Source organism: Mustelus asterias, chromosome 23 (genome assembly GCF_964213995.1).
Source record: "Mustelus asterias chromosome 23, sMusAst1.hap1.1, whole genome shotgun sequence".
Lineage (NCBI taxonomy): Eukaryota > Metazoa > Chordata > Chondrichthyes > Carcharhiniformes > Triakidae > Mustelus > Mustelus asterias.
This window is the reverse complement of record NC_135823.1, coordinates 39,467,042-39,539,130: the sequence shown is the minus strand read 5'-3', so window position 1 is coordinate 39,539,130 and position 72,089 is coordinate 39,467,042.

Sequence of the window (72,089 nt, the reverse complement as noted above, 5' to 3'; positions counted from 1 at the left end):
TGCTGTAATTGCCCTGCAAGTGTTTGACGTGGCAGTGTAAAGGAAGATTTACTCTGCATTTAATCTGTCCTGTGTTTGCCATGGGAGTGTTTGGGACAGTGTAGAGGGAGCTTTACTCTGTACCTAACTTGTGCTGTACCTGCTTGAGGGCTGGCTGATGCAGAGGCCCCTGCATGGGAAGTTTTCCATTCCACTGACATTGTTCACTTGAAGTGCAACAAAATTCAGTTGTTTTTAAAAAGGCCTGGACAAATCATGATCTGAATTCATCTGTAACAGGTTAAACCCCAGACATGCAAGCAAACCTGCAGATCAGAAGGAAGGGGATTATCTGAATATATGGGCAGTACAGCCCCCTTCAGAATTTGAATTCTATGTGCTGCTTGTTGCTAGCAACTTTTGACAACAGGAGATGGAGCCGAGTAGAATAAAATCCAATTAATTCTCACACAGGAATCAGTGAATAGTTTTTTGTAAAGATCATCTTTCAGAGGGAGTAAGATGGAGAAAGATATTCATTTTTGCTTTAGAAGCTTACCATGAATGCTCTGCTGAACCTGTCGAGAGGTTTAGCATCAGTGCACTCTTAGGTTGGGGGAAGCATGGATGTGAATTCTAATAAAACACTCCAACTCACCATGAATAGTTCGGCTGATCAATTCTCCTAGCTGTTTCTCAATGAAGGTATTAACCCATGTGTGATATGTGGTGCCAATTAGGGAACAGAATATCTAACAGGCTCCCTTAGTCTCAAGCCCCCACTGCATAATGTAGGAGCAATGTACAGTGGGACCCAGGAGATTGCACTCAGTGCCCATTGCAAGTGGCTGCACTGTGAGCACAAGAGCAACTCCACAGTATTCACACTGTGAAAAGCGAACTCAAATTAGTTCCAATTTATTACAACAAAGCCTAGATACTAAACAAGTACTGGGGTGAAGATAACTCTGAAGGGGGGTAAAACGGAGTCATTATTCTTCATGATAGCATTGGTGGAAACTAAACCATGCAGCATTGCAGTTACAGATGTTGGACCTTTGTACATGATGAGCAATCGCTCTAGGATTGACAGTGAATAAATTACAATTGTATAATTTTTAACCGTTTTGGACCATTAGTTTAACCTCAAAATGGCAGCCTACAGACATTGATTGAAGGATGTGAGCTGACAGGTCTCCACCGACACAACTCAACCCAAATGGAAATTTGAAGATCACTGGAACAGTTTGTCTCCTTGTCATAGATGGAAGGAGGTATGTTGTCCTGATACAAGGGGTCTGGCTGTCCTGTGATTTTGACTGGACACTGGTCACTGTGTGATAAGCACCACCTTAAACAACGGCCTTGGGATAATCGGAGGAGTTGGTGTGAATAACACCTCCACCATGGAGCACACAGGTAAGAAATTTAATGATCTTACCTGATCAGCTAAGGTAGAAGAAGTGACATTACCTCAGTGGACCAAGCAGTTATGACACTGACAGTCCTCTTCATATGGTCTCCGAATACTTTCAAGCTTTACCATGGACACCTTTTACACAGAAGGGATCACATAGCACCCATGTCCTGACCTGGGACTGCAGCTTCACTCACATCATCACTTGTAATCAGCTGAGTAGAGAATTCCCATTTCATACATCTGGATGTTGATGTCCATGTTATCTCATCACTGCGGGCTGCGTGCTGACACTTGGGGATTGCTCCTCACCTTAACCATCAGAATTTCTCTTTACTTTGCTTTTATTTATTTTCAGGACCTGGGCATGGCAGGCAAGGCTGGCATTTATTGCACATTCCTAATTGCCCTTGAGTAAGTGATGGTGCAACTCAGTGCATATAAGAGGGCAGTTAAGTGTCAACCATATTGGTGTAGCACTGAAGTTACACACAGGCCAGATCAGGTAAGGACATTACTGAACCTGAACAAAAAACAGAAAATGCTGGCAAATCTCAGCAGGTCTGACAGCATCTGTGGAGAGCGAATAGAGCCTGAACGTTAAGTTGGATTTTTATGACAATCCACTAGCTTCCCAATTTTTTAAAGAGAATTTAAATTTATGATCGGAATTGAACTCATGTGCACAGAATAATGGATATCTGGGTACCAGCTACCCTCAGTCTTTGGCTGAGATTGGAGTCCTCAACAAACAGCTAGTGAGACATAGGGTGGGATTTTCCAGTCACGAATGCCCCGAGACTGAAAATTCCCACCTGAGATCAATGGACCTTTAAATGGTCCATCAAGTTGTTCGTCCCACCGGTGATGATTCCTGCGATGGGTGGGACTGGATAATTTACCCCACAGAGTTGTAGGGTCTAACATATGATGCAAATATGATATGCACATGTGCTAAGTGCTTCTAACAGTAATACTTGAATACAGAGTTGCTGAGCGATAGGAAACAGAGTAGTTAGTGGTCGATGGATGATTTTTAGGCTGGAGATTTAAAGTAGTAAAAGTAAAAATTGTGATATGAGGATTCAAACCTGGAACATCTAGATAACAAAGACACCTATGTCAGATTCCTATTTATAGTCTACTGCTTAGCCTTCAACACCATTATTCCTACAAAACTCATCTCCAAACTCCGTGGCCTGGGGCTTGGCTCCTCCCTCTGCGACTGGATCCTAGACTTCCTAACCCACAGATGGCAATCAGTAAGGATAGGCAACAACACCTCCTCCACAATCATCCTCAACACTGATGCCTCACAAGGCTGTGTCCTCAGCCTTTTACTATACTCCTTATATACCTACGCCAAATCCTTCTCTAACTCGATTTTCGAAGTTTGCCAATGACATCACCGTAGTGGGTCGGATCTCAAACAATGTTGAAATGGAGTACAGGAAAGAGATGAAGGGCGGAATTCTCCCCCAAAAATTCTAAGCGTTGAATTCACAGGAAAACTGGAGTAATTCACGCTGGCTTTTTCAGTGGGAGTTCACACTAAAATCTCTGTGCACTGCAGAGGTCACCAGCGTGAATATCATTAGATTTTCGGGGATGGGGCCTATTCCTGCTGGAGAGGTTGAAACTAGCAGAACTCTGCGCATGTGCAGTGGCCCCGAACTGTCAGCCTCCCATTTGCTGGCCAGCTCGATCGCCAGCCAGCCTGGGATCCCCACAGTGCTGCCCTCCCAAAACCCCCACAGCCCAATCGCGGCCCCCCTGACCATTTCCAGCCCCACTGTCCCGGACTGCCTATCCAGATCTCCAGCCCCCCCGCTTCCTGCAGTGCCAATCCCCCCGTCAGAACCCCCGCTGGCAGAACCCCCCCCAGTGGCAGACCCCCACCCCCCCAGAAGATACCCCCACCCACCCCAGCAGACCCCTCCCCCCCCCCCCCCCCCGGCCCGATCGTTGGCCTCCCTCCCGCCCCCCTCAATCCCAATGCAGAGTGGCAGCGGGACCCCCGCACCCCCACCGATCGCCCCTAGGCCCCTCCTCCCATATGCCCTTCCCAGGTGTCAAGATGCCCCCTGGGCATGGGCACATTGCCCCTTGGTAGTGCCAGGGGGCACAGGCTGGCACTGCCAGGATGCTCATGTCCAGGGGTCACCCCCTGCTGCCTGAACTCCTGGGGGGGCCCCCGATTACCCCTCTTCACCCCAGTGGGGTTAGGCCGCTATCTCCCCAAAAATGGGGAGCTAGTGTAATCCCTGCTGGAGTGAAACACTCTGGCGGGGTGGGAGAAGCTAGCGGGCCTGGAGAATTCAGTCGTGGGCCCACTAATAGCATTTAAATGATATGTAAAATATCATTTAAGTGCTAGTGCCGCCTCCCCACCAATTTCCAATGGGAGCAGACCGTGCCGGAAATCCGGTGCCTAGAGACGCTCGCGGAGCACGAACTCTCGCGGGAATCCTGCGAATTGCCCCCCACACAATTCTCCCAACCTGCTGCTCTAGAAAATTAGCGATGGAAGAATCGCCCCAGAGAATCTGGTGAACAGGTGCGACAACAATAATTTTTCTCTCAATGTCAACAAAACGAAAGAGATTGTCATCGACTTCAGGAAGTGTAGTGGAGGACATGGCCCTGTCTACATTAATGGAGATGAAGTGCGAATGGTCAAGAGCTTCAAGTTTCTCACCAACAACGACGCGATAGTGAAGAAAGCCCACCAATGCCTCTACTTTCTCAGGAGGCTAAGGAAATTTGGCATGTCCGCACGACTCTCACCAACTTCGACAGATGCACCATAAAAAGCATTCTTTCTGCTTGTATCACAGCCTGGTATGGCTCCTGCCCTATCCAAGACCGCAAGAAACTACAAAGGGTTGTGAACGAAGCTCAGTCCATCATGCAACCAGCCTCCCATCCATTGACTCTGTCTACACGTTGCCTCGGAAAACGAGGCAAGCATAATTAAGGACCCCACGCACCCTGGACATACTCTTTTCCGCCTTCTTCCGTTGGGAAAAAGATAAAGTCTGAGGACACTCGAGAATATCCCTGCTGCCATCAGACTTTTGAATGGACCGACCTCACATTAAGTTGATCTTTCTCTACACCCTAGCTATGACAGTAACCCTACATTTTGCACTCTCTCCTTCTCTATGAATGGTATGCTTTGGCTGTATAGCACGCAAGAAACAATACTTTTCACTGTATGCTAATACATGTGACAATAATAAATCAAATCAAATCAGGAAAACGGTTTTCAAGCAGTGAGGGGCTAGGGTCTGGAATGGTCACCCTGAGAGTGTGGTGGAGGCTCTCAGAAGCATCCAAAAGGGAATTAGATCATTATTTGAACAGGAAAAAATGCAGAGTTACAGGAAGAAGACAGGGGAATGGAACTAGGCGAGTTGCTCATTCGGGGAGCTGATACAGACACGATGAACCAAATGGCCTCCTTTTATACTGTAATAATTTTGTGCTTTCTGTAATACAAAGGTGAACAATTCAATAAGAACGGAAAATACTGCAGATGCTCGAAATCTGAAATAAAAAAAACAGAAAATGCTGGAAATACTCAGCAGGTCTGGCAGCTGGATCTGCCAAGTATTTCCAGCACTTTCTGTTTTAAGTCAATAGAAAGGATGGTGACACTGATACTTCAGAGAGAAATCTGGTCTGATAGGCAATGTTTTGACAATGGGATTGCATTACCTTAAACACTGAGTTCAATTCAAATCCAGAGTAAATATTTCACGTTATTCATCTTTTCAACGAGTCAATATTGACATAAGTTAACAGCTAGCAAAAACTGCATCAGTATTCTGCAACAGTAATGGTATGGGATATCAGCGTGTCTGAGGGAGAGAGAGATAGAGACACAGAGAAAAGGACTGAAAGGGAAAGACGTGAGGCAGTAATGAAGAAATGGAGCGATAAGAAAGGAAGAGACAAGTCTGTTTTTTTTCATTTTTGCTCTGTTTTCACTTAATGCATTTGACAACTAACCAAATGCTCAAAAGATTTGCCAACCCAGCCAAGACAGCAGAGTAGAAGTAACAATCTGTTACAGACAAGATTATACCCAATTCCTCTCTGGGCTATATTAACTGGCAGTTAGTGTCTGTGCTGAAACATGGGAGATAGGATGTTACCTGCAAGACAACAGTAAAGACCTAATCTCTCAGTCTTTTGTGAGCAGGAGCAGGAGTAAATGTAAATGTGGCAGAGCAAGAGGAAGGCCAGAAACACAGATCTAGCCTGGGATTTTATGTGGCCTGGTGGGGAGGAGAAGGCAGGACCAGAAACACTGATGTTCCTACTCTGATCCCTGTTCTCAGCGGAATCTCATGGCAGCAGCCAATTATGGTCAGCAGGAAGCTTGGCTGACCATTCACCACTTCCTTCACCTGGTGCCAGCAGGTGGGGAGCTGCTGGCACCATCTTTAAAGGGCCATCAGCATTGGAACACTGTTTCAGGCGTCCCTGTCCACCAGCTTTTGACCACCTCCACAACTGCCTCACACTTTCCCTTTCAGGACCTCCAGCCAGCAGTGCAGACTTTCCATTGGGAAAAGGTCAAGAAATCAGCGAGGCAGATATTGTCTGTGGAAAGAGTTTCTTGTCAGCATGGCAGAAGGAAGGCCCTCAGTGGCTCTGTGGTTCAGTGATGACTTTTTGCTTGTTCTCCTGCAGGTTACTCCGCCAAGCTAGGAGCTTCTCCCCCCTCTGGACAGAAGGAGAAGACCACCCTGCCTAAACAAGCAAGCCTGGACAGAGATTGTGCTTGCCTCCTGGGCTTGCAGAATCTCACTAGCTGTTCTGTCTAGAACATAAGAACTAGGAGCAGGAGTAGGCCATCTGGCCCTTCGAGCCTGCCCCGCCATTCAACAAGATCATGGCTGATCTGAAGCGAATCAGTTCCACTTACCCGCCTGCTCCCCATATCCCCTAATTCCCTTATCGATCAGAAAACTATCTACCCGTGATTTAAACATATTCAACGAGGAAGCCTCCACCACTTCAATGGGCAGAGAATTCCAGAGATTCACTACCCTCTGAGAGAAGAAGTTCCCCCTCAACTCTGTTCTGAACCGGCCCCCCCTTATTTTGAGGCTGTGCCCTCTAGTTCTGGTTTCCCTTCTAAGTGGAAAGAATCTCTCCACCTCTACCCTATCCAGCCCCTTCATTATCTTATATGTCTCTATAAGATCACCCCTCATCCTTCTAAACTCCAACGAGTACAGACCCAATCTGTTTAATCTCTCCTCATAAGCTACACCCCTCATCTCCGGTATCAACCTGGTGAACCTTCTCTGCACTCCCTCCAAGGCCAATATATCCTTTCGCAAATAAGGGGACCAAAACTGCACACAGTACTCCAGTTGCGGCCTCACCAGTGCCTTGTACAGTTGCAGCAAGACCTCCCTGCTTTTATATTCTATCCCCCTCGCGATAAACGCCAACATTCCATTCGCCTTCTTGATCACCTGCTGCACCTGCAGACTGAGTTTTTGCGATTCATGCACAAGGACCCCCAGGTCCCTCTGCACAGTCGCACGATGTAATTTTTCTCCATTTAAATAATATTCCAATTTACTATTATTTCTTCCAAAGTGGATAACCTCACATTTGCTAACGTTATATTCCATCTGCCAGATCCTCACCCACTCGCTCAGCCTATCCAAATCTCTCTGCAGACTTTCCGCGTCCTCCACGCAATTCGCTTTCCCACTCACCTTCGTGTCATCAGCAAACTTGAATACCCTAGATTCAGTCCCCTCCAATACAATACACATCTCTTTAACCTGTGTTTAATGTTCCCTCCACCCACATTGTCTGTACCTTTAAGACCTGGCTGGCTGTAGGATTTGCATTCTAATCCGTATTCTGCAACTTGATTTTGTGTCTGTTTGCACTGTTTGAGAGCACATTTCCACTCCATCTGACGAAGGAGCAGTGCTCCGAAAGCTTATGGTATTTGCTACCAAATAAACCTGTTGGACTTTAACCTGGTGTTGTGAGACTTCTTACTGTGTTCACCCCAGTCCAACGCCGGCATCTCCACATCAGAGATCGTGGAGCAGGTCAGTAGCTGTAAGGTCGGCTGGAAAATGTGGCTGCAGTGCTGCAAGTGCATCAATGACCTTTTCCATTCTGCAAGGGTGAGACCTACATCTCAGGTCCCTTAGGGGTCAGCAATTGGAAAAGTGTGAGCGTGTGGATGCTGGGAGGGTGAGTCTACCGTGCCATTGTCAGTGGGGTGAGGCTGCAATATCCCTTATAAAAGAATGGATGCAACTCCGTCAAAGGATAGCACAGGCGGTGTTTATGGGTGATACAGTGGCATAGTGGTTTGCACTGCTGCCTCACAGCGCCAGGACCCGGATTCAATTCTGGCCTCGGGTAACTGTCTGTGTGGAGTTTCCACATTCTCCCGTGTCTGCGTGGGTTTCCTCCGGGTGCTCCGGTTTCCTCCCACACTCCAAAGATGTGCGGGTGAGGTAGATTGGCTATGCTAAATTGACTTTAGTGTCAGGCGATTAGCAGGTTAATATGTGGGGTTACGGGAATAGGGCCTGGGGTGGGATTGTGGTCAGTGCAGACTCGATGGGCCGAATAGCCTCCTTCTGCACTGTAGGGATTCTATGACAAATGCCTAGGTCTGGCAATTCTCAGAGTGGGCCATTGCCATTGGCCACAAAGGCAGCAATGATGGTGCGAGACACTTAGGCATTCTGTCTGTTCATGTGGGGCAACTAACATTCCTCTGCACGTGAAGAGGCCCACAACTGAAAGGAAAGGTCCCACACTGCTCCTGGGTCCCATTTCTAACCATTTTGGCACCCAGGGAGGAGAAGGCACTTGAATTGTCAGGGCAGCATAATGGCACTTCATCATGGATGGTGAGGCCAGAGCAAGAGGATGAGTGGAGCCACAACAGGGATGAGGTAATTCTAGGCAACTACACGGGATGGTGTGTCTGTGTCGTTCACTGTACAAGCATCAGTCTGAACACCAGCTGATTCTGAAGGCCCATATTGGAGGGTCAAAACCTGATGATCTTTCTGTTCTCTCCTGCAAGACATCCATACAAAGAAAGAGCTGCCTTCTCAGGGAGATATCTCCACCTCTGAGGAGAAGGAGGGGGGTCTCAGAGGGTCCAGCATCACATCATTCCTCTGCCCCCTCCACCAACACCGTTTCATGCCAGTGAGTGAGTGTTCATGTTTAAATTCATGGTCATTGCCTGGTGAGTGCATCACACACACTCCTGATCAGCCATCAGAGACTGACAACTGAGGCCACTCACACTCGGGGTGTGGGAGGTCAGGTCCATGCTGAGCCTGAAGTTAATGATGCACCTTTGGAGTTGTTAGTGAGATAGTAGATGTTGGAGGTTCAGTGTGAAGTACATGAGGATCTGCTGAAGATCGGGTCATGGACATGATTGCTGTCATTGTCGGTTCATATGGTCTCCTCTATCGAACGATTGGCAATTCTCATGGAGAGCTAAATGCAGCAGACCAGTCAGGGCCGTGGCTGCCGGAGATATGTGCCGACTTACATGCCATCAGTTTGTCCATGAACTCTATCCAGCAGTAGCAAGGCAAAATTGGGATGAGGCACTGGGACTCTCCACAAGGTCCTCATCCTTCTTGGTCAGCAGAAAGGCACAAGCATGTCTTACAAAGGAGGAGGCCAGCTCCCTTTTGCATCTGGGGGTTCCTCTCATGGTGTTCCTGGTGTTGACTCCTCAGCCGCTCTGCCAGTGATGACAGAAAAAGCTCCTGCACCAGGAGCCCCTCAGCATACTGGAGCCCACCAGACAGAGAATGACCGCCATGGTCATCCCAGGTCATAGGGCAGCAAGGCCAGCAGACTGCCTCCACCTCAGCTGCAAGTGCAGAGGAACAACATCTAGGAACATTCAGAAAAGAATGAAGAAAATATACCTGATGCACTTGGGTCTCAAAACATGAGCTCTTTTCTCTCCTTACAGATGCTGCCAGACCTGCTGGGATTTTCCAGCATTTTCTCTTTTGGTTTCAGATTCCAGCATCCACAGTAATTTGTTTTTATCTTTACTGCTAAGGACTGATAATGTAATAAGATCATTAAATATGGGAGCAGAATTAGGCCACTCGGCCCATCGAGTCTGCTCCGCCATTCAATCATGACTGATTTTTTTCTCATCCCCATTCTCCTGCCTTTCCCTCATAACCCCTGATCCACTTATTAATCAAGAACCTATCTATCTCTGTCTTAAAGACACTCAATGATCTGGCCTCCACAGCCTTCTGCGGCAAAGAGTTCCACTGATTCACCACTCTCTGGCTGAAGAAATTCCTCCTCATCCCTGTTTTAAAGGATCATCCCTTTAGCCTGAGGTTGTGCCCTCTGATTCTAGTCTTTCCTACTAATGGAAACATCCTCTCCACATCCACTCTATCCAGGCCTCGCAGTATCCTGTAAGTTTCATTAAGATTCCCCCTCATCCTTCTCAACTCCAACGAGTACAGACCCAGAGTCCTCAGCCATTTCTCAGTCTTCATTCCAGGGATCATTCTTGTGAACCTCCTCTGGACCCTTTCCAAGGCCAACACATCCTTCCTTAGATACAGGGCCCAAAACTGCTCACAATATTCCAAATGGGGTCTGACCAGAGTCTTATACAGCCTCAGAAGTACATCCCTGCTCTTGTATTCTAGCCCTCTCGACATGAATGCTCACATTGCATTTGCCTTCCTAACTGCCGACTGAACCTGCACGTTGACCTTAAGAGAATCTTGAACAATGACTCCCAAGTCCAATTGTCTTTCTGATTTCCTCAGCATTTTCCCCTTTAGAAAATAGTCTATGCCTCCATTCCTCCTTCCAAAGTGCATAACCTCACATTTTTCCACATTGTATTCCATCTGCCACTTCCTTGCCCACTCTCCTAACCTGTCCAAGTCCTTCTGCAGCCTCCCTGCTTCTTCAATACTACCTGTCCCACTACATATCTTTGTATCATCTGCAAAGTTAGCAACAGTGCCTTCAGTTCCCTCCTCCAAATCGTTAATGTATATTGTGAAAAGTTGTGGTCCCAGCACTGACCCCTGAGGCACACAACTAGTCACCGGCTGCCATCCTGAGAAAGACCCCTTTATCCCCACTCTCTGCTTTCTGCCACTCAGCCAATCCTCTATCCATGCCAGGATCTTACCCTTAACACCATGGGCTCTTAACTTATTGAACATTCTCCTATGCGGCACCTTGTCAAAAGCCTTCTGGAAATCTAAATATATCACGTCCACTGGTTCTCCTTTATCTAACTTCCTGTTACCTCCTCAAAAGACATGACCTCCCCCTGACAAAGCCGTGCTGACGCAGTCCTACCAAGTACTCTGCGATCTCATCTTTAATAATGGATTCTAAAATCTTGCCAATGACCGAAGTCAAGATAACCGGCCTATAATTTCCCGTCTGCTGCCTCCCTCCCTTCATCAACAGCAGTGTTACATGAGCTACTTTCCAATCCTCTGGTGCCCTCCCTGCCTCCAGTGAGTCCTGAAAGATCACCACCAATGCCTCCACAATTTCCTCAGCTTTCTCTTTTAGAACACTGAGGTGTCGTCCATCTGGTCCAGCTGATTTATCCACCTTCAGACCTTTCAGTTTCCCCAGAACCTTCTCCTTAGTGATGGTATGATTTGTTTTCTTGATACTTCCATCAATTGTTGGAGGTCCTCTGGATGTCCATGGCTCACTCTGATGAGTGTGGTCTGCATTTGGACTGTCCAGAAGCACCATGTAGCACCTGGTAAGAGAGCCTGGGCTTACAACTGAGGGTGGACGGCGATAGCAGAGGTTGAATGTGGATTTCATTTGATAGGATGGTACGGTGAGAAGGATCATTCGAACCATGTGTGTTTGAAAGCCTCCCACACCTCCCTTGTGCCTATATCATGAGATCCTCCATGCAGCCTCACATTCTTTTCAGGTAACACATTGGCCTCCTTATCTGAGGATGCATCAAGATCCACATTGGTCAAGGTCTCCGCACTCTGAAGAGGCAGGTTGTGTAAAGCACAGCAGACCACCACAATTCTGGAGACTTTAGCTGAGGCAGATGGATATACCCCATCTGACTGAAACTCACCTTGAAGAGATCGATGATCTGCTCGATGGTGGCACAGCTCACCCCATGGCTCATAATGTATCTGCCTTTTTGAAATTTATTCGTTGATGCGATGTGGGTGTCGCTGGCTAGACCAGCATTTATTGACCATCCCTGATTGCCTTCAGAGGTTATGGTGAACTGCTTTCTTGAAATCCAACAGTCCATGTGGTGTAGGTGCTCCTGAATACTGTGAGGGAGGGAGTTCCAGGATTTTAACCCAGTGACAGTGAAGGAACGGCAATACAGTTCCAAGACAAGATGATCTGAGGCTTGGAGGGGAACTTTCAAATGGTTGTGTTCCTACGTATCTGCTGCCTTTGTCCTTCAAGGTGGTTGAGGGCGCAAGTTCGGAAAGTGCTGTCAAAGGAGCCTTGGTGAGTCGCCACATCTTGTAGATGGTACACACTGTTCTCACTGTGTGTCAATGTGGAGTGAATAGTGAAGGTGGTGGATGTAGTGCCAATCAAGCAGACTGTCCTGAATGGTGTTGAGCTTATTGAATATTGTTGGAGATGCACTCATTCAGGCAAGTGGAGAGTGTTCCATCACACTTCTGTCTTGTCGTTGGTTGACAGGCTTTGGGTAGTCAGGAGGTGAGTTACTCCCTGCAGAATTCCCAGTCTCTGACCTGCTCTTGTAGCCACAATATTTATATGGCTAGTCCAGTTCAGTTTCTGGTCAGTGGTAACCCCCAGGATGTTGATAGTGGGTGATTCAGCGATGGTAATGCCATTGAATGTCAAAGGGCAATGGTCAGATCTTCTCTTGTTGGAGATGGTCATTGCCTGGTACTTGTGTGGCACAAATGTTACTTGCCACTTTTCAGCCCAAGCCTGAATATTGTCCAGGTTTTGCTGCATGTGTACATGAATGACTTCAGTTTCTGAGGCATGTGAATTATAAACATTGAGCAATCATCAGTGGACATTCCCACTTCTAACCTAGTGACAAAAGGAAAGTCATTGATGAAGCAGCTGAAGGTGATTGGGCCTAGGGCACAAGGCTGAGGAACTCCTGCAGCGATGTCCCAGGACTGAGATAATTGTGCTCTACTTACCACAACCATCTTCCTTTGTGCCAGATATGACTCCAATAAACAGAGAGATTTCCCCCAATTCCTATTGACACCAGTTATGCTGGGACTCCTTGATGCCATACTCGGTCAAATGCTGCCTTGATATCAACGGCAGTCGCTCTCACCTCATCTCTTATGTTTAGCTCTTTTTTCCACGTTTGAACCAAGGCTATAGTGAAATCAGGAGTTCAGTGATCCTGGCAGGACCCAAACTGAGTATCAGTGAGCAGGTAATTGCTGAGCAAATGCCGCTTGATAGCACTGTTTACAACAGCTTCCGTCACTTTGTTGATGATCGAGAGTAAGACTGATGGGGTTATAATTGGCAAATTGGATTTGGCCAGCTTTTGTGTGCAGGACACACCTGGGCAATTTGCCACATTGCTGGGTAGATGCCAGACTTGTAGCTTTACTGGAACAGCTTGGCTAAGGGTAGGGCTAGTTCTTGAGCATAAGTCTTTCAGTACAATTGCTGGAATATTGTCAGGACTCATTGCCTTTGCAGTATCCAGTGCCTTCATCCATTTCTTTACATCATGTGAAGTGAATCAAATTGGCTGAAGACTGGTTGGTATCCGTGATGCTGGGGACCTCAGAGCAAGGTCAGGATGGATCATCCACTCAGCACTTTTGGCTGATGATTGTTACAAATGCTTCAGCCTTGTCTTTTGCACTGTTGTGCTGGGCTTCCCATCATTGAGGATGGGGATACTTGTGGAGCCTCATCCTCCTGTCAATTGCCATTCACAACTGGACGTGACAGGACTACAGGGCTTGCATCTGATCCGTTGGCTGTGGGATTGCTTAGCTGTGTCAATGGCATGTGGTTAGCACTGCTGCCTCACAGCTCCAGGAACCCAGGTTCAATTCCAGCCTTGGGTGACTGTCTTGTGGAGTTTGCACTTTCTCCCTGTGTCTGCGTGGGTTTCCTCCGGGTGCTCCAGTTTCCTGCCACACTCCAAAGATTTGCGGATTATCTTGATTGACCATGCAAAATTGCCCCTTAGTGTCAAGGGGACTAGTAGGGCAAATACGTGGGGTTATGGGAATAGGGTGGATTATTTGTCTATCCAAACCATTCCAGTAATGGACCTCCTGAAGAGGGCATCTGTCACCACCACCTTGATGCAGTGATGTACAACTAATTGGAAGATTTTATAGCAGAGCACTTGGTAAACAATTGCAGAATTGGACAGAGTCAGCATGGATTTACGAAAGGGAAATCACGTTTGACAAATCTACTGGAATTCTTTGAGGATGTAACTCGTAGGCTTGATGAGAGGGAGCCAGTTTTTGACAAAGTCCCATATAAGAGATTCACATGTAAAATTAAACACATGGGATTGGGGATAATGTATTGAGATAGATAGAAAACTGGTTGTCAGACAGGAAGCAGAGAGTAGGAATAAACAGGTCATTTTCCGAATGGCAGGCAGTGACTAGTGGGGAGTGCCCCAGGGATCGGTGCTAGGACCCCTAGGATTCACAATATATATTAATGATTTAGAGGAGGGAACCAAATGTAATATCTCCAAATTTGTAGATGACACAAAAGTGGGTGGGAGGGTGGGCTATGAGAAGGATGCAGAGATGCTTCTGTGTGATTTGGACTGAGTGAGTGGGCAAGTGCATGGCAGATGCACTATAATGTGGATAAATATGAGATTATCCACTTTGGTAGCAAAAACAGGAAGGCAGATTATTATTTGAATGTTTGTAGTATTGGGGCACTGTGTGCAGTATTGGAGCACTGTGTGCAGTATTGGAGCACTGTGTGCAGTATTGGGGCACTGTGTGCAGTATCGGGGCACTGTGTGCAGTATCGGGGCACTGTGTGCAGTATTGGTGCACTGTGTGCAGTATTGGGGCAGTGTGTGCAGTATTGGAGCAGTGTGTGCAGTATTGGGGCTCTGTTTGCAGTACTGGGGCAGTGTGTGCAGTACTGGGGCAGTGTGTGCAGTACTGGGGCAGTGTGTGCAGTACTGGGGCAGTGTGTGCAGTACTGGGGCAGTGTGTGCAGTACTGGGGCAGTGTGTGCAGTACTGGGGCAGTGTGTGCAGTATTGGGGCACTGTGTGCAGTATTGGGGCACTGTGTGCAGTATTGGGGCACAGTGTGCAGTATTGGGGCACAGTGTGCAGTATTGGGGCACAGTGTGCAGTACTGGGGCACAGTGTGCAGTATTGGGGCACAGTGTGCAGTATTGGGGCACAGTGTGCAGTATTGGGGCACAGTGTGCAGTATTGGGGCACAGTGTGCAGTATTGGGGCAGTGTGTGCAGTATTGGGGCAGTGTGTGCAGTATTGGGGCAGTGTGTGCAGTATTGGGGCAGTGTGTGCAGTATTGGGGCAGTGTGTGCAGTATTGGGGCAGTGTGTGCAGTATTGGGGCAGTGTGTGCAGTATTGGGGCACTGTGTGCAGTATTGGGGCAGTGTGTGCAGTATTGGGGCAGTGTGTGCAGTATTGGGGCAGTGTGTGCAGTATTGGGGCACTGTGTGCAGTATTGGGGCACTGTGTGCAGTATCGGGGCAGTGTGTGCAGTATCGGGGCAGTATGTGCAGTATCGGGGAAAAAGTGTGCAGTATTGGTGCAGTGTGTGCAGTATTGGTGCAGTGTGTGCAGTATTGGGGCTCTGTGTGCAGTATTGGGGCAGTGTGTGCAGTATTGGGGCAGTGTGTGCAGTATTGGAGCGGTGTGTGCAGTATTGGGGAAAAAGTGTGCAGTATTGGGGCAGTATGTGCAGTAATGGGGCTCTGTGTGCAGTATTGGGGCACTGTGTGCAGTATTGGGGCACTGTGTGCAGTATCGGGGCAGTGTGTGCAGTATCGGGGCAGTATGTGCAGTATCGGGGAAAAAGTGTGCAGTATTGGTGCAGTGTGTGCAGTATTGGGGCAGTATGTGCAGTATTGGGGAAAAAGTGTGCAGTATTGGTGCAGTGTGTGCAGTATTGGTGCAGTGTGTGCAGTATTGGGGCTCTGTGTGCAGTATTGGGGCAGTGTGTGCAGTATTGGGGCAGTGTGTGCAGTATTGGGGAAAAAGTGTGCAGTATTGGTGCAGTGTGTGCAGTATTGGGGCAGTGTGTGCAGTATTGGGGCAGTATGTGCAGTATTGGGGAAAAAGTGTGCAGTATTGGTGCAGTGTGTGCAGTATTGGTGCAGTGTGTGCAGTATTGGGGCTCTGTGTGCAGTATTGGGGCAGTGTGTGCAGTATTGGGGCAGTGTGTGCAGTATTGGAGCGGTGTGTGCAGTATTGGGGAAAAAGTGTGCAGTATTGGGGCAGTATGTGCAGTAATGGGGCTCTGTGTGCAGTATTGGGGCACTGTGTGCAGCATTGGGGCTCTGTGTGCAGCACTGGGGTTCTGTGTGCAGCACTGGGGCTCTGTGTGCAGCACTGGGGCTCTGTGTGCAGCACTGGGGCTCTGTGTGCAGCACTGGGGCTCTGTGTGCAGCACTGGGGCTCTGTGTGCAGCACTGGGGCTCTGTGTGCAGCATTGGGGCTCTGTGTGCAGCACTGGGGTTCTGTGTGCAGTAATGGGGCTCTGTGTGCAGCACTGGGGCTCTGTGTGCAGCATTGGGGCTCTGTGTGCAGCACTGGGGCTCTGTGTGCAGCACTGGGGCTCTGTGTGCAGCACTGGGGCTCTGTGTGCAGCACTGGGGCTCTGTGTGCAGCACTGGGGCTCTGTGTGCAGCACTGGGGCTCTGTGTGCAGCACTGGGGCTCTGTGTACAGTGTTGGAGCACTGTGTGCAGTATTGGGGCTCTGTCTGGAGTATTGGTGATGCGCGATTAAATCACTCGGGAGGCTAGATTGTACCCGGGAAATAAAGGCTTTTATTACTAACAAGAATGGAGCACACTGTATACAATACAATCCCAGACTAAAGGGTCTCCAGGCAGTGCAGGGACCTTTATACTTCCCCATGTAGGTGGAACCAACTGGAGTGTACCACAGAACAATATCAACAGGTAGAACAGCCCAACCCTAACCCCAACAGTGACAACAGTAACATATCTACAACACCCATAGTGCTGACCATCTATGGCTCAGCACTCATAGTGGTAACCAACTATGGTTCACCACATTCACCCCTCCTTTAAAACAAAGGCCGGCGGGGCAAAAAAAACAGAACAACTGTTCATATATTCACAAGTTCAGTCGTATTGGAGGACCGCACCGTCTCGGCGACCTCCTCAACACTGGCGGTAACGCCGGTTCTGGTAACCGTGGTGACCTTCTCTCCAAGGCGGTGTCCAGTGACTCCTCCAGTTCCTCACGGACAGGTGGGCCACGAGGTGGCGACAATCTGCTGGACTCGAGCACGCCTCGAGGTGGCAACAATCTCCTGGACTCAGGCAAGCTGTACACGGGAGTTAGAGGATTAAGTGGTGGTCCCGATACTGCCCGCGCCGTGTCAGGAGGGGAGATAAGGGTCAGGGGGTCCCTAACTAGGGGTGTGGGAGCGACTGGGGTTTCCAAGTCCCCTGCTGGCGCCAGATCTCTAATAGAGACCGTGTCCTCTCGCCCGTCAGGATATGCCACATAGGCATATGAGGGTTGGCGTGGAGGAGATGGACCTGTTCAACCAAAGGGTCGGACTTGCGGGTCCTAACATGCCGCCGCAGGAGGACAGGTCCTGAGTACGTCAACCAAGACGGTAATGAGGTCCCAGAGGAAGACTTCCTCGGGAAGGAAAACATCCTCTCATGTGGACAGCGTTGGTTGCCGTACACAGGAGTGAGCGGATGGAATGGAGCACATCAGAGAGATGTGATGGGAGACTGGAAGACCTTTAGACCTCAACGCCAGTAAGACAGCCTTCCAGACTGTAGCATTTTCTCGTTCAACTTGTCCATTACCCCGAGGGTTGTAACTCGTAGTTCTACTTGAGGCAATCCCTTTTGAGAGCAGGTATTGCCTCAAGTCGTCACTCATGAATGACGAGCCCCTATCACTGTGGATATGGCTGGGGTAACCGAACAGGGTGAAAAGATCTCGTAATGCTTTGATAACCGTGGCAGCGGTCGTTTCTGAACAGGGAATGACAAAAGGGAATCGTGAGTACTCGTCAATCACATTGAGGAAGTACACGTTCCGATCTGTCGAAGGAAGGGGGCCCTTGAAGTCCACACTCAGTCTTTCGAAAGGGCGAGTGCCTTAATGAGGTGTGCCCTGTCAGGTCGATAGAAGTGCAGAGTTTGCATTCAGCACATACCTGGCAGCTTCGGGTTATGGACCTGACATCATCCACTGAGTAGGGTAGATTCCGGGCCTTCACGAAATGGAAGAGCCGAGTGACCCCTGGATGGCAGAGATCATTGTGGAGGGCCTGTAATTGATTCTCCTGCACACTTGCACATGTTCCACGCGACAGGGCGTCTGAGGGCTCATTGAGCTTCCCTGGACGGTACATGATATTATAGTTGTAGGTGGAGAGTTCGATTCTCCACCTCAAGATTTTATCATTTTTGATCTTACCCCGTAAAGTGTTGTTGAACATGAACGCCACGGACCGCTGGTCCGTGAGCAGGGTGAATCGTTTCCCCGCCAAGTAATGGCGCCAATACCGAACGGCCTCCACAATGGCTTGGGCCTCTTTTTCCACCGCAGAGTGCCGAATTTCAGGGCCTTGGAGGGTATGAGAGAAAAAGGCGACGGGCCTGCCCGCCTGGTTAAGTGTGGCGGCCAGGGTGAAATCAGATGCATCACTCTCCACCTGAAAGGGGATGGACTCATCAACAGCGTGCATCGTGGCTTTCGCAATGTCGGCTTTTATCCCTTCAAAGGCTAAGCGAGCCTCTGTTGCTAGGGGAAAGGAGGTAGACTTGATGAGTGGACGGGCTTTGTCCGCATAATTGGGAACCCACTGTGCATAGTATGAAAAGAAGCCTAAGCATCTTCTCAGTGCTTTGATGCTAGTGGGCAGGGGAAGTTCAAGGAGGGGACGCATACGGTCTGGATCAGGGCCAAGGACCCTGTTTTCCACCACGTATCCGAGAATTGCTAGGCGGCGCTTGCGAAATACGCACTTCTCCCTGTTGTAGGTCAGATTCAGGCGAGACGCAGTGCGTAAAAATCTACGGAGGTTGGCATCGTGGTCCTGCTGGTCATGGCCGCAGATAGTGACGTTATCCAGGTACGGGAAGGTAGCCCGCAGCCCGTTCTGGTCCTCCATTCGGTCCATTGCACGCTGGAAGACCGAGACCCCATTCGTGACGCCAAAGGGAACCCTTAAAAAGTGATAAAGACGACCATCCGCCTCAAAGGCCGTGTATTTTCGGTCCTCTGGGCGAATGGGGAGCTGGTGGTAAGCTGACTTCAAGTCAATGGTGGAGAACACCCGGTACTGCGCAATCTGGTTGACCATGTCAGATATGCGCGGGAGAGGATATGCATCCAGCTACGTATATCTATTAATGGTCTGACTATAGTCTATGACCATCCGTGGTTTGTTTCCAGTTTTAACCACCACTACTTGCGCTCTCCATGGACCAGAGCTAGGTTGGATGATCCCTTCCCTGAGGAGCCGCTGAACTTCAGATCAAATAAAGATCCGATCCTCAGCGCTGTAACGCCTGCTCTTGGTTGCGATGGGCTTGCGGCCTGGCACGGGATTCTCGAATAAAGATGGTGAGGTGATTCTGAGTGTCGAGAGGCTACATGTGGAGCGCGCTGGGCAATTTGGAGGCTGCTGTGTTCCCACTGAAAGTGGAGGGAGTGGCCCATCGTACTGCAGGGTCACACTCCTCAGGTGGACCATAAAGTCTAGTCCCAGGAGTATCGGAGCGCAAAGGTGCGGTAACACAAGGAGCCTGAAGTTCTCGTAAACTGTGCCCCGCACCGTCAGGTTGACCACGCAGCTCCCTAGCACGGTAACAGACCGGGACCTCGACGCCATCGAAATTGTCTGTCTGACAGTCCGTACTCGGAGACCGCACCGTTTCACGGTGTCAGGGTGAATGAAGCTCTCCATGCTCCCGCTGTCAAACAAACAATGAATTTGGCATCCATTTACCTCTATGCCCATCATGGACTTGTCGAGTCTGTGAGGCTTGGCCTGGTCCAGGATGATTGACACCACCGTTGGGTCTTGGGTGCAACTGCAGGCAGCTGAGATGGTTGATGATGATGACCCCTGCTGGTCGTCTGCGGTCGGTGCCGACCAAAATGGCTGCGCCCATGGATCGCATGTGGTCGGTGGCGCTAAAAGTGGCGGCCCCTGCAGGTCGCACGTGTCTTGCGTCTCCGTCGTCAGGAATGGCGGCGCTCTGGAATCGCACGTGGTGGAAGACCTCGAAGATGCTGGAGACAAGGAGATAGGCTCTGGAGAATCACACGCTGCGCTGCTATGTTTGGAGGGTGGTTTGGTCCTGCAGACTTTGGCATAATGCCCTTTCTTCCCACACGCAGAGCAAAATACAGTTCTAGCTGGACATCGCTGCTGAGGGTGTTTCGCCAATCCACAGAAGTAACACCGCGGGCCTCCTGGTGCTGCCGCCGTCGTCAGGTCTGAGGTTGGAAACGCAATCGCGCAGTTTTTCGGAGCCGCTGAATAAAGTTGAGTCGGTGGCTGTACTTGCCACGATGTTCCCACGTGGTCGGTGGGGTACGTTTCTAGACTTCTGGAGGCCGTTTCCATAGCGTCAGCCAATTCTACTGTCTTAGCGAGGTCTAGATTACCTTGCTCTAGCAGCCAAGGCGAATATACGACGAGCCGATTCCCGCCACGAACGCATCTCAGATCAAGTCGTTCGTATACTGGGCCGCCGACACTGGCTTGCAGTTGCAGGCTCTGGCTAGCTGCTGAAGTTCACACAGGTACTGTTCTGTCATTTCGCTGGGCTGCCGCCGTCGAGTGGCTAGAAGGTGTTGAGCATGGATCTCGTTTGACGGTTTGTTGTACCGTTTCTTAAGTAGTCCGATGGCCCCTAGGTAGTCTTGGGCATCGCGGATTGATAAGTATGCAGTGTCGCTTACCCTCGCGTGGAGGACCCGCAGTCTATCGGCGTCGTTTTGAATGGCTGTTGAGGCATCGATGTAGTCTTGAAAACACTTTAACCAATGGTCGAAAGTGTTCGACGCTCCTGCCGCACGTGGATCTAAAGTAAGCCGATCGGGTTTCAACATTTGCTCCATGGTTTTTGTTTTTCAAAATTTTGTTAGTAATAAAATTGATGCGCGATTCAATCACTCGGGAGGCTAGAATGTACCCGGGAAATAAAGGCTTTTATTACTAACAAGAATGGAGCACACTATATACAATACAATCCCAGACTAAAGGGTCACCAGGCAGTGCTGTGACCTTTATACTTCCCCAGGTAGGCGGAGCCAACTGGAGTGTACCACAGAGCAATATCAACAGGTAGAACAGCCCAACCCAAACACCAACAGTGACAACAGTAACATATCTACATACACCCATAGAGCTGACCATCCATGGCTCAGCACTCATAGTGGTAACCAACTATGGTTCACCACAATTGGGGCACTGTGTGCAGTATTGGAGCAGTGTGTGCAGTATTGGGGCTCTGTGTGCAGTATTGGGGCAGTGTGTGCAGTATTGGGGCAGTGTGTGCAGTATTGGGGCACAGTGTGCAGTATTGGGGCAGTGTGTGCAGTATTGGGGCAGTGTGTGCAGTATTGGGGCACAGTGTGCAGTATTGGGGCACAGTGTGCAGTATTGGGGCACTGTGTGCAGTATTGGGGCACTGTGTGCAGTATTGGGGCAGTGTGTGCAGTATTGAGGCAGTATGTGCAGTATTGGGGCTCTGTTTGCAGTACTGGGGCAGTGTGTGCAGTATTGGGGCACTGTGTGCAGTATTGGGGCAGTGTGTGCAGTATTGGGGCAGTGTGTGCAGTATCGGGGCACTGTGTGCAGTATTGGGGCAGTGTGTGCAGTATTGGGCCACTGTGTGCAGTATTGGGGCACTGTGTGCAGTATTGGGGCAGTGTGTGCAGTATTGGGGCAGTGTGTGCAGTATTGGGGCAGTGTGTGCAGTATTGGGGCAGTGTGTGCAGTATTGGGGCAGTGTGTGCAGTATTGGGGCAGTGTGTGCAGTATTGGGGCAGTGTGTGCAGTATTGGGGCAGTGTGTGCAGTATTGGGGCAGTGTGTGCAGTATTGGGGCAGTGTGTGCAGTATTGGGGCAGTGTGTGCAGTATTGGGGCAGTGTGTGCAGTATTGGGGCAGTGTGTGCAGTATTGGGGCAGTGTGTGCAGTATTGGGGCACTGTGTGCAGTATTGGGGCACTGTGTGCAGTATTGGGGCACTGTGTGCAGTATTGGGGCACTGTGTGCAGTATTGGGGCACTGTGCGCAGTATTGGGGCAGTGTGCGCAGTATTGGGGCAGTGTGCGCAGTATTGGGGCAGTGTGCGCAGTATTGGGGCAGTGTGCGCAGTATTGGGGCAGTGTGCGCAGTATTGGGGCAGTGTGCGCAGTATTGGGGCAGTGTGCGCAGTATTGGGGCAGTGTGCGCAGTATTGGGGCAGTGTGCGCAGTATTGGGGCAGTGTGTGCAGTATTGGGGCAGTGTGTGCAGTATTGGGGCAGTGTGTGCAGTATTGGGCCACTGTGTGCAGTATTGGGGCACTGTGTGCAGTATTGGGGCAGTGTGTGCAGTATTGGGGCACTGTGTGCAGTATTGCGGCACTGTGTGCAGTATTGGGGCACTGTGTGCAGTATTGGGGCAGTGTGTGCAGTATTGGGGCACAGTGCGCAGTATTGGGGCAGTGTGTGCAGTATTGGGGCAGTGTGTGCAGTATTGGGGCAGTGTGTGCAGTATTGGGGCACTGTGTGCAGTATTGGGGCACTGTGTGCAGTATTGGGGCACTGTGTGCAGTATTGGGGCACTGTGTGCAGTATTGGGGCACTGTGTGCAGTATTGGGGCACAGTGCGCAGTATTGGGGCACAGTGCGCAGTATTGGGGCAGTGTGTGCAGTATTGGGGCAGTGTGTGCAGTATTGGGGCAGTGTGTGCAGTATTGGGGCAGTGTGTGCAGTATTGGGGCAGTGTGTGCAGTATTGGGGCAGTGTGTGCAGTATTGGGGCAGTGTGTGCAGTATTGGGGCAGTGTGTGCAGTATTGGAGCAGTGTGTGCAGTATTGGGGCAGTGTGTGCAGTATTGGGGCACTGTGTGCAGTATTGGGGCACTGTGTGCAGTATCGGGGCACTGTGTGCAGTATCGGGGCACTGTGTGCAGTATCGGGGCACTGTGTGCAGTATCGGGGCACTGTGTGCAGTATCGGGGCACTGTGTGCAGTATTGGGGCAGTATGTGCAGTATTGGGGCAGTGTGTGCAGTATTGGGGCAGTGTGTGCAGTATTGGGGCAGTGTGTGCAGTATTGGGGCAGTGTGTGCAGTATTGGGGCAGTGTGTGCAGTATTGGGGCAGTGTGTGCAGTATTGGGGCACTGTGTGCAGTATTGGGGCACTGTGTGCAGTATTGGGGCACTGTGTGCAGTATTGGGGCACTGTGTGCAGTATTGGGGCACAGTGTGCAGTATTGGGGCACTGTGTGCAGTATTGGGGCACTGTGTGCAGTATTGGGGCACTGTGTGCAGTATTGGGGCACTGTGTGCAGTATTGGGGCACAGTGCGCAGTATTGGGGCAGTGTGTGCAGTATTGGGGCAGTGTGTGCAGTATTGGGGCAGTGTGTGCAGTATTGGGGCAGTGTGTGCAGTATTGGGGCAGTGTGTGCAGTATTGGGGCAGTGTGTGCAGTATTGGGGCAGTGTGTGCAGTATTGGGGCAGTGTGTGCAGTATTGGGGCAGTGTGTGCAGTATTGGGGCAGTGTGTGCAGTATTGGGGCAGTGTGTGCAGTATTGGGGCAGTGTGTGCAGTATTGGGGCAGTGTGTGCAGTATTGGGGCAGTGTGTGCAGTATTGGGGCACAGTGTGCAGTATTGGGGCAGTATGTGCAGTATTGGGGCACTGTGTGCAGTATTGGGGCACTGTGTGCAGTATTGGGGCAGTGTGTGCAGTATCGAGGCAGTATGTGCAGTATTGGGGCTCTGTTTGCAGTACTGGGGCAGTGTGTGCAGTATTGGGGCACTGTGTGCAGTATTGGGGCAGTGTGTGCAGTATTGGGGCAGTGTGTGCAGTATTGGGCCACTGTGTGCAGTATTGGGCCACTGTGTGCAGTATTGGGGCACTGTGTGCAGTATTGGGGCACTGTGTGCAGTATCGGGGCACTGTGTGCAGTATCGGGGCACTGTGTGCAGTATCGGGGCACTGTGTGCAGTATCGGGGCACTGTGTGCAGTATCGGGGCACTGTGTGCAGTATCGGGGCAGTGTGTGCAGTATCGGGGCAGTGTGTGCAGTATCGGGGCAGTGTGTGCAGTATTGGGGCAGTGTGTGCAGTATTGGGGCAGTGTGTGCAGTATTGGGGCAGTGTGTGCAGTATTGGGGCACAGTGCGCAGTATTGGGGCAGTGTGTGCAGTATTGGGGCAGTGTGTGCAGTATTGGGGCAGTGTGTGCAGTATTGGGGCACAGTGCGCAGTATTGGGGCAGTGTGTGCAGTATTGGGGCAGTGTGTGCAGTATTGGGGCAGTGTGTGCAGTATTGGGGCACAGTGCGCAGTATTGGGGCAGTGTGTGCAGTATCGGGGCACTGTGTGCAGTATCGGGGCACTGTGTGCAGTATCGGGGCAGTGTGTGCAGTATTGGGGCAGTGTGTGCAGTATTGGGGCAGTGTGTGCAGTATTGGGGCAGTGTGTGCAGTATTGGGGCACAGTGCGCAGTATTGGGGCAGTGTGTGCAGTATTGGGGCAGTGTGTGCAGTATTGGGGCAGTGTGTGCAGTATTGGGGCACAGTGCGCAGTATTGGGGCAGTGTGTGCAGTATTGGGGCACTGTGTGCAGTATCGGGGCACTGTGTGCAGTATCGGGGCACTGTGTGCAGTATCGGGGCAGTGTGTGCAGTATCGGGGCAGTGTGTGCAGTATCGGGGCAGTGTGTGCAGTATCGGGGCAGTGTGTGCAGTATCGGGGCAGTGTGTGCAGTATCGGGGCAGTGTGTGCAGTATCGGGGCAGTGTGTGCAGTATCGGGGCAGTGTGTGCAGTATCGGGGCAGTGTGTGCAGTATCGGGGCAGTGTGTGCAGTATCGGGGCAGTGTGTGCAGTATCGGGGCAGTGTGTGCAGTATCGGGGCAGTGTGTGCAGTATCGGGGCAGTGTGTGCAGTATCGGGGCAGTGTGTGCAGTATCGGGGCAGTGTGTGCAGTATCGGGGCAGTGTGTGCAGTATTGGGGCAGTGTGTGCAGTATTGGGCCACTGTGTGCAGTATTGGGGCACTGTGTGCAGTATTGGGGCACTGTGTGCAGTATCGGGGCAGTGTGTGCAGTATTGGGGCAGTGTGTGCAGTATTGGGGCACAGTGCGCAGTATTGGGGCAGTGTGTGCAGTATTGGGGCAGTGTGTGCAGTATTGGGGCAGTGTGTGCAGTATTGGGGCAGTGTGTGCAGTATTGGGGCAGTGTGTGCAGTATTGGGGCAGTGTGTGCAGTATTGGGGCAGTGTGTGCAGTATTGGGGCACAGTGCGCAGTATTGGGGCAGTGTGTGCAGTATCGGGGCACTGTGTGCAGTATCGGGGCACTGTGTGCAGTATTGGGGCACTGTGTGCAGTATTGGGGCAGTGTGTGCAGTATCGGGGCAGTGTGTGCAGTATCGGGGCAGTGTGTGCAGTATCGGGGCAGTGTGTGCAGTATCGGGGCAGTGTGTGCAGTATCGGGGCAGTGTGTGCAGTATCGGGGCAGTGTGTGCAGTATCGGGGCAGTGTGTGCAGTATCGGGGCAGTGTGTGCAGTATCGGGGCAGTGTGTGCAGTATCGGGGCAGTGTGTGCAGTATCGGGGCAGTGTGTGCAGTATCGGGGCAGTGTGTGCAGTATCGGGGCAGTGTGTGCAGTATCGGGGCAGTGTGTGCAGTATCGGGGCAGTGTGTGCAGTATCGGGGCAGTGTGTGCAGTATCGGGGCAGTGTGTGCAGTATCGGGGCAGTGTGTGCAGTATCGGGGCAGTGTGTGCAGTATCGGGGCAGTGTGTGCAGTATCGGGGCAGTGTGTGCAGTATCGGGGCAGTGTGTGCAGTATCGGGGCAGTGTGTGCAGTATTGGGGCACTGTGTGCAGTATCGGGGCACTGTGTGCAGTATTGGGCCACTGTGTGCAGTATCGGGGCACTGTGTGCAGTATCGGGGCACTGTGTGCAGTATCGGGGCAGTGTGTGCAGTATCGGGCCACTGTGTGCAGTATCGGGCCACTGTGTGCAGTATTGGGCCAGTGTGTGCAGTATCGGGGCAGTGTGTGCAGTATTGGGGCAGTGTGTGCAGTATTGGGGCAGTGTGTGCAGTATTGGGGCAGTGTGTGCAGTATTGGGGCAGTGTGTGCAGTATTGGGCCACTGTGTGCAGTATTGGGGCAGTGTGTGCAGTATAGGGGCAGTGTGTGCAGTATCGGGGCAGTGTGTGCAGTATCGGGGCAGTGTGTGCAGTATCGGGGCACTGTGTGCAGTATCGGGGCACTGTGTGCAGTATCGGGGCACTGTGTGCAGTATCGGGGCACTGTGTGCAGTATCGGAGCACTGTGTGCCGTTTTGGGCTGATGTGTGTAATTTTGGGCTGATGTGTGTAGTTTTGGGCTGGTGTGTGTAGTTTTGGGCTGGTGTGTGTAGTTTTGGGCTGGTGTATGCAGTTTTGGGCTAGCGTGTGCAGTATTGGGCTAATGTGCGCAGTATTGGGGCAGTCTGTGCAGTATTAGCTCCACACTATAGGAGGGACTTTGAGGCTTTAGAGATGGCATTCACACCACCTGAGATCAGATGACTGATGACTGACGAGGAATGTATTGGAAGCTTCAAGGTCCGTATGTCTCCCTGTATCAGATGGTGGAGTCACTGGATTCACCCTCTCTCATTCAGCACTCCAATAATTTAATTGGACATTCAGAATAGTGGAAATTTGAGCTACATCTCTAATTGAACCTTCAGGTGGTCAAATGCAAGCTGAGTCAGAGAACAATCTTTCTTTGTCAGATACAATGATGCAAAGGGTTCCTTTGATACGGACAGCATACATATGCTTTAAGTTACACTGTACAGAGACTAATTTCCAATTTCACATCCTGCAGGCTTCTACAAACTGATTAGTGGCCCATAAATTAGAAGCTGAGTCATCATGCTGAAAATCCTTGCCGTCAGGCTTTTAAATCTAATTTGTACATTATTATGAGGACAATTTTTAGCCCTTACATGCCAGAACGGTGAATCTGTTACTCACTGACTAATCCTTACCCTGAATACACTATGGTCCATAACTTTCGAGCGCCAGGAAGGTGTAACTGAAAGACACCGCAAAGATGATCCCCCCTCCCCCACCCCCCCCATCCACCTCCCCCCCCCACCCACCTCCCCCCTCACCCCACCCACCCACCTCCCCCCCCACCCCACTCACCCACCTCCCCCCCACCCCACCCACCCACCTCCCCCCCACAACCCACCCCCCCGCCCCCCCCCACCTCCCTCCCCCCCCCCCACCACCCACCTCCCCCCCACAACCCACCCTCCCGACCTCCCCCCCCACCCCACCCACCCACCTCCCCCCCCACCCCACCCACCCACCTCCCCCCCCACCCCACCACTCACCTCCCCCCCCACCTCCCTTCCCCCCCAACCACCCTCCCCCCCAACCACCCACCTCCCCCCCACCTCCCTCCCCCCCCCACCCACCTCTCCCCCCACCACCCACTTCCCACCCCAGCACCCACCTCCCTCCCCCCCCCACCCACCTCTCCCCCCACCACCCACTTCCCACCCCAGCACCCACCCCCCCCACCTCCCACCCCACCACCCACCCCCCCCCCCCCGCCCACCCCCCCTACCTCCCCCCCAGGTGCTCCAGTTTCTTCCCACAGTCCAAAGATGTGCCGGTTAGGTTGATTGGTCATACTAAATTGCCCCTTAGTGTCAGTGAGACTAGCTAGGGTAAATACGTGGGGTTAGTGGATAGGGTCTGGGTGGGATTGTTGGTGCTGGCTCAACAGTAGACACTAGTAGGTGTGGTATATAGGCCTCCAAATAATAATGTTGAGGTAGGGAGGGCTATAAACAAGCAGATAAGGGATGCGTGTAAAAACGGAACGGCAATAATCATGGGGGACTTCAACATGCACATTGACTGGCAGACTCAAGTCGGTAAGGGTGGAATGGAGGAAGAGTTCTTAGAATGCTGTCGTGATAGTTTCCTTGAACAGCATGTTACGGAACCGACGAGGGAACGAGCTATTTTGGATCTGGTATTGTGTAACGAGGTAGGTAGAATTAAGGATCTTATTGTGAAGGACCCTCTTGGGTCTAGTGACCACAATATGGTCGAATTTCTGATTCAGATGGAAGAGGAGAAAGTTTGGTCTCAAACCAGTGTCCTCTGTTTGAACAGAGGGAAATATGATAGGATGAGGGATGAATTGGCTAAGGTAGACTGGGAGAGCAGGCTGGAAGGTAGGATAGCTGAGGAACAGTGGAGGATTTTTAAGGAGATCCTTTTCAGTTCTCAGCAAAAATATATTCCAGCAAAAAACAAGGATTGTAAGAAAAGGGAGAACCAGCCGTGGATAACGAAGGAAATAAAGGAGAGTATTAAAATAAAAACAGCTGCGTACAGAGTGGCCAAAAATAGTGGAGAAACAAGTGATTGGGAAAAATTTAAGAAACAACAAAGAGAGACTAAGAAAGCGATAAAGAAAGGAAGGATAGACTATGAAGCTAGGCTAGCAATTAATATAAAAAATGATAGTAAAAGTTTTTATAAATATATAAAAAGGAATAGAGTGGCTAGAGTGAATGTTGGACCCTTGGAGGACGAGAGGGGGGAGTTAATAGTGGGAAATGAGGATATGGCTGAGTCTTTAAATAAGTTTTTTGTGTCGGTCTTCACGGTGGAGGACACAAATAGTTTGCCAAATATTAACGATAGAGGGTTGGCAGCAGGAGAAATACTTAATACGATTAATGTTACCAGAGAGGCAGTGCTGGGTAGACTAATGGGACTGAAGGTGGACAAGTCCCCGGGTCCGGATGGAATGCATCCCAGGGTATTGAAAGAAATGTCAGAGGTAATAGTGGATGCGTTAGTGATTATTTATCAAAACTCGTTGCATTCTGGGGTAGTGCCGGTTGATTGGAAAACGGCTAATGTTACGCCGCTGTTTAAAAAAGGAAGGAGACAAAAGGCGGGTAACTATAGGCCGGTCAGCTTAACGTCTGTAGTAGGGAAAATGCTGGAATCCATTATTAAAGAGGAGATAGCAGGGCATCTGGATAGAAATAGTTCGATCAATCAGACGCAGCATGGATTCATGAGGGGAAAGTCGTGCTTGACGAACATGTTGGATTTTTATGAAGATGTGACTAGGGCGGTTGATGGAGGAGAACCGGTGGATGCGGTGTTTTTGGATTTCCAAAAGGCGTTTGATAAGGTGCCCCATAAAAGGCTGCTGAAGAAGATTAGGGCACACGGAGTTGGGGGTAGTGTGTTAAAGTGGATTGGGGACTGGCTATCCGACAGGAAGCAAAGAGTCGGAATAAATGGGTGTTTTTCCGGTTGGAGGAAGGTAACTAGTGGCGTGCCGCAGGGATCGGTACTCGGGCCGCAACTGTTTACCATTTATATAGATGATCTGGAGGAGGGGACGGAGTGTAGGGTAACGAAGTTTGCAGACGACACAAAGATAAGTGGAAAAGTGAATCGTGTGGAGGACGGAGAAGATCTGCAGAGAGATTTGGACAGGCTGAGTGAGTGGGCGAGGATATGGCAAATGGAGTATAATGTTGATAAATGCGAGGTTATACACTTTGGAGGAAATAATAACAAATGGGATTACTATCTCAATGGAAACAAATTAAAACATGCTACCGTGCAAAGGGACCTGGGGGTCCTTGTGCATGAGACGCAAAAGCCCAGTCTGCAGGTACAACAGGTGATCAAGAAGGCAAATGGGATGTTGGCCTATATTGCGAAGGGGATAGAATATAAAAGCGGGGATGTCTTGATGCACCTGTACAGGGCATTGGTGAGGCCGCAGCTGGAATACTGTGTGCAGTATTGGTCCCCTTATATGAGGAAGGATATATTGGCATTGGAGGGAGTGCAGAGAAGGTTCACCAGGTTGATACCGGAGATGAGGGGTTTGGATTATGAGGAGAGGCTGAGGAGATTGGGTTTGTACTCGTTGGAGTTTAGAAGGATGAGGGGGGATCTTATGGAGACTTATAAGATAATGCGGGGGCTGGATAGGGTGGAGGCGGAGAGATTCTTTCCACTTAGTAAGGAAGTTAAAACTAGAGGACACAGCCTCAAAATAAAGGGGGGTCGGTTTAAGACAGAGTTGAGGAGGAACTTCTTCTCCCAGAGGGTGGTGAATCTCTGGAATTCTCTGCCCACTGAGGTGGTGGAGGCTACCTCGCTGAATATGTTTAAAGCGCGGATGGATGGATTCCTGATCGGTAAGGGAATTAAGGGTTATGGGGATCAGGCGGGTAAGTGGTACTGATCCACGTCAGATCAGCCATGATCTTATTGAATGGCGGGGCAGGCTCGAGGGGCTAGATGGCCTACTCCTGCTCCTATTTCTTATGTTCTTAAAGGGCCGAATGGCCTTCTTTCTGCACTGTAGGGAATCTATCTCTGATTTGTGAGGACAGCAAAATCAAGCATGAGCTCAGGTGATTTAGGTTTGAGTCATAGATTTATAGTCATTTATGACACAGAAGGAGGCCAATTGGCCTATCAAGGACATGCACTCCATGGCAAGAGAGGTCCACACTGTGGTGCAGGCCTCGGACTGCATGGTGCAGGCACTGGTGGGAATCCATGAGTGTCAGCACCAGAGGACAGCGGGGCTTCTGGATCTCACTCCAGATGCCCCTCCATCCATGGAAGAGCACAGGGGCCCCCAGGAACATGAAGGAAAGAGGTTCGGCAGGTGTACAGCCCGGGCCCCTCCAGCCAGGAAACCCTGGGCATCTCCGGCCCATCAGACATCCCCCCTCCTTGTGAGCGACGCACCTCCAGCCCCTGACACTGAGGAGGAAAGCAGTCAAACATACGTGCTGCCCGAAGCAGACTTGGACCCTCCCATCCTCCCATGGGATGCCCGGCAAGGTCCCATCCTCCCATGGGATGCCCGGCAAGGTCCCATCCTCCCATGGGATGCCTGCCAAGGTCATCTCAGGCAAAAGGGCATGGAAATCAGCAGGCCACATTAACCTCAGCTGTGAATCCTGGGGAAACACCTAGACATAGTGGGAAGGTCAGGAAGATTAAGAAACCATGAGCATGAGTGAATATAGACACTGGTGTAGCTAGGTCACCATTTTGTTTTAAATGTTTGGCAATAAATTTCACTTTGTTCACCCACAGAGCCTCCACCTTGTCTGTTCATGCCACTAAGCTTGAGGGAAACCACCACACTGACCCGGCGCCTCATCCCTGTGGAGTGTGAGAATGGCAGTGCCATGTCCCTTCCACCCTCTTGCCAGCCCGCACGAAGGAAGAATTCTCCCTCATCTGCAGTATGGACAGGAATCCAGGATAAGGGACACGGGAAGTGCTGCCTGCATACCAGCCTTCACAACCCCTTTAAAGCAAGGGCATCCAGGCATAATGGAAGGTAAGGCCTGTAAGTGACCTCTTCCGACCCCTCTCCCCGAAATGGCGATTCTGGGATCCCCACCCCGAGTTGAACATATCTGTGTCCCTCGAGTTCTCCCCGGTGCCCCCCAAAGCAGTGCACATCATGGGGTTTGCTGGCTGCTTGAGTGTGTGACAAGGTGTGTGTGTGAGTGTGTGTCTGTGTGAGAGAGAATGAGTATGTGTGTGAGAGAGAGTGTGTGTGTGTGAGAGAGAGAGAGAATGAGAGAGTATGTGTATGTGAGAGAGAGTGTGTGTGTGAGAGAGGGAGTGTGTGGGAGTGTGTGTGAGGGAGATTGAATATGTGTGTGTCTGAGAGTGTGTGTGAGAGAGAATGTGTGTGTGTGTGTGAGAGTGTGTGCATGAGAAAGAGTGTGGGCCCAATGTTATCATCAAGTTGCTTCCGTTTTCGGGCCTGTCAACTTGGTAAAGTCGGGGGTGAGGCAAATAGCACGATCTGCGCCCACCTTCGCGCAGGTTCCCCCTTTACCAAGGCCTGAAAATGGCCACGATCGGGACTGCGTCCGAAACGGGCGCAACGGCCATTTAAATGCATTTGCGTGCATTTAAATTGACTTAATGAGCTGCATGCCCAACCAAACTGGCACTTCCTCCTTTACCACCGTGTTCGCCCATCCAGAGTTGGCATGAAACAGACATGCTCCACAAAATTCCGATTTGGGCGCTCCAGTTAGTGAGGAGGTAAGTGTCGGGCATCCAACGACTCTCTGCTTGAGATCGGTGAGGGGGGAGTGTGGGTCCGATGGCTCTCTGCTTGAGATCGGTGTGGAGGGGGGAAGGAGGGTCCACTCTGCCTGAGATCAGTGAGGGGGAAGAGAGGGTCCCCTGCCACTCTGCCTGAGAGTGTGTGTGAGAGAGGGAGTGTGTGAGAGTGTGTGTGTGAGAGAATGAGTATGTGTGTAAGAGAGAATGTGTGTGTGTATGAGAGAGTGTGTGTGAGAGTGCCACTCTGCCTGAGATCAGTGAGGGGGAAGAGAGGGTCCGCTGCCACTCTGCCTGAGATCAGTGAGGGGGAAGGGGGGGGAGGAGCCTGCAATCAGTCTGGGTGGTGGAGGTGTGGGGGGATAAGGGGGTCAGTAATGTTGTGGGTGGTGGGGCAATGTCTGTGGGGGCCAGGGGGAGGCATTATCCGGCCCGGGAGGGATGTGGCAGGGGAGTCGCATTCTATCATTTTTTTTCTGCACATGCGTAGTTGGAGGCGCCAATCGGAGCTGCAAGATTTTGGGCGTGTTAAGCCCCGCCCACAGGCTTCTGCAGTACAATTCAGAATTCCTGATATTTTTTCAGGCAGTGTGTGAGAGAGCGAGAGTGAGTGTGTGAGAGAGTGAGAGAGAGAGAGAGGGAATGTGTGAGTGTGAGAGAGCGAGAGTGAGTGTGTGAGAGAGAGAGAGAGTGTGTGTGTGAGAGAGAGAGAGAGGGAATGTGTGTGTGTGAGAGAAAGAGAGAGTGTGTGTGTGAGAGAGAGTGTGTATGTGAGACAGAGAGAGTGTGTGTGAGAGAGAGAGAGTGAGGGAATGTGTGTGTGTGAGAGAAAGAGAGAGTGTGTGTGTGTGTGTGTGAGAGAGAGAGTGTGTGTGAGACAGAGAGAGTGTGTGTGAGAGAGAGAGAGTGAGGGAATGTGTGTGTGTGTGTGTGAGAGCGAGTGTGTGAGAGAGCGAGAGTGTGAGTGTGAGGGCAAGATGGTGTGCGAGAGAGTGAGAGTGTGTGTGCGTGAGAGCGAGAATGTGAGAGAGAGAGAGTGTGTGTGTGTGAGAGCGAGAGTGTGTGTGAGAGAGCAAGATTGTGTGTAAGAGAGAGAGAGCGAGAGTGCGCGTGAGAGAGCGAGAGTGCGCGTGAGAGAGCGAGAGTGCGCGTGAGAGAGCGAGAGTGCGCGTGAGAGAGCGAGAGTGCGCGTGAGAGAGCGAGAGTGCGCGTGAGAGAGCGAGAGTGCGCGTGAGAGAGCGAGAGTGCGCGTGAGAGAGGGAATGCATGTGTGAGAGAGGGAATGCATGTGTGAGAGAGCGAGAGAGTGTGTGTGTGAGAGAGCGAGAGTGTATGAGCGAGCGTGTGTGTGTGAGAGAGGGAGAGAGGGAATGTGTGTGTGTGAGAGAGCGAGAGTGTGTGATAGAGCGAGAGTGTGTGAGGGAGTGAGAGTGTATGAGAGAGCGAGAGAGAGAGGGAATGTGTTTGTGTGAGAGAGTGAGAGTGTGTGAGAGCGAGAGAGAGGGAATGTGTGTGTGTGAGAGAGCGAGAGAGTGTGTGTGTGAGAGAGCGAGAGTGCGTGCGTGAGAGAGTGAGAGAATGTGTGTGAGAGAGTGAGGGTGTGTGTGAGAGCGAGAGTGTGTGTGTGAAAGAGAGTGAGAGATTTCTAGTTGAGGATGATGCAGAATAATTTATTACTGGACAATAGGATGAATTTAAAGACCATCTCCAAACCATCACCACCATTGCTCCGCTGAGACCCCCACCATCAAAACATTGTGATGGAGGGAGGGATAAATCGCCATTGACCAAAAGGTTAACTACTCAATTCAACGTGGTGACTACAGCAGAATGGTCAAGGCTGGAATCTTGATAAATGGTTCACCTCCTGACCTGTAGAAGTTTCTTCACCACCTACATAGACAGTCAAGAGTGTGATGGAATAGTTCCCATCAACTTTTCTGCTAAGGTGTGCGAGTGCATAGCCATGCAGCAATCTGGAAGGTGCTGTGCAAGCCTTGGTCTATGATAAATAATCTGTATGCACAGCCACACAGTGGCAGAGCAAAACAAAATAAAGGGACCACACAGTGAAAAAACTGGCACGCACTGCAGCTACATTTTAAAGGCAACATTAACCTCAACTCACCTGGATGATTGCAGCAGCGAGTACGTTCAAGATGCTTGCATCATCCAGAAGAGAGGATCTTGCTGGATTAGTTATTGAGTCATTGGGTTTAGTCTCCACTCCCTTCTCCCAGTCTTTCTGATCAACAGGATCCACTCCAGCAACTCACCAAGGTCACTTCAACATGACTTCCCTTCCTGTGACCTCTCCATCAACAAGGGGAAAGGTAGTAGATCACCTCTTGGTTCTCTTCAAGTCAGATAACATCCTGACATGGAGATCTATTACTTTCCTTCATTGTTTCTGGATCAAGCAGTCTGTACCTGTAAAGACTTGATTACCTGTAAAGACTTGCATTCCAACCATTAACTTGTAAATTGAGTTTGTGTCTATAATGTGCCCTGTTTGTGAACACAACTCCTCACTCACCTGAAGAAAGAGCAATGCTCCGAAAGCTTGTGCTACCAAATAAACTTGTTGGACTTTAACCTGGTGTTGTGAGACTTCTTACTGTGCCCACCCCAGTCCAACGCCGGCATCTCCACATCATGTATTTTGTAAACCATGTCTGGGCAGCACCTAAGAAAAGAATAGGGTGTTCTTTGCAATTGATACAATTAGTAATCAGAGGGCTGTGAGCCAGGGAGCAGTGTGGTAATCACTGGCTAGATTTGACCAATAGGGTTATGGTTGTTGTTTAGGAAAAGGGGTCTCAGCAGAGTTCAGGATTACGGGGGGGGAAATAGATTCTACTTTTGGGTTTTCAATCTTTGAGGGACTGAGTGCTAATTGTTAATTTGCTGAGATATAAGATTTTTCTTTGTCGTGTTTTATTATCTTCTTTCTACTTTAATAAATACTTCTATTTGAATGTTTGACTGAAGAGATCTGAGTTCTCACTGTTTCTGCAAACATTTCTCACTAATATCCATTAGAAAATGCACCATACGAAACCAGTGTTTCAGGTTGGAACATCCCCGCACGTAACATCAACAGCATCTCCCAGCCTCTGTGCACAAGTGCATCCGTGAGGTGATGGAAGCCCTATACGGCAGGCCAGCCAACTACATCCATTTTGACGTGGGCCAGGCCTAACAGGAAGTCCGGGCTGCAGGCTTTGCCACCATTGCCAAGATGCCCCATGTGCATGGGCTATAGATGGCACGCACATTGCCCTGTGGGCCCCATACAATCAATGAATTTCCTTCATTAATAGGAAGGGGGATCATTCCCTTAATGTTCGGATTGTGTGTGACCACTGGATGAACATCATGCAGGTGTGTGCACGGCACCCGGGAAGCATACATGATAGCTACATCCTGCGCAACTCGGACATCCCCGTGCTCTGAGGGATCGCCCAGGCTGCCAGGATGGCTAGTGGAGGACAAAGGCTATCCACTGCCATCATGGCTGATGATGCCAATGCAGAGGCCCGAGACCAAGGCGGAGACCTGCTCCGATGAGGCCCATGCTGCCACCCGGTCCATTGTCGAGCGGTGCATCGGACTCCTGAAGATGCAGTTCTGCTGCCTGGGCCGCCGTAGTGGTGCCTGCCAGTACAGCTGCCTGGTCTGCTGTGCACTCCAGAATCTGGTGCAGCAGCGGGGAGACATCCTGGAGGAGGAGGTGGATGTCACTGAGGAAGAGGCCCAGAAGGATTTGGAAGATGAGGATGAGGAGGAGCCAGAGGATGGAGGATAGGCAAAGGCAAGGGTCCAGCTCGGCAGGACACTCCGTGGGATGGAGGGGCAGCTGGAGTGAGATCCAGAGGCCTCTGCATCACCTGGCTTTGCCAGTCCTGGAGGCCCAACTGTGTCATGTTGTGTGAGCCTCAGCGATGGCCCTCTGAGTCTGGACCAAGCTCTGGATCCCCTCAGCGATAGTTTCGAGACAGGGCCAATCTCTCAAGGCCCATAGCAATTGACCTCTGAGACTAAGTCATGCTCTTGAAGCCCATTGTCATGGCCCACCGTGTCTCCAGCATGCTTCCAAGGTCCGCAGTGACTTGGCCATGTCTTGGACCTTGTCACACATGGCAACCTGCCCCAGGCTTTCCAGGGTCGTCACCCTTGCAGTGTTGGCCTGGGTGCAATGCAATGCCGACACCACCTCCTGCGCCTGAAGGCTGTTGGACATCTCCATGTAGCTTTGCAGCTGCTGGAACTTTGCTAAAACCCCCTCCTGCAATCGCTGGCTCTGCCTCTGCATCTCCAGCAGCTTCAGGAGAACTGATCCCAGCGGCCCGGCACCTGGCTGGGGACAAGCTGTTCCCTTGACTCCAGGAGACCTCCACGCGCTTGAGCCCTAGGTCATTCCCACCCTCCACCTGATGTGCAGCAACGGTTGTGTAGTGCTCACCTGAGAGTGTCCAGAAGCCTCACCGCTAACATGCCCCACCGAGGTGACCGTATCTGCACTGATGGATGGCATGTGTGTGATGCCTGTGTCGACTATTGGGTGCTTTCCTCCGGGGTCTCAGCGAGGCAGCAGAAGGAAGGCTGGCTCCGAAGGGTCCGGCCTCATCAGGGTCATCTCCTGCAAAACAAGTCACATGGATAAGTTCAAGTGAGGGATGGGTATCTGGGCAGATTGCAACTTATTTGAGATCGATCATATGTGGCATCTTATTTCTGTGCCGAACCCTGACCTGGCTGTTGGTCTCAGCTCTGTCCTCAGCCTCCCCGGACAGCTCCATGGCACACTCCTTGAATGCAGTGAGGATACGCAGCTCAAGGACTCTACCTCCAGTTTTCACCCGCTTCCAGCAATTATGGTCCACCTTCTCCTGTGGGGACAGAAGGGGGGATTGAAAGCCTGATGGCTGGAAGGGTGTCGGGGGTAGGAGCAATTGGGTGGCGTCTGTTGTTACCGTGCCTCGACAGACAGGGTTTGTGACGGAGGCTGCCAGACGGATTGGAGGAAGCTGGTAGAGGGTCAGGTGCTGGGAGGCCGCGAGGTGTCAGCAAGTGGATCGATGTGGACATTCCAGGTACGACAGGTGGGACTGGTGCCAGGATGGGATAGACACTCACCCTTGCTACCTGAACAAGGTCATTCATTTTCTTGCGACACTGGCCCCTAGTCCTCTGTGCCAGTGTGTGGGCACTGGCAGCTGCTGCTATCGCTTTCCAGCCCGCAATGCCAGCCCAACCCCTGGGCCACCGACCATCCCTTGCGAATAAGATGGCCCTCCTTTCCTCCACGGCGTCCAGTAGCTGTCCCAGCTCCCCCTCCGTGGAATAGCTCTGTGCCATCTTCCCGGCATGACTGACATTACTAGTGTTTGAATGTAGCTGCCCCTGTTTAACGGCACACAGCTGCAGCCACTTTGGATGAGCCATGCATCTGGAACCTCCATGATGGTGTGATTCACATGGAGGCTCTTTCATTGCACGAAGTGTCAAAAGATTGCGATGCAGAGTGCGCCGAAAAGACTGGCATGGAAAACTCCTATTTTCTCGCCATTGTGCGTATTTCGTCCATCAAGTATCATCTTTCCACCCAGGCAAGGTCAAGTTCCCAACACCTTTGGTTTATCACACTTCAACTTGGTAACATTCTGGGGATAGTGTCTGGCCAAATTGTGGCTTTGGTGCTAAGTTATTTTTGTCTTGCTCCAACTTTCTGTGTTTAAAATGTACTTTATCTGCCTTTTCACACAGCAAGCTCATCGGCTACATAACTTCTGATGATGTGCTTTTTGTTTTTATCTTATGACCATTTAGCATATTTTACACCTTCCTGGCCAATAAAACGACACACAAAAAAATTCTAAGTGCTGAATGAATGAGAAAATGGGGGAGTTTCAGACCTGCTTTTGTATATGCAATCTTATGGCACTTAAGAGTCATAGCTCCACCCCACAGGCTCAGCTCCTACTCAGGCCCCACCCCCTTGGCACTGCCACAACACAGTTATGGTGCACGTTGGGCAGTGCCTGGGTGCCCAGAGGGCAGTGCTAGGTTGCCCAAAGGGCACTGCCAGGGTGCCAGGCTGGCACACCAAGGTGCCAGGCAGGCAATGCCAGGCTGCCACTGCCACATGGACACAGCTCAGCCTTGCCCCAGACCAGCTGGGAGCCTCAATGGCCTCCGATCTCCCTGGCAAGACTATTGCGTCCAGTGGAGACCAGCTATGAATCTTGCTGGAGAGAACCTCAACTGGTGACGTGGTTAAGGTAATTGAGTCTGGATGATAGTGTCTGGGAATCGTTAATGGCATGCTAAGCTTTGCACTCTTTCTAGGTGTGAAGCCAATTTCACCGGCAAGATGGAGCCGGTACAATCTGGGGAGGCGAAAACTGGGTGCGTTTCTGATCTTTCGCCTACCACTTGATCTTACCACCTTGCCTTGCTGAAACTCGGGTGGGACAAGGCTGTAAGATCGCGTCCTGAGTCAGTAAAGGTCTAAATCACAATTTCTCATCTTGTCACCTGTCAACCATCCTTACCAAGAGAACAATCACAATAGGAATAAACAGGATAACACTGTTACTACACAATGCAGCTGCGTGCTTGTGGTTGCTTCTGAGATAAACCAGCAGCTTGATTTTCAAAGCAGACTTCCTTCATAGACACACAGCTTGCTGGAACTTAAACATCTATCCCTGCTGATGGCTGAGATCTAAACAAAAACAGCTCTCTGCACAGGTTTTAATATCTCCTTAAATACATTTTTCCCCTTTGAGCTTCCCCTTATCTGACTTAACTTCTTTAGAACTGCACTTGCCCAAACTTAACAACCTTGATCTCTTGGTTTTAGCTTTCAGAGGTTAAAAGCTAAGTAAGCTTACTTCATGCACCCTACCCATGACACATCTTCTTCACACCTTATATCGCTTATTTTGAACACTTAAACTTATTTAAATCTATTCATGTTCTGTCTCCATTGTTACTAACGGGGAGGCGATGGCCTAGTATCACTCGACGATTAGTCCAGAAACCCAGATAATGTTCTGGAGACCGGGTTTGAATCCCGCCACGGCAGAATTTGAATTCAATAAAAACAAATCTGGAATTAAGAGTCTACTGATGACTATGAAACCATTGTCGATTGTCAGAAAAACTCATCTGGTTCACTAATGTCCTTTAGGGGAGGAAATCTGCCGTCCTTACCTGGTCTGGCCTACATGTGACTGTAGAGCCACAGCAATGTGGTTGACTCTTAACTGCCCTCTGAAATGGCCACCCAGTTGTAACAATCGCTACAAAGTCTCACAAAGAAATGAAACCAAACGGACCACCTGGCATCGACCTAGGCACCGGAAAAGACAATGGCAAAACAAACAGCCCTGTCGACTCTGTGAAATCCTCCTCACTAACATCTGGGGGCTAGTGCCAAAATTGGGACAGCTGTCTCACAGACTAGTCAAGCAACAGGCTGACGTAGTCATTCTCACGGAATCATACCTTACAGATACCCCAGACACACCATTACCATCCCTGGATATGTCCTGTCCCTCCAGCAGGACAGACCCAGCAGAGGTGGCAGCACAGTGGTATACAGTCGGGAGGGAGTTGCCGTGGGAGTCCTTAACATTGACTCCGGACCCCATGAAGTCTCATGGCTTCAGGTTAAACATGGGCAAGGAAACCTCTTACTAGTTACCACGTACCGTCCTCCTTCGGCTGATGAATCATTGCTCCTCCATGTTGAACAACACTTGGAGGGATCACTGAAAGTGGCAAGGGCGCAAAACGTACTGTGAATGGGGGATTTCAATGTCCAGCACCAAGAGTGGCTCGGCAGCAGCACTACTGATCAAGCTGGTCGGGTCCTAAAGGATATAACTGCTAGACTGGGTCTGCAGCAGGTGGTGAAGGCACCAACAAGAGGAAATAACATCCTTGACCTCATCCTTATCAATCTGCCAGCTGCAGATGCATCTGTCCATGACAGTATAGGTAAGAGTGACCATCGCACAGCCCTTGTGGAGACGAAGTCCCGCCTTCACATTGAGAATAACCTCCATCGTGTTGTGTGACACTATCACCTGCTAAATGACTTCGAACCAATCTAGCAACTCGAGACTGGGCATCCATGAGGCGCTGTGGGCCATCAACAGCAGTGGAATTGTACTCCAGCACAAGCTGCAACCTCATGGCCCGGCACATCCCCCACTCAACCATTACCATCAAGCCAAGGGATCAACCCTGGTTCAATGGAGAGTGCAGGAGGGCATGCCAGGAGCAACACCAGGCAGACCTAAAAATGAGGTGTCAACCTGGTGAAGCTACCAAACAGGACTACTTACATGCCAAACAGCAAAAACAGAAAATGATAGACAGAGCTAAGCGATTCGTCAACCAACGAATCAGATCTAAGCTCCGCAGTCCTTCCACAACCAGTCGAGAATGGTGGTGGACAATTAAAGAACTCACTGGAGGATGAGGCTCCACAAATATCCCCATCCTCAATGATGAAGGAGCCCAGAACATCAGTGCAAAAGATAAGGCTGAAGTATTCGTAGCAATCTTCAGCCAGAAGTGCCGAGTGGATGATCCATCTCGACCTCCTCCGGTGGTCCCCAGCATCTCAGATGCCAGTCTCCAGCCAATTCGATTCACTCTACATGATATCAAGAAACGGTTGGAGGCACTGGATACTACAAAGGCAATGGGCCCTGATAACATTCCAGCAATAGTACTGAAGACTTGTGCTCCAGAACTTGTCGCTCTCCTCGCCAAGCTCTTCCAGTACAGTTACAACACTGGCATCTATCCAACAATGTTGGATAGATTGTCCAGGTATGTCCTGTACATAAAAAGCAGGACAAATACAACCCGGCCAATTACCGTCCAATCAGTCTACTCTCGATCATCAGTAAAGTGATGGAAGGAGTCATCAACAGTGCTATCAAGCAGCACCTGCTCAGCTATAACCTGCTCAGTGATGCCCAGTTTGGGTTTCTGCCAGGGTCACTCAGCTCCTGACCTCATTACGGCCTTGGTTCAAACAGTTGAATTCCAGAGATGAGGTGAGAGTGACAGCCCTTGACATCAAGGCAGCATCAAGGAGCCCGAACAAAACTGGAATCAATGGGTATCAGGGGGCAAACCCTCCTCCAGTTAGAGTCATACCTAGTACATAGGAAGATGATTGTGGTTGTAGAGGGTCAGTCATCTCAGCTTCAGGACATCTCTGCAGGAGTCCCTCAGGGTAGTGTCCTAGGCCCAACAATCTTCAGCTGCTTCATCAATGACCTTCCCTCCATCATAAGGTCAGAAGTGGGGATGTTCGCCGATGATTGCACAATGTTCAGCACCATTCGCGACTCCTCAGATACTGAAGCAGTCCATGTTCAAATGCAACAAGATCTGGACAATATCCAGGCTTGGGCTGACATGTGGCAAATAACATTCGCACCACATAAATGCCAGGCAATGACCATCACCAATAAGAGACACTCTAACCACCGTCCCTTAACATTCAATGGTGTAACCATCACTGAATCCCTCAATGTCAACATCCTTGGGGTTACCATTGACCAGAAACTCAACTGGACTCACCACATAAACACAGTGGCTACAAGAGCAGGTCAGAGGCTATGAATACTGCGGTGAGTAACTCACCTCCTGACTCTCCAGAGCCTCTCCATCATCTACAAGGCACAAGTCAGGAGTGTGATGGAATACTCCCCACTTGCCTGCATGGGTGCAGCTCCAACAACACTCAAGAAGCTTGACACCATCCAGGACAAAGCAGTCCGCTTGATTGGCACCACATCTACAAACATTCAATCCCTCCACCACCGATGCTCAGTAGCAGCAGTGTATACGATCTGCAAGATGCACTGCAGCAATTAACCAAAGATCCTTAGACAGCACCTTCGAAGCCTACAACCACTTCCATCTAGAAGGACAAGGGCAGCAAATACATGGGAACACCACCACCTGCAAGTTCCCCTCCAAGCCACTCACCATCCTGACTTGGAAATATATTGCTGTCCCTTCACAGTTGCTGGGTCAAAATCCTGGGATTCCCTTCCTAATGACATTGTGGGTCAACCCACAGAACATGGACTGCAGCGATTCAAGAAGGCACCTTCTCAAGGGCAACTAGGGATGGGCAATAAATGCTGGCCAGCCAACGATGCCCATGTCCCACGAATGAATAAAAAAAACTTGCCTTAGGTTTTGTTTGCAATGTCGCTAAACTCATCAACATATCAAATGCACTATTTCCATCAACACAGTCACTCTGTCCCTGCCTTAATTATCTCACATATTCCCATAGTTTGAAAATATATAACTGGGACATCATCAGCAAAAAATATTCTAATTTCTGGGATTTCCTGGCAATTTTCATGACACCAATATTTTCCTGACAGCATTCCATTTAAGTTGGTGTTTAAGTAGGGATTTCTCTGGATTCTCATGATTCTTTTCAGATGGAGCTCAAATCTAGGTAGAAATAGAGAAAGGCAATTGTGAATAAATTCAAAGAGGCAGGGTGGAAAGTTTTCAAGTTTAAAGCTGTTCTGTTAATCAACAGGTCTTTCCTTTTCGCGGCCCATTCCTCAGCGTAATGTCCAGGAGAGTGTGACCCCTGCTCAGTGCGAAATGTGTGGAATTTGAACTGAGAATGTTCCAGAAAGATTGAAGTCGAATTCTGTAAGCCAGACATCTGCATAAAGAGTGAAATGGCAGCCGAGCGTCATTCGATTCCAAAGTCCCTCTTGACCCATCATTGAGCAGGGATAAAAGTACAACTGGGATTTGAGTCACTCAAATGTAGAGTTTTTAAATGCTCTCCTGAGAATGTTTATTTGACCTTTTAGTTAGTCAGGAGTAAGTGTATTTTTTTAAAGTTGTGTTAGTCTGTGATACGGTGTTTGACATTTCTGCAATGGCGTTGACAAGATGAGAGCTATTATCCCTCATGTACTCCTCCACAAATGCATATACATGCAGAGACATATGCCCGTAAGCACAACCACAAACAAGCACACACACACGTACTTATACATGCAGATTCAGACCTATACACACACCCGTTTACTCAGAAATACACACGTACACACTTATACAAATACACACTTAGATAAACACGTCTACAAAATATGTGAAAATGTGCACTGAAATATACACAATACCCTTTCACAAATAATACCTGCACTACTATAGGACTATTTCTGTGTCGAGATTTCTCCTAACCCTACCACGATAGAATGCAATCGTTCTTATTACCACAACCGCAGACGCATAATTGAGTATTTTGTGAAAAAAAATCATTTCAATATCATCCACTGCACAGACCTGGCCCATCACTATGGCAACAACTGTTCAGTTTGGGTCTCACAGCCTCTCTGATATTAAACAGAAGGCATGGACTAACCAGAAAAAAACTTTAGCTATCCGGTGCAGAAAGGCTACAGCAAAGTCTCCTAGGGTTCCTGACAAGGGCCTTTGAACTCTGATTAAGAATTCAATGCAGCTTCTTCTGACGTGAGCCTGCATTAAGTAAGAAACAATTCTGTCTGATAGTTTCTGAGGCCTGTACATGGAGTGTAATGAGCTTGCAATGCTTGGACTGCTTGTGGGAATAGTCCTCTTACTTTCGTCCAAAGTTACTGTAAACTCTTGCTGTAAGCAAGAGAGCTGATAACACAGGATGACTTGATCCAATTTGAATTTGTACCACGTACCAGGTTCTTCTCCCAGTGACTCCTGCTGTATTATGCCTCCTAGATTACCGAGGTTTCAGGTGAAACGTAAAGGGCAGGGGATGCAACTCCAATTAAATTCAACTGTTAATCTTTAATCTGTTTGAATATTGACCTCACAGGTGAAGGATCTGGCTCATATTTCACCTTTCCCCCTCTGTAAAGTATATTTATTGGTGTCACAAGCAGGCTTACATTAACACTGCAATGAAGTTATGTGAAAATCACATCTCACATCATTTTTACACAATTTACATCTTTTGCATCTTTCAATACTGCAAAGAATACCTGTGGATTATTTCTGTTGAAATCCAGGGGGAGCGTTAAAGCCTCTAGAAATCCTACAGGGAGACAGTAGGATACAATTATTATTCTGAAGGTTTTCAGAACCTTTCTAGAATCTCTGCATAAAGCAGAGAGATATTTTGGTGCAGTAATTAACAATTTATTTACATTTCTTTCGAAGGGTTACTTCAATTTTAAGTTATTTCTCTACCTCTCTGCTTTCCTTATCCTCACATTATGAGAGGAATGGATTGATTGTTCACTCCTGCAGTGCAGGCTCCAGAGTGATGGTCTGCGCTCATTCCCTGTCTCTTTCTTTCAACGTGTTCATGTCTTTTTATTCCTCTATTCTCTATAAGGGTATTCCCATCTCTCACTCTTTTATCTCTCTATTTTAGAATCCCTACAATGCAGAAGGAGGCTATTTGGCCTACTGAGCCTGCACTGACAACAATCCCACCCAAACCCTATCCCTGTAACCCCACAATAATCCCCTGTAATCCTGCTAATCCCCTTTTCACTAAGGGACAATTTAGCATGACCAATCAACCTAACCTGCACATCTTTGGGAGGAAACCGGAGCACCCGGAGGAAACTCACGCAGACGCAGGGAGAACGTGCAAACTCCACACAGTCAGTCACCCGAAGTCAGAATTGAACCCGGGGCCCTGGCGCTGTGAGGCAGCAGTGCCACCGTGCCGTCCTTACCACCTATTTCTTCCTCTTACTATAGCTCTTTTTCTTTCAACTATGTCTCACTGTTTTTCTCCCTCTCAATCTGTTTCTGTCTGTCTCTACCTATGGAAAGTAAATTGAATAACCCCAAAAATGGGCGTGGGTATTGTGGTACACAGTTAACCTGTGCCTGTTCATTGCATTGCAGGCAGCATGTGCAATTGGTGGTGATTTAATTGGTTGCTAAGCTCAGTCAGCATTACCTGCACTTGTCATTGGCTGTGCACATTGGCAAATGACCTGATATCACAAGCGGCTAGCGCTACTGGAGCCTGCATCTTTTAAATGGAAAGTGCATTGTGCTTACAATCAATAGTGGGAGTCCTTTGAAAAATGAATCTGTTCTGTGATACTTTGGGGAATGGCTGAACTTGTGACAAAGCGCAAACCAAGGTTTTCTGACAAAGCACTGGAGGTCTTCGTGCAAGATGTGGTGAGAATCAAAGATTTCCTGTACCTGCAGGGGAACAGATGCTCTGGAGGTGGGAACAAGTAGGCTGGGATTCTCCCAAAAAAATTCTAAGTTCCCAACGTGCAGGAAAATGGGAGTAAATCCCACCATTTTTTTAGCCTGATTTCCAGAATTAATCTCCGACACTCAGTGCATCAGAGTGCCCGAGCATGATTCGCACCTGAGAGGCCGGCAGCATAGCGCTGAGCGGGCCACTGCATATGCGCCGATCTGTCAGAGCAGAGATTGACACATGCGCAGTGGCCCCCCCCCATTGCCGACTTCCAGATTGCTGGCCAGCCCTGCAACCCTGGATCGCTGGCCTCCCGGACCTCCCCGGGCCAGCCCCTATAGCACCCCCCCCACCTCCGGCCAGCCCTGATCCCCTGACCCCCCCCGGACAACCCTGACCCCTCCGCCCGGCCCCAATGACCAGTCCCGATGTCCCCCTCCCCCCCGCCAGCTCCAATCATCCCCCCCAACAGTCCTGGACAACACCCATCCAGCGACCCCCCCCCCATCCTCGTATGGCCAGCCCACATCACCCTTGCTCCCTCCCCCACCAACCCTTTTGCAGAGTGGTAGCGGGATCCCCCACCCCCACCGATAACCCTCCCAATATGCCTTTCCCCAGTAGGCCTCGCTCACCCTCTGACCCTGCCCCCTTGGCACTGCCTGGTGGGCAGTGCCAGGGTGCCAGGCTGGCACTACCTACGGGGCACGGGCACCCCCCCCCCTTACCCCCGACCTCTTGTGGGGTCTCAATGGCCTCTCTCTTCCCTCCAGCAGGGTCGGGCCACCTGTTCCCAGTTAGTGAGGAGCAGTTTTAAATGTTGCTGGAGGGAACAACTCCTGGCAGCTGGGGGTGTTGGAGACGCTAGCGGGCCCGAAGAATTCAGTCCTGGACCTGCTAATCATATGGGAATGGAGATTTCCAGCGTGGAGCTGATTACGTCAAAAAACTTGGTCTTGGAGACTTGTGGAGACTCGGGGGCCCAGCGGGAAGCCTGCGAAACGACGCCCATGAAACGACCCCTGCTAATGTCTCCTGGTCCGCTGGGCTACTTGAGCAGCACAGCGGGCTGGGAGAATCACCCCCGTAGTGTCTGAACAATTAATTACAGGAGTGTTGTTCCCAGAACATGGATGCAGTGCAACAAGAGTTTAATGTCTTACATTAGTTGTCAAGGTGAATGAGTTCAAGATTTAAATGTCACTTCACCACTGGCCTCATTCACTGCTCAATTCACTACACCTCCATTAGTCACCTACAAACAATCGCAATCAATCAGTACTAAACTCAGATTCATATGCTTTACCTCACTCTCATGCATTAAACACTATTGTAAGACATGCACTCACAATTCACAGCTCACACCCACTGAAAGCTATTCAACATGGACAGACACAGAGAGTGCTTTCTTTGCCTTGCTTTGAAGCTGCAGTTGTGCCTTCAGCAGTTGACAAATTTTAGTCACAACTTCCTTGTTGAAGTGAAGACATCTCATGCATTGCTCCTTGCTGAAGTTCAGGTAAGAAAATTAATCCCTAAAGACCCTTTATGAATATGGCCTCCACTGAATGTCTTTCTCTCTTCTCGCAGGCCTGTCCTGCTTTGCACGTTATCTCTTAGTTCCCTAAGTCATGCTCGATTCCCAGAGGAAGTCCTATCAGGCCACCCATGTCTGGAAGCAATTTGTTTCAATATAAATCTTTATTCCACCGAGAAAGTAATTCAGCACCAGCCAGAGCACCAGTATGGACAACTCAAAAATTCAATAAGTATTGGAAATGTCCAAAAATTCATACAGTTGCATCAGGAGCCAGGAAAAATAATCCAGAAACTAATCTGTACGGAGATCATGATCCCTTTAAATAGTGCAGTGAGGTCCTTCATTCAGTTTAAGGTCAAGTTTGGCTGTGTGAGGTTAAGATTGATGGGGCATTGCTTAGAGATGCAGTTCAAAAGTGGCAGTGCTGGGATGAAATTGGTATTGCACACAGATTTACAAAATCATTTCACTGTTCTTCACATTATCATCAATTGTTGGGCACACAAACACCTTCAGCAAATGGCATCCTGGACCCTTTTTATGGTTTTTATGTGGCTGCCTAGCACATAAAAGCATGTGCTACATCTCCCAGTATAGCCTCCTATGGCTTTATCGTACACTCTCTGTTCCTATTCCACTCTGTCATTCTCTATTACTCTCAATATACCTCCATCAACCTCCCAGGGTTATGGGGGTTAAAAACAGCCAGTGTTCCCGCTCTTGATCAGTACATGCAAGAAAAAGTAAGAGATGGGATGTCAGATGGGGCAAGAGCATACCTCACTGAAATGCACCCCCGGCTTACAATAGATATTAATATTTCTACATGGAAAATGGCTACTTGGCTGAGGCAGTGGAGGGTGCCAAATGGAATCACTAACTAATAGACAGGTGCATATTATGCTCTTTGGATCAATTAGGACGCTAGAGGGCAGTAGATACAGAGAGCTCTGGAGATCAGTGCTGGAGACAGAACGTAGTCCTGGCCATTTCGCCCTCCTTCACATCACAGCAGTTTCATGAGCAACAATGCTTAATGAACTTAATTAAACATCAAATGAAAATTATCTCTGATCAGTTAATTTATTCCAAACATTACTACGAGATGCCTTCATGACTTAAAGTAAATTAAGAGTTTTTGTGATTGAAAGCTGCAATGTAGTCTCTATTCCTGCTGGGTAAGCAGAACCTGAAAGGCAGTGGGTAATACTCATGGCCACAGTGTGGTGGCATTTAAAGTAATGATGCTGCAATGGATAAAGGGGCAATGGTCAAATGGTTAAAAACATTTGTGGTGGAGAAACACAACGGAGGCAAGAATATACAACATCACAACAATAAAATGCAACATTCAACACAAAAAGACAACCTTCAAAAGACGATATGGGGTCTTTCTGCTCTGTGTCCAATCTGCTTGGTCACTGCTGGATGAGCCAGGCTGGTGACTGAGCAGCAACTTACTGCATAATGCAGTGAACAATTTTCAATATGGGGAATATGTCATGAGACCCACTAATTAGCAGCAAAGTGCTTTCTCATGGGTAAGATTGGGGTAACCTTTCAGTCAGTGTTGTATTTCAGAATACAGAAGGAATATTAATTAAATTCTCTGCTTTTTTGTGTGGCTGAGATGAGCAGGAATGCTCCCCTGAGTTCCGCAATTCCATGTTCCCAGAGAACAGGGCTCCTCCTATTTGTGAATCTGGAGTTTCAGAGCTGCAGTGTGTTGCATGGTTTCCAGCATTTACCTGCTGGCTGAATGAGGCGCTGTCTTGGAAATGCACGTGACTACCATCTGCTAACCAATCTCCTGAAGTATGCTTAGGGTGAAGGTGTCCAATAATCTCAAAGCATTTTGGAGTCCAGTTCAAGACCAAAAGGGAATGGGACCAGATTATTTTAAATAAACAAATACCAATGCTGCAAACAGGAGGTGGCTCTCTGTACCCACACTACGAATGTCAAGCAACGAAGCAAGTCACAGGCTCACATAGTCATATATAACAAATCATACTTCACAGCTAATGTCGCAGCACCTCCATCACCAATCCTGGGTATGTCCTGTCCCGTCAGCAAGGCAAATCAACCAGAGCTGGTGGCAAGTGTATACCCTCAGGAAGGGATGATCCTCGAGTCCTCAACATTGACTCTGAACCCTATGACGCCTAATGGCATCAGATCAAACATAGTTCCACAGATTATAAAGAAAAGAACAAAGAACAAAGAAAAGTAGAGCACAGGAACAGGCCCTTCGGCCTGTGAATATGAAGATATCTGTTAAGGCCCCAGCTATTTCTTCCCTTGTCTCCCGCAGTAACCGGAGATAGATCCGATCCGGCCCTGGGGATTTGTCTACCTCAATGCAATTTGGGATATGTTGTGTATCCTAAATTGCATTAAGGTAGACAAGTTCTCTTTGATATATTGACGTTCTCTAAAGCGTTTACACGCCTATCCCTGATCTCAACATCTGCCGTGTTCTTCTCCTTGGTGATACCGATCCAAAGTACTCATTAAGGATCTTGCCCACTTCCTGTGGCTCCACTCATAACTTTCCTCCATTGTCCTTGAATGGGCTTATTCTTTCTCTTGTTATCCTCTTGCTCCTAATACATGCATTAAAAAGTCTGGGGATTCTCCTTTACCCTGGTTGCTAAAGACATTTCACGCCCCTTTTAGCCCTCCTAATTCGACATTTAAATTCCCTTCCTACTTTCACTATATTCCTCAAGGGCTTTGTCAATTTTTAGATGCCTAGTCTGCTTCCTTTTTCCTTTTGACTAAGCTTACAACTTCCATTGTCATTCATGGTTCCTGAATCCTGCCATTTCTATTCTTCATTTTTGCGGGGACATGCCTGTCCTGCACTTCAATCAACTGGCCTATAAAAGCCTCCCACATGTCGGATATGGATTTGCCCTCAAATAGCCGCTCCCAATCCACATACCTCAGTTCCTGTCTAATTTGGATGCAATTGGCCCTCGCCCAATTAAGCACCCTCACCCAAGGGCCGCTCTTGTCCTTGTCCATGACCATCCGAAATCTTATGGAATTATGGTCACTAAGTCCAAAATGCTCCCACACTGAAATATCGATCACTTGTTCCAATTCATTCCCCAATACCAAGTTTACCAATACCAAATTGCCCTCCCTCTATTGATGGATCGGTACTTCCCCATGTTGAACACATTGGAAAGAAACACATAAGGTCACAGGATCACAGAATGTACTCCTGATCAGGGAGTTCAATGTCTATGAGAAAGTGTGTCTCCATGGCACCACTACTGACTGAGATGGCTCAGTCCTGAAGGAGATAATCAGCCAGACTTGGCCTACATCAGAGTGGGTGAGAAAACCAACATGAGGGAAGATGTATTTTGCTTCAACCTCACAACTATGAAAGTATTGGCAGGAATGACTACGAAACAGTCTTTATGGAGAAGAAGAACTGTTTTTACACTCAGATCACTCTTAATCGTATTGTGTGGCACACCTACTATGGTAAGTGGGATAGATTCCGAACAGAGTTAGCAACTCAGAACTGGGCCTTCATGAGGTGTTGATGGCCAGCAGCAGCAGCAGAATTGTACTCAATCATAATCTGTACTCGACACAACACCAGACATACTAAAAGGTGAAGTGCAAGCTGGTGAAGCAACAACACAGGACTACATGGATGTTAACAGCAAAAGCTGCATGTGTTGGACAGAGCTAAGCAATCCAACGACAACCAATCTGACTAAAGCTCAAGACCAACCATGTTGTGAGCTAAGCTGTTCAGTACAGCTACAATATTGGCATCTACCTGACAATGTGGAAAGTTCCCCAGGTATCTCCTCTCCACAACAAGAAGGACAAAACTAATCCAGCTAGTTTTTGCCACAATAATCTACTCTCTATCATCAGTAAAGCGATGGAAGGTATCATTGACAGTGCTACCAAGCAGCACTTACTCAGCAATAATCTGCTGATTGATGCTCCAGATTATGGCCTTAGTCCAAACATGAACAAAAGAGCTAAGTTCCAGAGGTGAGGTGGCAGTGACTGCCCTTGACATCAAGGTAGCATTTGACTGAGTGTGGCAACAAGGGACCTTCATAAAATTGAAATCAATGTAAGTCGGGGTCAACCCTCCACTAGTTGGAGTTATGCCAAGCATAAAGAAAGATGCTTGTGGTTGTTAAGGCCAATCATCTTAGCCCCCGGACAATGCTGTAGGATTTCCTCAGGGCAGTGTTCTCGGTCCAAGATCTTCAGTTGCTTCAACACTGACCTTCCCTCCATCATAAAGTCAGAAGGGGGATGTTTGCTGATGATTGCATGGTGTTCAGTTCCATTAGCAACCTTTCAGATACTGAAGCAGTCTATGCCCACATAATCGCCAGACCTGGACAACATTCGGGTTTGAGCTGATAAATAGTAAGTAAGATTCGTGCCACAGAAGTGCCAGACAATCTCCATCTCCAATAATAGAGAATCTATCCATCTCCTCTTGGTACTCAATAGCAATACCTTCCCTGAATTCCCTACCATCAACATCTTAAAGTTACCATTGACCAAAACCATAACCAAAACTATTGACCAATCATCTAAATACTGTGGCTATAAGAGGTCAGAATTTGGGAATTTTGTGGCAGATACCTCCTTTTCAATATCTATAAAGCATAAATCAAGAGTGTGATGGAAAACTCTCCATTTGCCTGGATGAGTGCGGCTCCAACAACACTTTGGCAGCTAGACTCCATCCAGGAGAAAGCTTGATTGGCATGCTATCCACCAGCTTAAACATTTACTCCCTCCACCATCAACACCTTGAGGCAGCAGTATATACCATCAGAAGGTGCACTGCAGAACTCGCCAAACTCCATTGACTGCACCTACCAAATCCACGACCTCTACCACTTAGAAGAACAAGGGCAGCAGCTGCATGAAAACCCCATCAACATTCCCTCTAAGCGGCAGTAGAGCAATCTGGAATGTGTCACACAGGGGACAAATAAGCTGTGCACAAACAGCTGTACACACAAACAGCTGCACTGAAATCTTAAAGAGACTCCACAGTGCAAGAAACAGGCAGCGTACAACAAAGGGAAATTAGAAGGAACATAATCACCTGCCAGTCCCCTTCCAAATCACACATTATTCAGGTTGGAAATATATCGCTGTTCCTTCACTGTCACTGGGTCAAAATCCTGAAACTGCCCTAGGCACTGTGGGTTTAGCTAAACTACATGTATTCAGCAGTTCAAGAAGGCAACTCACCATCGCCTTGCCAATTCGGAATGGGCGGTGAACACTGGCCTTGCCAGCTTTGACCACCTCCCATGAACAAGTAAGAAGCATGTGCCCAGCACAGCAGCAGAAAGATCAATCAGACCTAATTCCAATCCTCGAACCCAGACTGTTTACTTTGAAGCCAGAGGCCAAACTTTCAAACACCTTCATCTGCACACCCCCTCAAACTACACTCCCAGAGAGGTCCCTCCCTTGCTGCCCAATTTATTCCTGAGTGTGAGAGGTGCATCAAACGTCACTGTTGGCTGCATTGTTTACTGACTGTACTTAATCTCTGATCCAGCACTCTTAATTAGATCCAACCAATTGCTCTTGGGTTGCTAAATAATGATTATAGTGGGGCCCCCGGGGCGCGAGGCATGAAAGATAATCTGTGTGCTAACTCTTGGTGTGCTGAAACTACAATAATTTATAGCACAGAATATTCAGGAAAGAATTACACAATTAAATTGTGGCATGGAAAGTGGGTCAGTCAGGCACAGTGCAGATCAGACAGATTGTTCCCTACATTTATGGACAATGATCCCATGAGCAGATCAATGGAATGAAAATCAAACGGGTTGTATAATGAGGTGTGGAGGACTGGTCATTGGCGGGGCTGCAATCTTCCAGATTATTGATCACACAGTGAGGATCAGTACTGTTGAGGATTGGGGTTCAGTTCAGGGTTTAGTTTTAAGTTGGGGTTCAGTTTAGGGCGAGAGATAGGTTTAGGGGTCAGTATCAGTTTAGAGTAGGATATATTTTAAGGTTAGGGTTAAAAATAAGGTTCAATTTAGTCTTCGATTGAGGGTTAAGTTTAGGGTTCAGTTTAATCCTCGGGTTAGGAGTAGGGTACGGTTTACAGGCAAAGCTCTGGTAAAGTTCAGGTTAGTAGTAGGATTCAGTTTAGGAGTAGGGTTCAGTGTGGGGATAGTCTCTGCAAGTGTTTTCCAGTTTCTCAGAAAGACAGGGTCTCATTTTTCCCCCGTTTTCCCCCAAAGTTCCCCCTGGAATTCTGGTGGAAAATGTTGAAAAAGTTAAGCAGTGTGGCTGACTATCCTGACTAGCATTGGTACTGGCACTGGCACCAACATTGGCACTGGCACCAACATTGGCACTGGCCCCTGCATTGAAAATGGCATCAACACTGAAGTGGGATCAGCTTTGGCACTGACACTGACTTTGGTGCTGGCTGCTCTAACCCTGCATATAAAAAGTGGGAAGTGGGACGGGCCTACATTTCCCTCCCTCCACCTCTGGGGATCTTTAAGATCCTTTTATATTCTTTCTAGCTGTGCTACAGGAACACTGGGTCTTCCATCCTCACATTGGGAACTCTCTTTGATGGTGAATTTGCACCTGGAAGCTGCTGTACATATGGGATGAACCGCAATCCAAAAACATTAATTTGGAAGACCTTCATCTTTTTGTAACTGATGCGCTATCAATAAGGCGAAAGACTACCTGTGTGCCAATACAAGTGTAGGCTTTTATTCACAACAGAATCAGGAGCAGATCCCAACAAATAACCGACCTGGACTGAACAAGGGGGAGGAGACAGCCACCTTTATACTAGGTGCCGAGGGGAGGAACCAAACTGGAAGGGGATATGTCCAGGTATGACAAACACACACAACGGTGGTCCAAATAGGACAAAGGCACAACTGAGGTCCACCACATTCACCCCTTCCTTTAAAAAAAAAACCACACGGGGGTGAAGCGGAAATAATACTACAAGTCCAGACGAACCGGTGGCTTGATCCGTCGTCGCGATCGTCGTAGTGCAGGTCGCAAAGTCGTCCGAGCAGGGAGCGATGTCGGCCCAGGCTCCGTACAGTGAGCGTTGAGAGAAGGCGCCAGATGGTGTGAAGCGGACCGATCCGTCGTCCCGTCCAGTCGTCGGGTACTGTGTGGCGACGGCTCCGGTGACTCAAGCGAGCTGTACACAGGGGCGAGAGGAGTGAGCAGTGGCCCTGGTGGCGTATGGGGAACAGTGGGAACCGGAGCTGGGGGGGGTGGGGGGCCGTAACAGGCTCTGGGCGCACTACATTGGGGACAGGGACTGAGGGAGGAAGAGGCGTAGCAATCTCTGAGTGGACAACACCAGGGACCGTGGGGCGGAAGGACGTGGTGACCTCAGGGGCACCCGCGGGTGCCAAGTCACGGACAGAAACCGTGTCCTCCCACCCATCAGGGTACGCTACATAAGCGTATTGAGGATTAGCGTAGAGCAATTGGACCTCCTCGACCAAGGGATCTGCCTTATGGGTCCGGACATGCTTCCGAAGCAGGATGGGCCCCGGGGACATCAGCCAATCCGGGAGCGAAGTACCCGAGGAGGACTTCCTGGGAAACGAAAACATCCGCTCGTGAGGGGTCGCATTGGTCGCTGTGCACAAGCGTGACCTAATGGAATGTAATGCGTCCGGAAGGACGTCTTGCCAACGGCTGACTGGAAGGCCCCTAGACCGTAACGCTAATAGAACGGCCTTCCAGACGGTTGCGTTCTCCCGCTCTACTTGACCATTTCCCCTGGGGTTATAGCGACTGGTGCGGCTGGAGGCAATGCCTTTGGCGAGCAGGTACTGCCTCAGCTCGTCACTCATGAAAGAGGACCCACGATCGCTATGAACATAGGCTGGGAAGCCGAACAGGGTGAAGAGCGTGTTCAGGGTCCGAATCACTGTAGCCGTGGTCATGTCCGAGCAGGGGAAGGCAAAAGGGAAACGTGAGTATTCATCAATGATATTCAAGAAATAAACATTGCGGTTAGAGGAGGGGAGGGGGCCTTTAAAATCAATGCTAAGGCGCTCAAACGCGCGAGTGGCCTTCACCAGGAGCGCCCTACCTGGCCGGTAGAACTGCGGTTTGCTCTCAGCGCAGACCCTGCATTGCCTGGTAATCGTCTGGACTTCCTCGAGGGAGTAGGGCAGGTTACGAGACTTGACAAAGTGGAAAAATCTGGTGACACCCGGATGACAGAGGTCGTTATGGAGGGACTGTAGCTGGTCTAGTTGGGCGCTGGCACATGATCCACGGGACAGGGCATCTGGGGGCCCATTGAGCTTCCCGGGCCGGTACATGATGTCATATCTGTAGGGGGAGAGCTCAATCCTCCACCGCAAGATTTTGTCATTCTTAATCTTGCCCTTTTGCCTGGTGTTAAACAGGAAGGCAACTGACCGCTGGTCCGTAATTAAGGTAAATCGTTGGCCCACGAGATAATGGCGCCAGTGCCGGACGGCTTCCACGATGGCCTGGACCTCCTTCTCGACTGAGGAGTGTCGAATCTCAGGGCCTTGTAAGGTCTGGGAAAAGAAGGCCACCGGACGGCCCCTCTGGTTAAGGGTGGCGGCTAGGGCAAAGTCAGACGCATCACTTTCCACTTGGAATGGGATGGATTCGTCCACAGCATGCATCGCGGCCTTCGCGATGTCCGCTTTGATGTCGTCAAAGGCCCGACGGGCCTCCTCCGCCAGGGGAAAAGAGGTCGATTTTAGAAGCGGACGGGCATTACCCGCGTAACGGGGAACCCACTGGGCATAGTAGGAGAAGAAGCCCAGGCATCTCCTCAGTGCTTTGAGGGTAGTAGGGAGGGGAAGCTGCACAAGGGGACGCATACGGGCTGGGTCGGGGCCAAGGACACCATTTTCTATCTTGTACCCAAGGATGGCGAGGCGGCGTGTCCGGAAAACACACTTCGCCTCATTATATGTAAGGTTCAGGAGAGTGGCCGTACGGAGGAATTTTTGTAGGTTGGCATCATGGTCTTGCAGGTCATGGCCGCAGATGGTGACGTTATCCAGATACGGGAAAGTGGCCCGTAGACCGTGCTGGTCTACCATTTGATCCATGGCCCGCTGGAAGACTGAGACCCCATTGGTGACCCCAAAGGGGACTCGGAGGAACTGGTAGAGGCGGCCATCCGCCTCAAAGGCAGTATATGGGCGATCCTCCGAGCGGATAGGGAGCTGGTGGTAAGCCGATTTCAAATCGATCGTCGAGAAAACCCTATAGTGCGCGATGCGGTTGACTATGTCCGCGATACGAGGAAGAGGATACGCATATAGTTGGGTACACCTGTTTATGGTCTGGCTGTAGTCAATCACCATGCGGTGTTTCTCCCCTGATTTAACTACGACCACTTGCGCCCTCCAGGGACTGGTGCTGGCCTGGATAATCCCTTCCCGGAGCAAAAGTTGTACCTCGGACCGAATGAAGGCCCGGTCATCTGCACTATAGCGCCTACTCTTGGTGGCTATAGGCCTACAATCCGGGGTGAGGTTATCAAATAAGGGGGGGGAGGGTGATCTTGAGGGTCGAGAGACTGCAGGTGGTGCGCGAGGGGCGCTGCAGTGATGGCGCCTTGCAGACGGAGAGCGGGGGATAAGGGCCATCATACTGCAGGGTGACGCTCCTATGATGGCTGAGGAAATCTAACCCCAGCAGTACAGCTGCGCAGAGTCGCGGCAGCACGAGGAGCCGAAAACGCTCGTAGACTGTGCCCTGTACCGTCAGCGTCACCAAACAGCACCCGAGGACCTCCACCGAGTGGGAATTCGAGGCCATGGAGATAGTCTGGCTCCAGGGTCGCACGGGAAGGGCATATTGACGCACTGTGCGAGGGTGTATAAAACTTTCCGTGCTCCCACAGTCAAACAGGCAGTTTTCTGCATAACCATTTACCTTGATCTCCATTATTGACTTGGAGAGTTGATGAGGCTGCGACTGGTCCAGGCAAATTGATGCCACCGTCGAATCCAAGAAGAATCCGTCTTCGTCCCCGTCTGATGACGTCACGGATAAAGCTTCCTGCTCAGCGCGTCTTGATGCCAGTCTCAAAGATGGCGATTCCTGCACTTCCGGTGACCGCATTAAAGATGGTGATTCGCGCGCAGCCGCCGCCTGCCTTAAAGATGGCTGCGCCCGCGGAACACACGTGGCGCCACGAGGCTTCGGAAGCGGCTTTGCCCGGCAGACTTTAGCGAAGTGGCCTCGCTTACCGCATCCGGAGCAAATCGCATCCTTCGCCGGGCAGCGACGCCGAGGGTGCTTGGATAGGCCGCAAAAGTAACATTTGGGCCCCACCGGAACAGCCGTCGCGGTGGAGCCGTCAATAGAATGGGATGCAGGGTAAGACCCGAGATTGTGAGAGGCCGCTTCTAGCGTTTCAGCCATCGTGGCTGTTCTTCGGAGATCGAGGTCATCTTGTTCAAGCAGGCGCTGCCGGATGTATGTAGACTCAATGCCCGCAACGTAGGCGTCGCGGATCAGGTCCTCCGTGTTCTGAGCTGCTGTAACAGCCTTACAGTCACAAGCTCGAGCTAGGACCCGCAGGCCGCGCAGAAATTGGGTGCACAATTCTCCTGGCTGCTGCTTGCGGGTAGTTAGGAGGTGTCTGGCGTAGACCACGTTAGGGCTCTTTCGGAACTGCCCTTTTAGGAGTTTGATAGCGTCCGCGTATGTAGCAGCGTCCCGGAAGATACCGTAGACAGCTTCGCTTACCCGGGCACGGAGCTCGTGGAGTTTAGCGTCGTCGGTGTCGATAGCCATAGCGGTGTCGACGAATGCTTCGAAGCAGTCCAGCCAATGATCGAATTTATCAGAGGCTCCAACCTCTTGAGGGTCTAATGCTAACTTGTCGGGTTTTAGAAACTGCTCCATGCTGGCCAACTGTTGTGAATAAAATTGATGCGCTATCAATAAGGCGAAAGACTACCGGTGTGCCAATACAAGTGTAGGCTTTTATTCACAACAGAATCAGGAGCACATCCCAACAAATAACCGACCTGGACTGAACAAGGGGGAGGAGACAGCCACCTTTATACTAGGTGCCGAGGGGAGGAACCAAACCGGAAGGGGATGTGTCCAGGTATGACAAACACACACAACGGTGGTCCAAATAGGACAAAGGCACAACCGAGGTCCATCACAGTAACATCCTCCATTACCTTCTGTATAACATACTCTGTCACCTGTGTGTGACACACCCTGTGTGTTACTCTATGAGTCATATTCCATTAACTTGTGTGTTACCCTGTGTGCAATATGCTTCATTATCCTGCATGCTACTTGCATGTGTCACACTCCATTACCCTGTCTGTGACATATTCTGTGACTGCGCTATCATATGTGCAACACTCTCTGCCTTTTTTATATCCTGTTCCTCACACAGAGTATATTTCAATACTTTGTGAGTGACTCAGACTAATAAAGTCCCCTGTGACCCTCTGTAGCTCTCCATCTGTGACCATTTTGGAGCAGAATAAAATTATATTGCACTTTGAATGTGAAAAGTTTAATTGAAGGTGACACCATGAAATCCATCTTTAATTAAAAACCCTTGTGTTCAAATATTAGGTGAGCAAAAATCTAGTAAATGTCACATTCTGCAGATTTGGGATAATACAGAAGGGAACTCTATCATTACTTCCAATCCCTGGGGTCACTATCTTTGGGGCATTTCTTAAAGCAGTGTCACTAGCTCATCTTTCTGTGGCTGCTACAACCTCAGTAACTCAGGGTCTTACACTACAGGTCACCATCGCCAACCCTCTGTGTCCAATCTCTTACACACTGTGCCACAACAAAATACTCCTCTCACACATGGGCCTGAAAGTACTAATAGTTCACAAACCTCTTACCTCTGACTCAGAGGGTTGTGGGTATAAGTTCCACTCCAGAGAACTGAGCACAAAATCTAAGCTGGCGTGAGGGATGGTGGCAACGTCAGAGATGCCATCTTTAAAATGCAAAATTAAGCCAAGGCCCAATCTGCCCTCTTAGGTGGAGATAAAAGATCCCATGGCACTTTTCAAAGAAAGGCAGGGATTTCTCCCTGGTGACCTGGTCAGTATTTAACCATCAACCAGTTACTATCACATTACTGTTCAAAGAGCTTGCTGTGTGCAAATTGACTCGCTGCATTTCCTACATTACAACAGAGGCTAAAGTTCAAAAAACGTACTTTAATGGATGTGAATCACTTTTAGATGCCCTGAGGTCTAGATGGGTGCGATAGATATACAAGATCTTTCTTCCTTGCTGTTTGGCATTCTGCTCTGTACAAAATGCCTGCAGGGTATATAATAATACTGAGTGTCATTTAAAGATTGTGTAACACTGTGAGGCCTTTCTGAGAGATGAGATAAGGCGCTGCATAAAATCAAGACTTCCTGTCTAATTATATATCTTCTTTATAAACCTAATTGCTTTAATAAGGGGCATTCGCTAATGCTATGAATCCTGGGATAGCCCTGTCTCCTTGGCTGTTGACAATGTGACAAAATACTTTTAAATCTCACAGTTGAGGAATGCGCTGGACAAAACAGAATGAAACTGAGAAAGAGGGAAAAAGGAAAAAAAAGGCAAAAAGGACAGATAAAGGAAAGAATATGAATAAGCTGGTGATCCTGTGATCCAATGTTAAATATTGTATGAAGCTACAATTATGGTATTGGTTTGAGGCAATGCCTCAGGTAGATGACTGGTTACTGAACAGCCCACACCTGGGATTTGTCAGATGTTGAAACTTCTGCTGTGACTGTGTTTGCTAGAGACAGTTTCAGGCGTGTTCCAGTGTGATGTACTAATGGGACTCCCCATACATGCCATGTAAATATATACAATAATAACTGTTCCACTTAGATTTATTTTTAACATGATTATTCAATAAATTCCATTGTTATAAACTAACTATATCCAGTTGTTTTAGTAACATTGTGTAGAGAGTTGAAATTAGAAGTTTAAGGTGCATCAGATGCTTCTCTACTCGCAACACATTACAACCACTGAATTTATTGGAAAAGAGGACTCTGCTTAAGGTAGTCCCCTGTTTAAATCAGTTATTTCCATAAGCCCATAAGACACAGGAGCAGGATTAGGCCACTCGGCCCATCGAGTTTGCTCCACCATTCAATCATGGCTGCTATTTTTCTCAGCCCCATTCTCCTGCCTTTTCCCTATAACCCTTGACCCCCTTATTAATCAAGAACTTATCTATCTCTGTCTTAAAGACACTCAATGACCTGGCCTCCACAACCTTCTGCGGCAAAGAGTTCCACAGATTCACCACTGTCTGGCTGAAGAAATTCCTCCTCATCTCTGTTTTAAAGGATAAGACCATAAGACCATAAGACATAGGAGCAGAATTAGGCCACTCGGCCCATCGAATCTGCTCCGCCAATCAATCATGGCTGATATTTTTCCCATCCCCATTCTTCTGCCTTTTCCCCATAATCCTTGACCCCCTTATTAATCAAGAACCTATCTATCTCTGTCTTAAAGACACTCAATGATCTGGCCTCCACAGCCTTCTGTGGCAAAGGGTTCCACAGATTCACTGCTCTCTGGCTGAAGAAATTCCTCCTCATCTCTGTTTTAAAGGATCGGCCCTTCAGCCTGAGGTTGTGCCCTCTGGTTCTAGTTTTTCCTACTAGTGGAAACATCCTCTCCACGTCCACTCTATTTAGGCCTCGCAGTATCCTGTAAGTTTCAATAAGATCCCCCCTCATCCTTCTAAACTCCAACAAGCACAGACACAGAGTCCTCAACCATTCCTCATACGGCAAGTTCTTCACTCCAGGGATCATTCTTGTGAACCTCCTCTGGACCCTTTCCAAGGCCAGCGTATCCTTCCTTAGATATGGGGCCCAAAACTGCTCACAATACTCTAAATGGGGTCTGACCAGAGCCTTATACAGCCTCAGAAGTACATCCCTGCTCTTGTATTCTAGCCCTCTCGACATGAATGCTAACATTGCATTTGCCTTTCTAACTGTGGACTGAACCTGCATGTTAACCTTAAGAGAATCTTGAACAATGACTCCCAAGTCCCTTTGTGTTTCTGATTTCCTAAGCATTTTCCCATTTAGAAAATAGTCTATGCCTCCATTCCTCCTTCCAAAGTGCAAACCTCACACTTTTCCACATTGTATTCCATCTGCCACTTCTTTGCCCCACTCTTCTAACCTGTACAAGTCCTTCTGCAGCCCCCGCTTCCTCAATACTACCCGTCCCTCTACATATCTTTCTCCTGTTTAAATTGGCTATTTCCCCTATTTAAATGAGTTATTCCTTTGTTTAAATAAGTCGCTCCTCCATTTAAACAGAAAATGCTGGAAAACACAGCACATAATTTGATTTGATTTATTATTGTCACATGTATTAACATACAGTGAAAAGTATTGTTTCTTGTGTGCTATACAGACAAAGCATACCGTTCATAGACAAGGAAACGAGAGAATGCAGAATGTAGTGTTAAAAGTCATAGCTAGGATGTAGAGAAAGATCAACTTAATGCAAGGCAGGTCCATTCAAAAGTCTGACAGCAGCAGGGAAGAAGCTGTTCTTGAGTCGGTTGTTAGTGATCTCAGACTTTTGTATCTTTTTCCCAAAGGAAGAAGGTGGAAGAGAGAATGTCCAGGGTGCGTGGGGTCCTTAATCATGCTGACTCTTTGCCGAGGCAGCGGGAAATGTAGACAGAGTCAATGGATGGGAGGCTGGTTTGCGTGATGGATTGGGCTACATTCATGACCTTTTGTAGTTCCTTGCGGTCTTGGGCAGAGCAGGAGTCTGTGATACAACCAGAAAGAATGCTTTCTATGGTGCATCTGTAAAAGTTGGTGAGAGTTGTAGCTGACATGCCAAATTTCCTTAGTCTTCTGAGAAAGTAGAGACGTTGGTGGGCTTTCTTAACTATAGTGTTGGCATGGGGGGACCAGGACAGGATACTAAGGAGTGGTACAATGCTAGGGTTAGGCATCCTGAGGATGGCTCCGCAAAGCAATCCCTTGCGTGGGGGAGTTTACCAGTGGAGGGAACGGCAGAGCTCAGTTGCCTGCTGAGTGGAGGCTTGTGGGCAATTTGAATGATTAATGATTCAACTGAGGGAAATTTTCTCAGGCTGCTGGCATTGAGCCAGTGGGTCATTGGAGTCTGACGTCCCATGGCATGGAGAGGACATGCCCCCATCCATGGCCTCAACAGCACCTCTGGATGGGCTTCTCCTCTGTTCTCTGGATCTTTGGCTCTGACGCAGGGTCATCCAGACTCAAAACATTGGCTCTATTCTCTCTCCACAGATGCTGTCAGACCTGCTGAGATTTTCCAGCATTTTCTCTTTTTATTTAATGTGCACCCTTCCAAAATCGAGGCACCCTTGCATTCTTTTTAATGCCTTAGCAATAGCCACCTTTCTTGGTGGCACTGCCATTGCTCCAGAACTGCCGGCTCCTTTTTGGGCTGGCACTGTGGAAAGCCCACCTGCTGCCCTTAATTGCCTGCCTCTTCCACCTGCCAATTCTTAATTGCTTCCTCTTGGCAAAATTGCATCCCCTCCCATCCGGGCAGGCCAGTTACCTGAAAATCATACACTCCAACGAATGGACCACCACCTTTTCATCAAAATCTTGTTCAATGTTTCAGATCAATGACCTTTCTTCAGGGTTATCCCTCTGCTTTACTGGCTTAGTAGTCCCTGTTTAAATAGTTTATCCCCTGGTTTAAATGGATTATTCCTCTCTGTTTAAATGGGATAATTGACGTTTCCCAGTCCCATTTTCCCTTCCATTTAGTCTCTGCTCCATGTTTTATTTATCCCTCTTGTTCTCATCTCCTTTCAATGCTTCTTTTCCTTCATCTTTCCCTTTTTTTCCACGCTCCCTGCTTGCCATGCATTCTCTCTCTCTGCTTTCAAATCTTTAACCTCCATTAATTGCCTGGATCAGTCCTTGTAATCTTTATCACTTGAAAGTGTTGGCACCATTTTGATTCAAATCCTCTTTTGCCAAATCCTTCTACCCGTAATTTGCAGATCACTCAGATATTAGCACTTCTTGCAATAAGTAAATATCTTGACTCGATGATGAGAAGAGGAGGATTATTCTGCTGAATTTGAAATTGGAGAAGTTTGCCCTGAAAACTGCCCTTTATATGTCAGCTCGGAACAAATTCACTTCAACTCATTATGGAGACAAAAATGATTCCAAGTAACACAAAGTAAAATCGAAACAAATTGGTTTCCTGGTGCAATTTAAGCAAAGGAAGCCAGGGAAGATTACAAGAAGAATTGGGTCTCATTCTCAGCAATTAACAAAAATACATTTTAAAGTGAATTTAACCTTGAAAGTGAAATAACTCCATTCATTGAAATTTTGATCCTCCATTCATTATCACCCCTCCTCTCTAAAAACAAATTACTCAAACAAAACTCATTTAGAATTTACTGAGCCCTCATTGTCAGTGATCATACGGTTTTAGCACTGTGTAATTACCATCTTGTTCTGTTTTGTTTTCAAAAGCTGCTCTCCAGCTCATCCTGACTGCGCCTCCCTCAGTTCTATTTCCCTTAATAGGCCATTCACAATAAAAGCTCAAACCCTGTTTTTATGGTCCTCGTTAATTTGCTGCTTGCTTCTGTCTTTTGGGTGTAATCTCAGGCAAACAGGCACCCTTTGTAAAACCTGCCACTTTCTTTATCATGCAAGACAGCTCATTAAAAAGAGAGAACTCTTTGAGCTGCTGTTGATAATTCAAAGATTCACATTTTTACATAATTACTGCACTTCAAGATAGAGCAGAAAATGAATATATTGTTTGCGAACAATTTTACAAGTTTCTGTAACATTAATCACCCACTTCAAACCAGCCCTCTTCTTCTGACATGCAGTGAGGATGGGGGGTTCACATATGCAGGTGACCCCCTAAACTGGTACAGCACAGGTTAGACATAGAGTCAAGTTTCTTCCACACTGTCCCGTCAAAGACTCACAGGGCAGGTGCGGCACAAATTAGGGACCGTGCAATGCTCCCTCTACAATGTTCCGCTGAAAACTCCCAGATCAGGTTCAGCATGATTAGATAGAGAATAAAAGTCCCTGCTCAATGGGGCTCAGGATCAGACTGTGCAGCAAATTTACCAACTGAACCATCAGTGCAACTGTTTTGTACAATTTGGTGTTGCCATATTTGAAAGGCAAGGTCTTCAAGATCTATTTGGTTAGCAATATTATAAATAGTGTGGAATCTGCCATGTGCGAGAATGATACACAAACTCCATGAGCTTTTCATCATTTCCACAGCAACATATTTTGCCAGACAATGTTTCCTGAAACAACCTCACTTTGTAATAGAAGACAAAAAGATGGTGACATCAGGCTTCAATGAGCTGAAAATCTGCAGGCTTTCTAACACCTTTCCTCTATCTTCAGCAGGAGCCTGTCCGAGAGATACAAATCCTGCAGCCTGGCACCCTGAAACTGACTTGCTATCTAAAGGTAGAGGCTGCCATTGTTTTATTTGGGGTTGACAGACTGGCATCAAACCAGGCCATTGATTTTTTTGGAGGCTAAAGCTGAGGACTATCTGGATCTTAGGCAGGGTTTGCTGCTTCTCCTGTTGCTCAAAGATCCGCTGGTTTCAGGGAGATTTGTGTGCTGACAGAAAGGAGACATTTTAATCTCTTCAATGGGGAATTGCGACTCACTGAGAGCTAAACTCCCCAAAAAGGGCAAAATGTATTTTTTAACTGTTTAGTAGACTGCTCCTTACAGAGTGGTGGGAAAGCATGTGGAATGTTTGTGGAGGGTGGTCAGTAGGTATTAGATGGGAAACCAAGATATACCACTCGTGGGTTGACAGCCACCTTAAAGCAGATCAGCTGACCTCCTATTGGCCTTGTACACTGCAATGGGATCAGCAGTGGAGGTCATAAGCAGATGAGAGCCTGATGTAACTGCCCAGCATGTGAAAAGGGAATTTCAGAAGTTAGCTCTTTATAAAGGATTCCCTTTAATGTGGTCCCCGAGAGTGAAATTTCCATTATCAAAGAGGTCTCGGATAGTCGGACTCCTTAAAAGGGGTCCTGATGTCAAGATGAATATAGAATTGAAAGGCACAATATGCATTGAGTGACTTCATGCAGACTTTCTCCTAATTAGAGTTGAGGATTCTTTGCAATAGTCAGCCTAGGTAAATGGATCAGTTTTCGTGTTGTATTTAACCTCGGCCCGAATGCGTGTGAGGCTGGAACTAATCCAGAGTCCTTAAAAGGACAGCATTACCGTGGCGGAAAGGAACAAACAGCCGAGATTCTCTGCGTTTTTTCCTCAGTGCTCCCACGAGCAGGAAAACCAGAGAGTTTCCCGCTGGTCCTGGCAGCGCCTGTCAGGTGGAATTCAGACCCTTTTGCAATGCAAACATATGCAAAATGTAAAATGCGCCAGCCAGCCCGGCAACACAGAGATTGGAGCATCACCACCCCGTCTCCTACCCCTGATGACAAGGGGAACACGTGCTACTCATTCAGGCAAAAAAGGGGAAGCCCCCCGTGAAACTGACATCTCTCATGAGTCAGACAACTTCAAAAGGGTCTTCTCACACCTGGGCTTCTGAGAGAGCAAGGGGCAATCCTTTCTGGAGAATGGAATGCAGCTATGATTTTGAAGGCTTCCAGTTGTCCAGGGTGTATGGATATTAAAGTGACCTGGCCACTTCAAAGGTTTCACAGTACACAGACAAGAATTAAGATTTTAAACAGACAAGAATAAAGATTTTGAACAGAAAGTTGGTGTGAGATCACCAGGCCAAGAGTGACCTCCACTTTTCCCAGGGCAAGAAGGGGCAGTCCGGACACGAGACCCCTATCCCACTGGAGAGTCCTGATGTCAACCTCTTTCCCCAGCCTGAGCCCCCTTAGGTCCCTTGGGGGAGCCTCCCTCTGCAGCTTGGCAGTGGCAGAGGGGAACAATTGCACAAAAGTCACCCTCTTTTCCCCCACTCAGAGTCCAAGGTGCCAGGTCCACACTTGTCAGGGCCGGTACTATTTTGTGCCATCTGGGCTTCCTGCTGGGGAGGCGGGGGTCGGAGCAGCTGGTCTCAAACCTCGTAATAATATGTAAATTACAGTTTGAGTGTATTCATTGGCGTGTGAGTGGCGTGGGGTGGAATCAACGAGAAATCCCATCGATAGCGCGGGGCCAGAAGATCCAGCCGCCGGCCAACGATGTGCTGCCTCCCGCTGCTGAGAAAAACGCTATGGAGAGGCCAGAAAATCCTTGCGTGCATCATTATCCCTTGACTGTTACTGGGTCAAAATGCTGGAACTTGCTCCTTGACAACACTGTAGATGTACCTGCACCACATATACTGTAAGGTTTGAGAAGGCAGATCACCACCACCTTCTCAAGGGCAATTAGGGATGGAAAAAGGAATGCCCTGCCAGCAATGCCCACATTTCATGAATGAATTTAAAAAAGCACATTTTCCCCTCATTCCTCGCATAAAATACAATTAGTGTTGTTTATTGTGATTGCAGATCGTTTACTTAATTCAATCAGTACAACATGTATTTTCATAATAATACAAAAATAATAAGCACATTACACTTACCCACATCCATGGGTCATTTGCTACACTGAAGTTTCACTGGAACATTGCAGCAGCTCAATGACAGAAATGTGAGAATGAGAACATGGTAGTGAATTAAGATGGTAAGCAACCAGAAGGTGGGGGTCATGCTTGCTGACTGAGTGGAGGTGTTAGAACATAGAACAGTGCAGCACAGAACAGGCCCTTCGGCCCACGATGTTGTGCCGAGCTTTATCTGAAACCAAGATCAAGCTATCCCACTCCCTATCATCCTGGTGTGCTCCATGTGCCTATCCAATAACCGCTTAAATGTTCCTAAAGTGTCTGACTCCACTATCACTGCAGGCAGTCCATTCCACACCCCAACCACTCTCTGCATAAAGAACCTACCTCTGATATCCTTCCTATATCTCCCACCACGAACCCTATAGTTATGCCCCCTTGTAATAGCTCCATCCACCCGAGGAAATAGTCTTTGAACGTTCACTCTATCTATCCCCTTCATCATTTTATAAACCTCTATTAAGTCTCCCCTCAGCCTCCTCCGCTCCAGAGAGAACAGCCCTAGCTCCCTCATATGTTTCTGCAAAGTGGTCACCCAGTCTCCATTTGGTCTCCCCAATGTAGAGGAGACTACAATCAGCATGATATACTAAATTCAAAGAAGTACATTAAATTGCTGCTTCACTTGGAAGGAGTGTTTGGGGCCTTGGACAGTGAGAAAGGGGGTGGTGAAGGGGATGGGACATTGGGGTCATAGAGGAGTGGAGCAGGGGAATGGTCCCTTTGGAATGCTGACAGGAGAAGGAAGGGAAGATATGTCTGGTGGTGGCACCACACTGCAGGTGGTGAAATAGCAGATGATGCTCCTTTGAATGAGAAGGTGGTAGGGGGTGGAATGTGAAGACAAGGGGAGGAAGAAAACCAAAGGCCAGTGGAAGGGTCTGCTGAGTGGGGGAGTACTCAAGCCCAAAGAAGCGTATACAAAGGATTCGACAACAGAAGAGTTCAATGTCATGCTGAGCCTGAAATGCACTGAGGTGGGGGAGTAAAGGAATAAAACTGATTCCTTTGTGAAACATAGATCATTCAACGTCAGCGAGAGGAAGTTAGTGTGCATTGTGAATACTTGGTGAGAGATGGGATTAGAAGAAGGTCAAAGGGAATGGCTGAGGAAGAAGGATCTGTAGAGTCGCACATACCCGTTGTTGGAGCTTGTGTTCCTTAATACATGAAAGGATGAGAAAAGAAGGCATTGGATGAGACAAAGAATGAAATGAAACTGAAGATCCCGACAGCTTTGAGAGAGGACCAGTCAGTGCTGCTGGAGAGAGGTTGAGCGTATACATTGGTGTATGGCACTCAGTCTCAGGATGTGGCAAGAGCAACTGTCCAAGGAACATTGCATATCCTGCTGATACCTGTAATCCTGGGTGGATTCAAAACAATGAGGGATAGAACTTCAATTGGAATCCACGTGGAGTAAGTGATGTTGATTCAGAGATAAATATTATCCAGGGCACCAGGGATAATTTCCCAGCTCATCTTCAAAACAGTGCTTTTGCATCTTTTTTATCACCCGAGAAGGCCTCAGCTTAATGTCTCATTTGAAAGTCAGCACTTGTGACAGTACATGGTACCCCAGTACAGCACGGAATGTCAGCCTAATTTAAGGTAAATTGTACATAGGCTGTGGAAGGATTGAGTTATGAGCTGAATAGTCTTATTACAGTTTGAGCTCTAACATAACTTAGTAAAAGTGACTAGTGTGACAGATCTTGCAACACAGTGGCTATATCTTTCCATTTTCTCTTAATAAATGTGAAGAATGTGATTGCTCAGGTGAATGATAACAGATTGTAGCTCTCAGAAACCCAAACCATCTCCACTTTGAATATCTTAACAGAAGAGCTACAGTTCTGTATGTGCGCATGTGTGATGTCCACACAAACAGGTCACCCATTTTTCATTTCCTTCTCACTGTCATGAAATAAAGAGAGGATGTAAGAGAGAGGACAGTAAGTCCCTATTTAACATTGCCCCATTTTATGTTGTTTTACTTTAACATAGTTCAGTTAATGGAGCCTGTATTCCTGTTTAGTGTCGCAAGATTCAATTTAAAGTTGTTTCTCACCAGTCTGATGTAGGGCCTCCAGTTTGAAGTGGTCTCAGCCACTTCCGGACCCACCCTCTTGCTGCCCATTCTCCAACTTGTAGCTTCTCCTGCTCACCAAGCTCCAGCTTCAGATCTGGAAATGGTCCTGGAGCTTGAGCAGGAATGCAGGTTCAGGAGAGGGAATTGGCAAGCGTGAGATTTGGGAACGGGAGGTTTGGCGAGAGAATGGGTCAGGGAGTGGGAAAGGCCACAAGTCTGAGGCTTGGCAGCAAGAGGGTGGGTTACGGAGGGGGAGATGCCGAGGGCGCGATCTTGTGACCTCGTCCCGCCCGTCGATTGGCGTGGTGAGTTCGTAAGATAGCATGTGAAGCGAAAAATCAGGAAGCGCCCGGTTTCACACTGGTTCCGATCTTTCCAGATACTTTTTCTAGGAGTAAACATCTTCGTGCCCAAAATGGGTGAGAAGCGCATCAGCATGCACTTGAATGGATTTCAATGTTATTAGCGAGTTCGGCAAGCAATTGTCTGCCCTCACTTATGTTAACCACCTCGTTGTTTAGACGTCACGCCAGTCAGAATTACAGCTGCTCGATATAAGTGCAGTTCAGCTGTAGCAGTGACAAAGGTGAGCAAAGAGGTGACTACCACTGAACAACATCCTCTGGGGTGCAAGGGGGTAGGTCTCAGTTGGACCATGTTGCGGGGTAGGGGGCTTGCATGGGGGCAGGAGTCCTTGTGCCAGCTTGGGCGTCCTGTGGCCGGGGGTCACCACTGGCCTGGGGTTCGTGTTGCGCAAATCCCATCTGCCCGCTAAACGACCCCCCGGGGGTTGCATATAAGGTGCATTCCTAACCCCACTGCCATCACCATGGTTACTCTGCCATCTATCTACTGGACAGGCTCTGTAACTGACTGCAGAATCCCGTCCCAGGCCTCACTAAAAGTGACAAGCACCAGGCCTGACAGCTGCTGCTCCAATAAAGGAGCGCTGCAGGTACTAACACGGCAGCACTGCAAAGTCCATGCAGTGTGAGGAGCTTTCAGTGGGAACCCATCGTGTGCTAGTCAAGAGGGTGCTTCTCCATCTTCTGACTGAACTGCTAGCCATTTCTGGAAGTCACTGCACCGGACATCCAGGTGGGTGCACTGATGCCTATGCTTCAAGGCTTCCCAACGTCTGTGTCCCCCATGGCAAGGGTGCAGTGACAGTCGTCAACCCATCGAGATGGCGCTCGACACTGGGGATGGTGTTGGGTTTCCACTGTCCACACTCATGGGGACAGGGGTTGCTGGGAGTGCGTGTGGTTCCCAGAATGGATAATCTCATGGACAAGTCTCTCTCTCTCTCTCTCTTCCTCAATCAATTTTGACGTGAGCCAGCAGGAAGCCCGGGCTGCTGAGTTTGCCGCCATTGCAGGCATGCTGAAGGTGCAGGGGGCTATTGATTACACGCATGTCACCCTGTGGTCCCTAAAACGTCAGGCACCTCAGTTTGTGAACAGAAAGGGGTTCCACGCTCTGAATGTCTGCGGCCACAGGATGAACATCATGCAAGTGTGTGCACGTCACCCAGGGAATGTGCATGATAGCTTCATCCTGAGGAGCTTTGACATCCCCGGGGTCTTCAAAGACCAGCCCAGGCTGCCGAATGGGGACAGGGGGTACCCACTAAGGGCTTGGTTGATGATGCCAGTGTGAAGGCCAGAGACCGATGCGGAGACCATTACATTGAGGCCCACGCCGCCACCTGGTCCATCATTGAGCAGTACATCAGGCTCCTGAAGATGTGGTTCCACTGCCTGGACATTTCTGGTGGGGCCCTACAGTTCAATCCCCTGAGGGTCTCCCGCCTCGTGTTAGTTTGCTGCGCTCTCCACAACCTGGCGCAGCAGCAGGGAGACTTCCTGGAGGAGGAGGAGGATGACCAGACGGACACCCCTGAGGCGGGGAGGGGGGGGGGGGTCCATGAGGTTGTTGAGGAGAAGGAGGCCAAGGAGGAGCCATGGGATGGAGGAGAGGCAGTGGCAAGGAGGCGTGCGGCCCACCGCCTCCAATCCCCACCATCTTCCCCCGAGGGCCTTCAATCCTAACACACCCCACAATACTTGTCCACATCCACTCACGCCCACCATTGACAGCACACCAGGGTAATGGGCCTACAGGGCAACCACTCTGGGAGAGCTTGGGATGAGCACTTGGAGTCCCATGCCAGTCAGAGGTTTGGCACAGGCACTGGAAAATGGGGATCGCATACCGGGTAGGCCGAACAATGCTCTGAGCCCCTCTGGGTACGGTCAGAATATGGTCATTCCTGTGGGAGATGAATCACAGACAGATTAGTCACAGCTGTGTGGTGAAATAACATTTATTCGTGAGATTTAACAGTGCATGTAACCTTCTCCCTCACTAAAGTGCAACCCTTCATTTGTGCCCTCTTGGTGACCCTACAACTTCTTAATCTTACGAGGCCCACTGCTATGTCGAGGTGTCCCCCAGGATATGCATCAGAGGTGGAGCGGTCAGCTGCGTTAGCAATATAAAGCGTTTCAACTTATTGTTTATTGTATATTGTTTTAATTTTTTTTTCTGATGAGGAATATCCTACAGAATTTAGCAATACTTGTATGTTGGTTTTCGTGGGAAATGTGATTCACTTAAAGTCATGATTTTAAGGAATACAACTACAACTTTCAGCGAGAACCTACTGCAGTTTCCCATTGTGGCCGCTGCCATTTCCTGTTCCAGGTTAAAATCACGTGTGTTTATAGATTAATAATAAGGGGCATTAACAGGCTGATCATAATTGTTCAGGGAGCACAGACAGGAATGGTCTTGACAAACACAAAGAAACAAGACATCAGAACCCAGTTAGAAAGGATATTCTTGCAATTGTTTTATTGACACCCCCAAATTTATGTTAATACAAGCCGGAGGCAAAATTAGAAATTATATTTTTACGGTCAAGTCTTAAATTCCTAGACTCAAAGGCAGTGGATTTTCCAGCAATGTGCATCAAGCAAACAGCCACAAATCCATTACATTTTCTTTTTTTTTGCATTAAGCTTATAAAAGCCATAATGCAATGATAATCTGCTGAGAATAAAATTAACATTTTCCACAACTTCAACAGGGAGACAGACAAATGCAGGTTTCTCAAGTAATCTGCTTTCCCAGGATTTTTAAACACCCAACGGCATTTAATAAATATGGTAATATTCCGTCAGACACTGGCATTCATCTATAAATTTTCTTAGGATAAATTAGCTCTGCAGTTGTATCAATAAAGTATTCCTTGAATGTAAAAATGATTTTTTCTTCATGCACATGAGAGAAAATCCGGAGCATATTCACAAGAATGTTAATACATTCATACCCAGCATACTCAAATCACGTCTGCTGCAGATATTGACTGCTGCCTGGGGTACTGCTCTACAGACATCACAGGCTCTCTGGAGCCTCATTTCAAATGCCCATTCTTCACGTGAGAGCCTGGACCGCATCG